This window comes from Artemia franciscana, chromosome 8 (genome assembly GCF_032884065.1).
Source record: "Artemia franciscana chromosome 8, ASM3288406v1, whole genome shotgun sequence".
Lineage (NCBI taxonomy): Eukaryota > Metazoa > Arthropoda > Branchiopoda > Anostraca > Artemiidae > Artemia > Artemia franciscana.
The window spans coordinates 36327258-36385053 of record NC_088870.1 but is presented as its reverse complement, the minus strand read 5'-3'; the positions used below and the strand labels follow the sequence as shown (position 1 = coordinate 36385053).

At 36.4% G+C, this 57796-nt stretch overlaps 1 protein-coding gene across 1 annotated transcript; it reads right to left on the bottom strand.

Moving 5' to 3' along the window:
• Positions 1 to 2332: 2332 nt before the first annotated feature.
• Positions 2333 to 56888, bottom strand: LOC136030362 (uncharacterized). Its single transcript, XM_065709284.1, has 3 exons — positions 56877 to 56888; positions 20296 to 21134; positions 2333 to 3668 (listed from the first exon to the last, which is right to left on the bottom strand). The coding sequence occupies exons 2-3, from the start codon at positions 21087 to 21089 to the stop codon at positions 2384 to 2386; spliced, it is 2079 nt and encodes a 692-aa protein (XP_065565356.1). The 5' UTR covers positions 21090 to 21134; positions 56877 to 56888; the 3' UTR covers positions 2333 to 2383.
• Between the last annotated feature and the right edge of the window lie 908 nt (positions 56889 to 57796).

Here is a 57796-nt window from a genome sequence, read left to right as displayed (position 1 = left end):
TTCAAAGTTAGATCACATAAATGGGCACAAGTCGTTGTCTAAAATAGAACAAGGTAGACTTCTGGAATGATACTTACCTAAAAAGAAGAGTGAATAATTGTGATTAAAATTGTTGTGGATTTATGAGTAGTTTAGAAAACATTCCAACATTACTTCCCGACCATAAGATTGATGTATTCTGTGCATGTGAAACGTTTTTAAATAAGCAATCTTCAAAGTTAGATCACATAAATGGGCACAAGTCGTTGTCTAAAAGTAGTAAAGGTAGACAGAGAGGAGGGTTGGCTTTTTTTTTTAATGATAGTATACCTGTAAGAAGAGTGAATAATTGTGATTAACTTTATGAAGAAATGTCATTTGAACTTTTTGCCATTGAGCTAGATTTAAGTCCTTCGAAAGTGTTATGTTGCGCCCTATATAGGCCGCCAAGTTCGACTGCTAAACAATTTGTAGAAAAGTTTGATGAACTTAGCTCGCTGATAACCCGAAGAAAATGTAAAATAGTAATATTGGGTGACTTTAAAATTGATATCAGTAATGTACATAGGGAAGTGTATTCTATGCTTTCCAATAATGTTGCTGTTGACTTAGCAACGAGTTGTATGTCCGCGGGTTTGATTCCAAATGTCGGATCCTGACGAGAATCACGGAGTCACCAGCGGAGTTAATTGATAGTATTTTCCCTAATTTTGAGACACTGGGTTGTGACGTTCTAGTTGAAGGTACATCTGACCATTTTATGATCCTGTGCGAAATTCAAACCGGAACTCCCCTTTGAGGATAAGAACACTGGAAGCTGCTTTGATTGATAAACTAAAAAAGTTTACTGTCAAAGGCGACCGGTCTCCCTATCTAGAATGTGACGACGTGGACAAAAGTATTGAGTGGTTCATCGACCAGCTCAAAATAGTACTTAATAAAGAATGTCCTTTATCAAGCCGGCAGGCTAGGCGTTATTTTAGGCGAACAAACCATGGATTATATCTGCTGTTCTGTCTTTTCTCCAGACTGAAAATAACTTCTTCAGGAAATTCATGGCAGATCCTACACATAAAAGCCAGGCCAAATTTTGGCAGTACAGAAATTATCTGAAAAAACTAATGCGATAAGCGAATCAGTCATACTATCTTCATAAATTTCAAAATACTGGAGGGTCCCCGGAAAAGACTTGGTTGAATCCTTTTTCTGAGGAAGAAAGCTTTTTTTTCTGAAGAAGCTACAGTGATGACAGTGATCAAATATGGCTATGAAGCATGGGATTTTCGAAAGTCGTATGAAGATTTGCAAGATGTTTCCCAGAGAAATTGCCTACAGATTGTTTTGGGTATCCGACAGACCGAGCGTGTTTCAAACAGGAGGCTGTTCGTAGAATAAGGTCCTAAACCACTTCCAAGAAACTATGGTGAGAGAAAGGTTGAGATGGCTTGGGTACGTTCTGTGGATGAATGATGACAGATTAACGAAGATTGTCCTTTTTGACCAACCGTCAAGAACTAAACGGAAAATAGGTCGTCCGTGGTTGAATTGGGAGGATGACATAAAGAAAGACTTAAGGGAAATGGAAATTTCCCGGGAAGGTGTGAAGAGGGAGGCTGTGAATAGATTAGGTTGGAGGAGGAGTGTGCTTAGCTGTACTGGCCTCAGGTGTCTTGGCGTTTCGGTGAGTTGTTAGTAGAAGTAGTAGAGTTAGAATTTAATTGACCCATGTGTCCTGCCCTCCCCCTTTAAAGACCCAGGAGCTATCATAGAGATTAAGAAGTGAATAAATAAAACCTAAGACGAAAGCTTAAATTTAAAACGATTTTTCGTTTGAATTTTTTTCGGAAGGGGTGGGCATAAGCGCACATAAACTCTTACTAAGGGATGCCTCCATTTAATATACGACTCTAAATAGTTGTTAGTAGTAGTGTTAGAATTTAATTGACCCATGTGTCTTGTCCCCCCTTTTAAAGACCAAGGAGCTATCATAAAGATTAAGAAGTGAATAAATGAAACCTAAGGCAAAAGCTTAAGCTTCAAACAGTTTTTCCGGCCGTGATATCTAAATGTATAAACGGAAGGGGTGGGCATAAGCACACATAAACTCTTACTAGGGGATGCCTCCGTTTAACATACGACTAAAATAGTAAAAAAAAAACAGTGTCACTAAGCAATTATATGAAACATATTTCTAGCATTGCTAAGTTTGTGTGGTTCAGTTATTGAAAACTGATTGATATATTACCAATTATTAAATCTGACAGACCATTAAATGACTAATGTATAACGAACGATTTGAATACTAAACACATATCCAAAAATTAGAAATTTGCCAGAAAACTAAAACATAGGGGTTCCAAAACAATCAAAATTTAAGCAAAAACTTTTGTGAAAATAATCAGTATTATAGAAAAAAGACAATATTCACCTCAATATTTTGTAGGTTTACATCTCGATTGCAGTGAATGACCAGTCTAACTAGGCACGTTAGGTCTTCTTCTTTCCTTTTTTGCTTTTTCTTCAAAGCAGTTACAGATAAAGACTGATCTATGTTTATCAACTCTTGAATGATGTCACAAGCCTTTGGTGAAGGTAAGCCATTCTCGGAACATAATTCTTTCAGCAGTTCATCCAACTGCTTTTCATTCTTCTGCAGTTCTTCAAATCTACACTCTTCATCTTCATAAGCAAAAACCACATATTGGCTATTTGCTTGTCTAGCTCTCCCTTTGCTTTGTATGTTCTGTATTATTGAGAAAACGTTTGAAAATCGAATCACCAATGCACAATCAGGAACATCAATCCCCTCTTCAAGTATTGATGTCGAAATTATCAAATGACTATCTCCTCTTTTAAATTCTTCGGATATATTTTTCTGCTGTTCTTCCCAGCCCATACCATCGTGACCGCTATTCCCAACAACAACCAATGGATTTAATTCAGGAAACTCCTTTGATAAGTGCCTCCACAGTTTTCTACATAATTCTCTGGTGTTAACAAACACAATAACTTTAGACCCATTGTAATTTTGGATATGTTTAGAGAGTTCCATCATCTTTGGGGAAATATTCTGATAATTTTGATACCGCACAATGAGATCCTGAACGCCAGGTAACACAGAAGCATTAGTAGTTGATAACATAGCAACTGCTTCTGGAATACTGATGTCTCGGCATATTTCAATTGATCCTAATAAACCAAAAAGCCCTTCAATCTCTTCAGGTTTGAAACCATAGGCAGCATAGCTGTCATTAAAAATATTATCTTTCACAGCCCGTAACTGGCCTTTCACTATGTGCGTGTTCGAGTCAGTTAGCATTTGAAATTCTTTTCTATATGCTTGAATTTGTTGAATAAACGAGTTAAACTGAATTTGAGCATCTTGAATGTACGATCGAATTTCGTCGGGTATCTTTAATGTAACAAGACTCTCCTTTCGCTCATGCTTGTATGACAGACAAGGACGATAAATCACAGCCGGTTCTAAATTTTTTAAGATTTTGGGTAAAGAAACGGTGTGACTTTTATTATTCGGAACAAGTGAGGCAGTAAGTCCAAGAATCCGTGGCCTTAATTGTTCTGGACAGCTTCTGACCATTCCTAATATATCTGAAAAAGCATGACCGCCAGAGGCGTGATGACACTCATCTACAACTATGCACGAAAATTCTGTCATATTCAACGTTCCCCTAAAAAAGAACATGTTTTAAGTATGGCTGGAACAGGATTGCTTTAGACATGCAAAACGGGGATGAAACGACAGACTGAACCCTTTTCAGCTTAAAGCAGTCAAGAGAGAAGTAGTATCAGTATAGTAGAATAGGTTAGTAACAGTTGGTATTGTTAGTAGCAGTATTAACCACTGTAGGTGTACATCAAACGAAAACTAAAACCCATAGGTCATTTAAAAGAGTGGAAACTATACCACTATTCAAAGCTCAAAGTAGTCATCAGAGGAGTAGTATCAATAGAAAATAGGTAGAAACAGTAAACATTAGTAGTATCAGTATAATCATAATAGGTCTAGATCAAACGAAAACTAAAACGAGGTTTTATATTAACATTTTTGGTAAGTAGCGATGGTTACCATTACAATATTTGGTATCATTGCTGGTTATCATTACAACAATTGGCGGCAGCAACTAAAGGACCTATTAGGAAGACTTTTAGTAAAAGAATCCAAATTAACCGAAAAGATAATTTAATTTAGCATATATAGTGGCCTAGTGTGATTAAATATAAAAATTGCGGCAAACAGAAATGCTTGCCGCTCTTTACGCTAAAGTTTGACTCTTTGTCTTAGCTCTATTTTTAAAACAGTAAGAAACTTTAGCGTAAAGAGCGGGCGTCTGGATGAGCACTGCTCGTCCATTCATGAGAATGATAGAGATAGTTACATAGTATTCATTCTATTGATTGGACGTATCTCATCCAGTATCATTCTATGTACTGGGCTAGTATCATTCTATATCAGGACTAGTATCATTATATTGATTAGACGAGCAGTGCTCATCCAGAGTGTTTCCACTATGGGGATTTCCCCCCTAAAATAGGGATTTTTAAAGTCTTTTAGAGGCGAGAGTTTTTTTCTAGGGATTTGGGGATTTTTCCTCTCCCATGGACTTTTAGGGAAATTTTGGGGGGTTTTCCTTTAATTTGTTCATCATCATCATCTTCTTGATCAGAAAAGCAGGATAATTCGATTTAGGATCTGTTTCCTTGCGAATTGAACTTGGAATCACAGAGAAGAACTTCTTCAGTTGCTTAAAAAATTTTAACACCACACAGATTTTGGGATGTACAGGAGTCCTAAGTAACAAACTAGCAACAAAGAACAGTTTGAAACAGTTCCATGCTGATGTGGACTTCAAACAATAATTTCAGCTTGGACTGATCTCGATTAATGAAGTCGTATGGTTTGTCATTTTTGGGTTGTGTTTTCATAAGATTATTTGGTAGATAGCATGTCATTTTTTACAGGTCAAATAAATAAAGTTATAATATATTTTCATAGTTTTATAGGGTACGTAGTTGTTCTTACTGTAGTAAATTTTTTTGACAAGCATTGCATGTACGATTCTTTTTCTCCACAGTACTTGTATGATGTTTATTATTTTTGTGTAAAATCAAAAAAACTTGAACTCGAACTTGTAGCCAGCTTTATAAGTACTGACGTGAATAATAGAGGTAGGCTCTAACTATTCAAACACCTCTCTTACCGTTTCATTACCCTAGTTTTTAACAAACAAACTGACAGCCATTTTTTAAAAACAATGGCTCATGTAGGAATGAATGGATTGTGTGTTTTTGGCAATCCTACGTACCCAGGGGAAAATCATGAACCTTCATACTATAATTGGTAAATTATATGTTGTTCATTTTTTTTTTTACTAACAAATAAAGTGAACATACCACTCGATGTCTTTTTTTATGTTCTTTACAAATATAACAATCACTTCTATCACAAATTCAAATTTAAGCACAGTTTAAGCTCTTGAAACCAAAATATTTCTAGTTTTGGGGTATAAACAAAGCATAAAACATTGGTCTCAGCATTGAACTTCCTGCAGAAGGACTATGTGGAATCAACTAGTGCTTTAGAAATCGATGTGACCAATCGGAAGTTTTAACTTCCCCTTGAAAGCGTTTACTTGGGTCCGAACGGACAAGATTCTCTCTGTACGTCAAGGTCATATACCGCCGTCCCCCCTGATTCAATCAAAGTAGTTCTAAAAGCTGCTAGTTCTAAAATCTGCACAGGCGTTCCATATCAAAACAGTAGGCCAGATACAGAAAAGGTTCAATTTCGAAGACGACATTTACAGATATGCTGAAATGGTTGACCCAGTGTCAGCCCAATCAATTCAGTCTGCCTCTCTGCTACCTTTTGTTAGGAAGTATGGACAGATCCCATGGGACGGAACCAAAACCGAGCAGGAGTGGAGGAGGCAGAGCCTCATCGATATTGAAAACGTCAAAACATTGGATGCCGTGACCTGCTGGTGTTTGGTATTGGTGAAAAAAAATACTGCCGGAACAGAATTTGTATCCTAACCTAAAACCGGCAGTATTATTCATTTCCACTGTTCCATTTTCAAATGTCAATGTCGAGAGGTTTTTCAGTGCTGTAAAAGTAGTAAAAACTGACCGTCAGAATAAATTGAAAACATAAACTTTGCGGGGGATTCTAAAAACAAAATACATTACAGAATTACATTTTCTTTTCTATTTGCTTAATATTATTTGAAGTATATTTGAAGCTATTTGTATTTAGCTGATGATTAAAAAGCACTTTAAACGGCATGACAAGACATTCTATTATGATAGTGATAGCTAGACTTCATTCTAAGAAGCCAAAATATGTTACCTTTCAATGGTACGGGTAAAATGAGATAGGGAGAAGCGGTTCAGGGAGTAATTAGAAAATGGGAGATTTTTAGGGATTTTGGAACTGAAGATGGGGATTTCTAGGGATTTTTATAGCTCTTTATTAGGGATTTAAAAAATGAGAAAGTGGAAACACTGCATCCAGACTTCATCCAATTAAGACCAGTGTTGAAAAAGGACTATATTTTGAAGTATTCAGATAGTGATTTCAGTGTTACGTAACATAGAAAAATTATATTTTGTAAAAGTACTGGATTTAATTAGTCAGTGACCAAGAAATTTTATTTTTTCATAGCACTCTTAAAGGACTTATTGGAGTGCATCAAGATAACTCATTTGGGTAAACTGTTTATTGGATAGATAACCGACAACTTGGATTTTTGGTTTATTAGGGGGTCTTAAAAAAACCTCTTGGCAGTAAGTCTGTTTTATACGGCTTTATAGGACTAAATTCGCACGGTATCCTCTATGGACCGTCAAAATTATAGACTCCATGAAGATTATATCAGGCGGTTAGATATATTTGGTATATTGTTATGGGTCTTAACATAAGCAAACCCACCAGCGGCGGCTTATTCTTAACACAGCTCGTGAGAAATATGGCAACAAGTGTGTTTGGTCTGATCAAGTGCGTATTTTTGTCCGCCTTCCCAATGAGCATACTCCATGTAGATTATAGTCAATCGAGGACATGTTTTAGTATTTATTAATATCTTCCTTTTTTCTTTTTCTTTCCTTTCCCTTCGTTTTCTTTTATCTTCTTTCCCTTTTCCTGTCTATATTAATGATATTAAATTTGAAAAGTTTTCGTTTTGTGAATTATTTAATCAAATAATTGTGATTTATGAAATGAAGACCTTTTACCTTTGCTAATAATAATAATAATAATTTATTTATAACCCACAAAATACACAAAACGGCGGAGTAAACACACAAAAAAAGAAAAAAAAGGAAAAAAACATAACAATATAAATAACATAACCGTATAACAACATACAAAATAAATAAATTACCTCAATTAGAAAATTGGCCAAAGAGGGTCAAAAACACCAATCATTTGCTGAGTTTTAAGAGATATATCTTCAAATAAATGTTTCCGTCGCGAGGGCGCATCAATGATGTCAAATTTAGAAACGACTGTATGATTTCAATACCACCGAGGCAAACGCAGCAAATACTTGCAATACTTAAAATATACTGAGCGTATTTTCTTTGTATCCTTCTTGCGAAGGAGGAAAGCAAAACCAGAAAGAACAGCAAAAAACAGCAGGGGTACAAAAACTAGAATAAAGACGGCATAGTCCTTTTCGGTTATACCGACCACGATTTGGTGAAATTTTTCCGTTAACAACCCGCATACTTTTCAGCACGCTGGACGTAATAGCGGAGCCAGGAGACGAAAGTAACGTGGAAAAAGAGAGACCCAACCATTTAATACTTGTTGAACATGGTATAGTTGAAGAACCCAAGCAAAGAGGTTATGCTGGTGGAGGACTCCCAAAACACAAAAACTCACATTTGGAGGCATTAACTGAAAGGCCTACTGTGGATAGTGCGGCTGAAAGCCGGTCAAAGTTGGTAATTAGACTATATTTTGTCCGACTAAGAAGCAGAACATCATCAGCATATGCAATGTGACTAATGCCTAAATTATCATTGTAAAAAATTGACGGTTGAAGACGTTGGAGACACGAAGCTAAAACACATTTAAATATGCTCGGGTAACACGGCACCTTGCCTAACGCCTTTTTTAACAGGAATATACTCCCCTACAGTACCATTCCACTTCACCCTAACTGAGGAATTAGCATACCAATACTTAGGCACGGAAACAATAGAAAGGTTAACACCTGAGGCTGCTAAAGAAAACAAAGCATTTGAATGAATTAAATTATCAAAAGCACTAGATATGTCAACAGTCAAACAATACAGGGGACTTTTTTGAGCAAAAGCTTGTTTCATTAGCCGACCCACAATATGGTGAGCTTGAACACAGCCCATACCTTTTCTAAAACCAAGCTGGGAGGGCGTAAAATTGCAATAGGAGTTAATGGCCGGTAGTACTACATATTCAAATAGCTTACTAACAAAACAAGACAAAGTGATAGGACGGTAGTTAGAGCAAGCACTGGGGTCCTTACCCCTCTTAACTATGGGAGATATATAACCGGACAAAAACTATCTGGCACAACGGACTGTGCCAAACACATCTGAAACAATAACTGCAGATGCTTCAGCAGTTCAGCATAATCATTAGCAAAAGACGTGAAGCAAAGACCATCACTATCGAGAGACTCAGACTTATTCACTTGCTTAATAGCTCGGAGTATAGATTCCACCCAAACACTTCAGATTGGTTGATACGAATTGGGAGGATTGAGTTGACAAGCTTTGTAAAATGAGTCTGGAGATTAACATTAAATGAAAGCAAAATATTTTTATAATGAGAAACAAAGTCACATAGCCGTTGAGACGAACTAACTGGAGGTGAACACTTTACACTGTTTATAACACGATCCCAGGATTTCTTGTCACAAGGATCACCCCAGGCATTCAGTCTCGCCCTACGCAGGGAATATTTTTACTCTCGGTTGGTTTTCTGTTTTATTTGATGTACTGAACCAGAAGGAGGACGATCACAGGTTATCCACATACGGAGCCAGAACATAGCTTTTTGTTTAGCCATCTTCACTTTAGGATCAACTTTCCAAAGGGATTGCGAGTACCCGTTCGTACGCGCTCAGAGGGGACAGCTTTTTTAGCGGCAGACTTGAGACAGAACACTATTTGCTGATAATACGAGTTGATATCTATCCGAGTTTGTTGTACATACAGATGTTTGCAATAAGTGGAAAGGCACTTTAATAGATGATAATAACTGGGACAATGTCAATACATAAAGTGGAACATTTCTATTTTCCCAATTTTACTTTGACAACCACTTGGGAGAGTTACGTTGCACAGAGGCCATAGAGCAAGATAGTTGGCACGTGATTGGTAAATGATCGTCGTCAATTTTAGAGTCACATGAACTATTGATGAAAGTAGAGTTGAATCTGACACAATTACATGATCAAGGTTGTAAGTAAATAGAAGTAAATAGAAGATCTTTATCAGCAAGATGGAGTCCTTCGGGTAGTGAATCGATAAAGATTTCAGATAAGTCAGAATTAGATAAGAAGTCAGTGTTCATGTCGCCGGCAAGAACCCATTTAGCATTTTGTTTTGAAAGGTCGCTAAGTAGTGTTCGTAGGCGATTACATGCTTGTGAAAAAAATAGACAATGACTGCATAGTCTTTTTATTACAGGGGAAATAAATGTTTATAAATGCGGTATCACCACATTTTATTACCAAGATGTTAGCGTCACTTTGCAATAATATCGGCTGAGTCTTGTGTCTGAAATAGATGGCCAGACCTCCTGATGGTCTACCATGGCTTTTCTGGGCGGCTCTCAAGAAGGTATAATGGGTCCAAAAATGCTTTAGGCTATCAACATTCACTTTAGAGAGAAGGTGCTCCTGTAAAACACAATATCATTTTCAAGCAGCTGACTAATCAGTAGATCCTTGTCTTTTGTACCACTAATATTAAGGGACACAAAGCTAAACGGAGTTTGGGTATTCATTTATTAGCATTGTTGAGAGCCGATCGGAGAACTTTGCATTTCAGACTAAAACTTACGTGTTCCATAGTGCAATTTGCACATTTTGGCGAGGCTTGGCAAGGGCTTTCCTTGGAATCCATGTGGGCCAGAACATCTGGAACACTTGGGATGTGCTGGTGAGCAGGGACAAGCTCCAATCAGGTGATCAGTACTTTGACAGCGAAAGCATCGACGCGGAATGGATTGAAATGGCTTACCGCAAAAAATTTCGTACCCAATACGGATTCCCGACTCCCGTACCGCGTTCAGAGCGGCTTTGTCGATAAACTCGAAGCGAAGAATGCGAGAATTGCCGATTTGATTCGCACTAATAAGTCCCTCTACTGAGGCCTCTAAATCAGCTCTTGAACAGTTATGGGGTATTTCACAGACAACTGCTAAAGGCTTTTTATCAATTCCTTTGGTTTCAACGTATGGAATGGAGCTAGTAACAGTTGCAGCCAGCATTTCGGCTGAGCGCTTATCATGTACCATCACAACCCAGCTTCTGCTGCGTGGCTTAGATTTCAGAGTCACGATCCCGTCATGACCATCCAACGTTTCGAGCTTCTTCGTGCGAAGGATAGGGTCGCTGAGCTCCGGGGGTGGGTTTCTTACAACGACAGAGTAGGACGGTGTTTTCGTATTTTGAGTAGGGGCTACAAGCTTTGACTGTCCCTCAGTAAGCTTGGGACAATTGAAGAGATTTATGTATGATCTACTTCGTATTTTTGTTACTGACCTGTTTGCACAACTTATTGCGTCAGTTTGGAATCTTAATCCTTTGCTATTTGAAAATGATTTTACTTGGCGGTCTCATGAGTACATTATTGCAATGGAGCCTTATCGTTATTAAATCAAAACAAGAGCTAAGAGCTCCTATGGCACTTGTGATGATGTCGGAAGAGCAAAGAGCCAAGAGCTCATATGGTATGAACTGTAGAAAAATTATAAGAATCAATTGCTTTGAAAGGAAAGTCAGAGGCTCAGATCCGATCACCCACTCGTAAGTTAAAAATACCTAAATTTTTCTATTTTTCCTCTCCCTTCAGCCCCCCAAATGGTCGATTCGGGGAAAACAACTTTATAAAGTCAATTCGTGCAGCTCCCTGACATGCCTACCAATTTTCATCGTTCTAGCACGTCCAGAAGCACAAAACTCGCCAAAGCACTGAACCCCATCTCCTAACTTCCCCAAAGAGAGCGGATCCCGGTTACGTCAATCACGTATCTACGACATTAATAAGCGTTTTTCAAAATTTCCGATTTCCCCCTCCAACTCTCCCCAATGTCAACAGATCGATCAGGATTTGAAATAAGAGCTCTGAGAGATAAGTTCCTTCTAAATATCAAATTTCATTATGATCCGGTCACCCGTTCTTAAGTTAAAAATACCTCAATTTTTCTAATTTTTCCAAATTAACATCCCCCAAAGAGAACGGATCCGTACCAATTATGTCAATTTCGTATCTATAACTTGTACTTATTCTCCCCATCAAGTTTCATCCCAATCTCTCCACTCTAAGCGTTTTCCAAGATTTCTGCTTCCCCCTCCAACCCTCTATGTCCCCGGATCCAATTCGAATTGAAAATGGAGCATCCGAAACATAAGATTCTTCTATATATCAAGTTTCATTAAGATCCGATCACCCATTCGTAAGATACCTCGATTTTCACATTTTCCAAGAATTCGGGTTTCCCCCTCCAACTCCCTTCAATGTCACCGGATCTGGTCGGGATTTGAAATGAGAGTTCTAAAGCACAAGATCCTTCTAGATATTAAATTTCATCAAGATCTGATCACATGTTCGTAACTTACAAATACCTCATTTTTTCTAATTTTTCCGAATTACTCTCCCCCCCAACTTCACCAAAGAGAGCGGTTCTGGTCCGGTTATGTCAGTCACCTATCTTGACCTTGTACTTATTCTTTCCACATTGTTTCATCCTGATCTCTCCGCTTTAAGCATTTTCCAAGATTTCCGATCCCCCCCCATAATGTCACTGGATCCGGTCGGGATTCAAATTAAAAGATCTGAGTTTCGAGGTCCTTCTAAATATGAAATTTCATTACGATACGATCGCTCTTTCGTAAGTTAAAAATACATCATTTTTTCTAATTTTATAGAATTACCCCCCCAACTCCCCCAAAGAGAGCAGATCCATTCCGGTTATGTCAATTCCATATCTAGGACTTGTGCTTATTTTTTCCCACCAAGTTTCGTCCCGATCCCTCCACTCTAAGCGTTTTCCAAGATTTTAGGTTCCGCCCCCCAAATTCCGGTAGGGATTTAAAATAAGAGCTCTAAGACATGATATCCTTTCAAACATCAGATTTCATTAAGATCCGAACACTCCTTCGCAAGTTAAAAATACCTCATTTTTTAATTTTAATTAAAAAAATCTCTTTTGGTATTTGACCAGTCAACAACTAACTGAATTTAAGCCGGATTAACTATGTACCTGTTTGGAATAAATAACGAGTGAAATACATTTGAACTTGTAATTGATACTTGTTAGATAAATTTACAAACTTGTATATGGTTACGGGTTAAGGATTATTTGTGGATTGTGGCTGTGAGTTAGTATTCAGCACTACTATCATCTGAGTCGTGCATTGAAATATTCGGATTACTTGCAAATCGCTGGATTACTTGCCCCACTCAAAGATAAGTTATTATTTATTCTCATTGCATTCATTTAGCCAGTGTGGATCATTTCATGATTGTGCTTATTGAGAACTTCTCTGTGGATATACCTTTTTTCTTAATTGTTTTTGGACTGATACCGAGTCGTGAGTGAAATTTGCTTATTATGGACAATTGAAATACCAGTACGCTTTACTATTGCCCAGTTTTGAATTTTGCTCAGCACAATCTCGATGAGGGGTTGGACCATCAGTCGATTGTGAAATACGCTAGTGATTTTTTCCCGTATGAAGATGTTCTTGGCGCTAAGAAACTTTTATATAGCAATTGCTTCCCAGATGAGCCTATACCTCGTCGTTCGGGACCCAGTGCTAAGAATAGTTCATTGTCGGACATTACCGCTACTCTGCAGAAAATATTGATATTCCAGAGTTCGTGATCAAATCCCCCTCTGAAGTCCCTAGCATTCCGGCGTCAGCTTATTCTATCCTTACCGCCAAAGTCAAAAAGTTCCTTGATCAGCTAAAATCGTTTGCTCACCTCAATAGTCCAGAAACGTCTATAAATAGTTCTTTGGTCTCGGATAGTAAGGGTACCAATCGCAAACCCTCGTACGCCGTCGTTCTTAAATATCCGCCACCAGAACTAAGAGACCCCGTTTCTCGCAAGGAAAAGCTTGATTCTTTCGCCGGACATGACGGAATTATGTCGGTAAAGTCCGATCCGGCAAGGAAAAGATGGGTTGTTGTTACGCGGGATAAAGTTTCCGCCAATTCTCTTGCCGCATCTGCTGTTGCAAGCTATCCAAATATTCTTGCTAAAGTGATTGATCGCAAACCTCAAGGAGTAATTAGGGGACTTCCCGATAGTGTTTCTAGCAGTATACTCATCTCCGCTATTCCTGGTCTTGTTGAGGCCAGCCGGATCGGCTCTTCTCATACATTCCGTTTGAAGTTCCTTGATTCCGCTGCGCTAAAATCTGCCATTACTACAGGTCTGCGCTTGGGTTACGAGTCTTTTAAGATATCGGAATACAAAGAACTGCCCAGATGGTGTCTTAGATGCCAAAGTATCCATCATTCGTTAGCTCACTGCCCATGTGCCCCGAATGAGATGAAGTGCTCTAAATGTTCTGGATGCCATTCCAATACTAAAGATAATCCTTGCTTAGAGGCTCCGAAATATGCCAACTGCGGCGAAGCTCATGTTTCCTATAGTATGAATTGCCCAGTGATCAACCGCGCTCTGAACTCTGCTCCAAAATGAACCAAGCCACTATTTTAAGTTTTGCTTCTCTCAATATTAACGGCACAAAAGACAAAGACTTGTTAATTAATGAATTGTAAGAGCATCTTTTGACCAAATCAAACGTTTCTAGCCTGAAGCGATCTTCTGTCCACCATTTTTTTTGCAAGAGCCCAAGAAAACTAGAGGCCGCCCTTCCGGTGGCCTAGCAATTTTCTTACGTTCCCCATCAAAGCCCTCTGTGATTCATTGTGATGATAATATCTTAGCGATTCAATGTGACAATGTCGACGTTCTATAGCATCGTTCACATCTTTCGCTAAATATTGCTCCAGTTTAAAGTCTCTACTCGAAAGTCTACGTTTGAAATACCTAAATTGTGTTTTAGCTGGTGACCTTAACTGTGACATTCTAGGTACCTCCAATATGTCAATCCTCTTGCTAGAATCACTTCCTAGCATATATCACGTCGCAGTTAAGAGCCTCCCATTCACATATATTCATAACAGAGGCTGTTCAAAATTGAACCTGGATCATGTGATCTCTTCCAGTTCCAGCTTAATATCATCGATTGTCAGGGTGGATGAAGAGAAGATTGATGACGATCACCTTATTCTTAGCTGTAATTTGTCCTGTGAGCTATCTGGCAAAACCCTTTCGCCTCAGTCGAAGTGGTATACGAAGTTGAACTGGGATCGTGCTAATGTCCCAATATACCTTGCTACGCTAACTGCTTTACTGTCGACCATAAAAGTGCCATATCACCTGCTGCCAACGTCAGTTTCCTCGCCTTCAAGTAGAGTTGACCTAAATTGCTATTATTGTCAAATTGTCCATTGCCTTAAATCAGCTTCCAAAGCTGCAATGCCTGTGGATAAAGTTCGGATTGGTACAAGAAAGCCTAATTGGAACTTTGATCCTGAAGTAAAACGTGCTAAGCAAAAAGCCAAATTTTGGCTACGTATGTGGATATCATGTGACCAACCATCGTCCGGAGCTGTTTTCTCTGTGAAACAAAAGTGTAAACTTGAATATAAGGCCAGTTTAAAGAGAGCACGCTTGAATGCATGGCCAGGCCCCGCCAATAAGGCCTCCTGGAATAAGGTTATTAACAGTGAGAAATGTTCCCCATCTACCCTATCTTGTCTCCAGCTAGCTAATTTTGTTGATCATTATAAGCGTGTGTTCAGTGTATTTAATAGTTTTCTTCAGTCTTTTTTATTATAAGTTGCTAAAACCGCTTTTACCTTACCATCTCCTGCAGGCTCACGTCCAGCCTGTAGCAATATCTGAAATTCGCCGGGCTTTAAGAGAAATTAAGCGTTCAAATAGCCTTGATGGTGACGGCCTTTCTTACCGATTTTTTACTTATGATTGTCCTGCCCTACTTAACCATCTACAAATATTTTTCCAGTCTTGCTTAGCACAGTCGCTTGTTCCTGATAGTTTCCTTTGTGGCCGTGTAACGTCTATTCAAAAGCGAGGCAAGGACCCCACGTCATCTGTAAATTATCGTCCCATTACAGTATCGTGTTTTTTAAGTAAGTTGCTTGAACATGTGTTACTACCAGAAATCGAGTCGAATTGTGATTTTACGCCTTTTCAATTTGGTTTTCGGAAAAGTTTCAGTTGCTCCCATGCACATCATGTTTTAAGCCGACTCATGAAAGATGCCGTAAAAACTAAAATGTCTTTATACTGTCTTACTGTTGATATTTCTGGAGCTTTCGACAATATTGTGCACTCTCAGGCTCTATTTTCCCTTGCGGCTTCAGGTATTAATCCTTCCGTATTAAGTTTATTGTCTTCTTGGTATTCAAAGGCTAAAATTCAAGTTACCTGGAATGGCCAAAAATCAGACCCGGTAAAAATTAATAAGGGAGTTCGGCAAGGTGCCGTATTGTCTCCTAGTATATTCAAATGCGTGCTTGCATCGTGCCTGCGTCCCCTTAAAATTTCTGTTTTTTACGGTAATATTGGTTTGTTTCTATTGCATATGCAGATGACGTTCTTCTTGTTGCCCGGACTCGCCGTGGATTGCTTTCTAATTTTACTATATTAACCAATGAACTATCTAAGATTGGACTGTCAGTTAATGCGTCTATATGCCAGTTTATTTGTTTTAATAGCCCTTATGCGGTCGCTCCATTCATTGCTGGGACTGCAGTTCTGCCGTATTCTTCTTTAGTTAGTTGGCTTGGTCTGTGTTTCGGCCCAACACTTTCCACTACCTGTTCATCCCTAGTGAATCAAGCCGTGAAAAACCTACGCGTCGCTTACGAAAAAATATCCCCAAACAAAAGCCGTTACAACCGCAACTTTTTGTGCATGATTTATAACGCTAATTACTCCCCTGTGCTTTTGTTTTTATCAGGCATGGCTCATCTGTTTCGTAAGAAAGATCGACATACTCTACGTACGGCATATTTCAGATATTGCAAATTCCTCCTCCTGCTTCCTAGATGGCACCGAAACAAAAAATAATTGCTCGATTTGGTTTAATTGATGTGCCTTCTCAGATTCGGTCTTCCAGTGATGATTTATGTAAAAAGACTATCAAATTTATTCACGTTAATGACCCTCTGCAGCCTTTTTTTCCATATTGATACTGGTTAATTAGTCCATGTTGTCTTTTGTTAGTTTGAATTTTTTTTTTCTTTGCTGTTTATCGTTTTTGTTTTTGTTTATCGATAATACTCCGTCCTTTGTGTTTTTTATACTTTTACGGGTTATAAAGTTCATTCATTCATTCATTCATATATATATATATATATATATATATATATATATATATATATATATATATATATATATATATATATATATATATATATATATATATATATATATATATATATATATATATATATATATATATAAGTTGTCTGTGTGTCGAGTGACGTCCTGTTTGTCGACTGACGAAATTACAGACCGGGACATCGGGACACAAATGACGACCGGGAAACCGGGACATAGGGAATATAAATGACGACCGGGACACTCAAAGAGAAAGCGACCGGGACACAAGGAATGTTCGATTAGCAATCACCATCAACAAAGCACCGGGACACAAATGACGACCGGGACACCGGGACACAAATGACGACCGGGACACCAGGACACAGGGAATATAAATGACGACCGCGACACTCAAACAGAAATTATAGACTAGGACACCGGGACACAAATGACGACCGGGACACAGGGAAACAACTACAACAGGGACGCCGGGGGCACAGGGGGATATATAAATGACGACGGGGACACGGAGAATGTTCGATTAGCAATCACCATCAACAAAGCTCAATGGCAATCATTAGAATAATGAGGTATAGATCTGAATACAGATTGTTTTTCCCATGGACAATTATCTATATATATAAAAATAAGTTGTCTGTGGATCTGTGGATGGATCAGGTGACGTCACCTGAAAAAACTGGATCAGGTGACATCAAAACTGAAAAAAACTAAAAAAAGGCAAAAACTACAAAAAAAACTAAAAACTAATAAAAAAAATAAAAAAGCTAAAAAACTAAAAAAACTAAAAAAAGGCAAAAACTACAAAAAAAACTAAAAACTAATAAAAAAGCTAAAAAACTAAAAAAACTAAAAAAAGGCAAAAACTACAAAAAAACTAAAAACTAATAAAAAAAATAAAAAAGCTAAAAAACTAAAAAAACTAAAAAAAGGTAAAAAACTAAAAAAACTAAAAACTAAAAAAAACTAAAAAAAAAGGAAAAAACTGAAAAATAAGCTAAAATAAAGGTAAAAACCAATAAAAAACTAAAAAAAAAACTGAAAAAACTAAAAAAGGGCAAAAACTACAAAAAAAACTAAAAACTAATAAAAAAAGTAAAAAAGCTAAAAAACTAAAAAAACTAAAAAAACTAAAAAAAGGTAAAAAACTAAAAAAAATAAAAAATAAAAAAAAACTAAAAAAAAGGAAAAAACTGAAAAATAAGCTAAAATAAAGGTAAAAACCAATAAAAAACTAAAAAAAAACTGAAAAAACTAAAAAAAGGCAAAAACTACAAAAAAACTAAAAACTAATAAAAAAAGTAAAAAAGCTAAAAAACTAAAAAAACTAAAAAAACTAAAAAAAGGTAAAAAACTGAAAAATAAGCTAAAATAAAGGTAAAAACCAATAAAAAACTAAAAAGAAAAAAAGGAAAAAACTAAAAAAAATTTTCATCTAAAAAACTAAAAAAAACTAAAAAAGGTAAAAACTAAAAGAACTAAAAAAGAAAAAAATAAATGACGACACTCAAAGAGAAAGCGACCAGGACAAAAGGAATGTTCGATTAGCAATCAACAAAGCACCGGGACACAGGGAGTATAAATGACGACCAGGACATAAGTAAAAAAAAAAAATTAACAAAACTAAAAAGAAGGTAAAAACTACAAAAAAACTAAAAAGAAAAAAAAACTAAAAACTAATAAAAAAACTAAAAAATCTAAAAATCTAAATAAACTAAAAAAGAAAAAAAAAGGAAAAAAATAAAGGAGAAAAACAAAACTAAAAAACGAATGTATATACAGACCGGTACACCGGGATACAAATGACGACCGGGACACAGGGAATATAAATGACGACCGGGACACAGGGACACAACTACAACGGGGACACCGGGGGAAACAGGGGGATATAAATGACGACCGGGACAAAAAAACTAAAAAGAAAAAAAAACTAAAAACTAATAAAAAAACTAAAAAATCTAAAAATCTAAATAAGCTAAAAAAGAAAAAAAAGGAAAAAAATAAAGGAGAAAAACAAAACTAAAAAACGAATGTATATACAGACCGGGACACCGGGATACAAATGACGACCGGGACACAGGGAATATAAATGACGACCGGGACACAGGGACACAACTACAACGGGGACACCGGGGGAAACAGGGGGATGTAAATGACGACCGGGACACCGGGACAGGGAATGGTCGATTAGCAATCACCATCAACAAAGCTCAAGGGCAATCATTAGAATCATGAGGTATAGATCTGAATACAGATTGTTTTCCCATGGACCATTATATGTTGCATGTTCAAGAGTCGGTAAACCTGACAATCTATTTATATGCAAAGACAATGGGACAGCAAAGAATGTTGTATATTCGCAAGTTTTACGTAGTTAAAACCATATATATATATATATATATATATATATATATATATATATATATATATATATATATATATATATATATATATATATATATATATATATATCTATATTCACAGGTGGGACATAGGGACACAACTACAATGGCGCGTAACTATTATGGCGCGTAACGACTTACGCGCGCGGGGGGGCTTGGGGGGGGGGCGCGAAGCGCCCCCACCAACTAGGTGTTGGGGTGGCGCGAAGCGCCACCCCAACAGCTAGTATATTATATGTTGCATGCTGTCTGTCTGTCTGTCCGCATATGACGTCTGAATTATTTCATCATATACCAATTCAAAAACGAATTTATTCAAGCCAAAAAAAAACTAAAAAACTAAAAAAAGGTAAAAACTACAAAAAAAAACTAAAAAGAAAAAAAACTAAAAAAGCTAAAAAACTAAAAAAAACTAAAAAACAGAAAAAAATAAAAAAGAAAAAAACTGAAAAATAAAGGAGAAAACTAAACTAAAAAAAACTAAAAATAAAAAAAATAAAAAGGTAAAAACTACAAAAAAAAACTAAAAAGAAAAAGAAAAAAACTAAAGAAACTAAGAAAAAAGGGAAAAACCAAAAAAAGAAACTAAAAAGAAAAAAGGGGAAAAACACAAAAATTTATTTTATCATATACCAATTCAAAAACGAATGTATATACAGACCGGGACACCGGGACACAAATGCCGACCGGGACACAGGAAATATAAATGACGACCGGGACACAGGGACACAACTACAACGGGGACGCCGGGGGGCACAGGGGGATACGTAAATGACGACGGGGATACATGGAATGTTCGATTAGCAATCACCACCAACAAAGCTCAAGGGCAATCATTAGAATCATGAGGTATAACTAAAAAAAACTAAAAAAAAGGTAAAAAACTAAAAACTAAAAAAAAAGACCAATTCAAAAACGAATGTATATACATACATATATATATATATATATATATATATATATATATATATATATATATATATATATATATATATATATATATATATATATATATATATATATATATATATATATATTATATATTTAATAAAAGAAAAACTGAAAAGTGACAAAAACTATTTATTGACAAAAGCTAAGCAAGAGTTTGAATGAGGATGAACCCTTAATTGAATGACCAGTGTTAAGGACAAACAGAGAAAAGCAATATGCTATTTTCCGATGAAAAGCAAAACATAGGATAGATACAAAAGAATATATTTATGATACCTACCTCCGAAGAGAATTTATCAAAGCTCCGGCTGTGCAAACAAGTCCATCAAAAGCTCCTCCTTGCAGCCGTTGTATCATTCGTGGTGACTTGGTTTCTCCACACATTCGGCACATTTTTAATCCTGAGTCAATTTCAATAGCTTCTGCTTGCTGAAATACTAATGGTACACGATCAACAACAAATAACACCAGATGGTCTGGGTTCAGTTGTCTCATTTTTCGCATTAACATTGTTCCAACTAAAGTTTTCCCAGCACCTGTTGGAATAACAACTACAAGGTCCCGTAGCAAGGATTCAACATAGCACTGTATTTGATAGTCTCTGGGAACTTTAGAGTTTTCGGGCATATACCAGCTGAAATTGTCCACATTCTTAGGATCCGCAAACTGTATGGGGTTGGCCAATCCCTTCTCTTTTGAAGCAGGAGGAAAAACAAAGGGGGTTCCAAAAAATTGATTCACACTTCTTACTTCGACTTCGGGGAAACAATTCATGCTTGTACACCATGTTGACCTTGGTGGTAACTGTCTGTTTAACAAAACGACTTTATCGATGCCAAAAGCAACAAAAAGCGCACTGTTTGGACCGTAGGGGAGCTCTTTGCCAATGGCTTTAGAACAGTATTTGCAATTCACATTGGTAATTTTTTTTCCTTTGCTATAGGTCAAAGATTGATGTTCAACAGCACTTCGACTTTCAGGTTTTAATGAAAGATGGATCTGGTTTTCTTCCTGTTTATAAAAAATGAGAACATTTACAGCAAATAGTTGTTTTTGACAGGTCTTACATTCCATTTTGGAATTTGAACCAAATCTGAACCAAAGGAATTTGAACCAAATCTGAAAAAAATACAACCATTTGGCAAAGTATGAATCAACAGATACAGTAACAGCATAATCAAAGGGGGTGAAAATTGAAGCTTAGTACATATCGTTGTTAGAAATTGAAAAAGTTTCAATAATCAAATATCATTGAACAGAAATCACAATGAAAAGACACTAAATTGCGTAAAGTGCAAAAAATTGTGATTGCAAAAAATACTTGCATATCTATCTATATATATATAAATGAGTTGTTTGTCTGTGTGTCCGCATATGACGTCTGAATTATTTCATCATATACCAATTCAAAAACGAATGTATTCAAGCCGAAGTAGCTGAGTTGGTAAAGCGTTATGTTCCAGGTTCTAGGTCCGAGAGGTTTCAGGTTCGAACCTTGGCTTTAGCATTAATACAAAAGAAGAAAAAAACTAAAAAGGTAGAAATTACAAAAAAACGAAAAAGGAAATAAAAGCTAAAAAAAGGGTAAAAACCAAAAAAAAACTAAAAAGAAAAAAGGAAAAAAACGAAAAATTTATTTCATCATATACCAATTCAAAAACGAATGTATATACAGACCGGGACACAAGGAATATAAATGACGACCGGGACACTCAAAGAGAAATTACAGACTGGGACACCGGGACACAAATGACGACTGGGACGTGTGTGTCGACTGACGTCATGTTTGTGTGTCGACTGACGTCATGTTTGTCGACTATAAATGACGACTGGGACACAGGGACACAACTACAACGGGGACGCCGGGGGGCACAGGGGGGATATATAAATGACGATGGGGACACAGGGAATGTTTGATTAGCAATCACCATCAACAAAGCTCAAGGGCAATCATTAGAATAATGAGGTATAGATCTGAATACGGATTGTTTTTCCCCTGGACAATTATATGTTGCACGTTCAAGAGTCGGTAAACCTGACAATCTATTTATATGTACAGACAATGGGACAGCGAAGAATGTTGTATATTCGCAAGTTTTACATAGTTAAAAATATATCTATCTATATGCACAGGTGGGACACAACTACAATGGCGCGTAATCATTATGGCGCGTAGACTTACGCGCGCGGGGGGGCTTGGGGGGCGCGAAGCGTCCCCACCAACTAGGTGTTGGGGTGGCGCGAAGCGCTACCCCAACAGTTAGTATAAAGTATAAGTTTGAAGCTAAGTAGAAATCATTGTTAGAAATTGCACGCCGCGTGCCGAGTTCCAAGGCCTGGTGGTTGGTAATTGCAAAAATATGTCTATATATTTCAACAAACTATCAAACAATTCAAAAAACCTTAAAAAAGAATACCAAAAGTTTTAAGCTTAGTAGATATATTTGTTATAGATCAGACTTTCTTACTAATCAAAGATCTTTGGAATAACTGTTGTATGTGGTCTGAAATTAAAAAATAAGGTTTTTGAATACTATGGAGGTAAGAAATTGATGTTGAATAAAAAAATTGATAATGAAAATTGAAATTCAAAATTTATAAGAAATTGGATGTAAGAAATTGATCGGTTTACAAAAATCTGAAATATCTAGGCTTATGACCGCAATGCGAAAAAGTATGATTAAAGTTATTGAAAAGAAGGCCTCTGACTATTGTTGAGGTAAGAAATTGGTATATTGGTGTACACAGGCCTGAATAACCTAGGTTTAGGAGTAAGACATAGGAAAAAATTGGTCTGAAATTAAAACAAGGATGGCTCCTGAATACTATGGAGGTAAAAAAATTGATACTGGGGTTTCTAAAAATCTGGTCAATCTAGACTTAAGGACACAATGTGGAAAAGTAGGGTTAACATTATTAAATGAAGGCCTCTGAATAGTGTCGTGGTAAGAAAATGGAATGTGGATGAACGCAAACCTGAATAATCTAGGTTTAGGACAGCGACATGCAAAAAATATACATGATGTTTTATAAAGGAAGGCTTTTGAATACTATGAAGGTAAGACATTGATATTGGGTTTTCCAGAAACCTTAACAATGTAGGCTCAAGAACACACTCTGGAAAAGTAGGGATAACATTATTAAAAGAAAGGCTCCTGAATAGTATGTTGGTAAGAAACTAGTATTTGGATGTAAACAAAACTGAGTAATATAGGTTTAGGCGTACGACTTGAGGAAAAAACTGATCTGAAATTTTAAAAAGAAGGCTTCTGAATACAATGGATATAAGAAATTGATATTGGGGTTTGCAAAAATCTGAACAATCCGCTTTGCTGTGGAACAGTCTTTTTGGCTTAAATAAATGTCTACGTTAACAGTTATTTTCTACGACCACATGCACCTTTAAAAACGAATGTGCTACCGTACGGCATTACTTTCTCTGAAACTCAAGGGGCTGAAAATTCAAAAAGCCTGAAAACAATTTAGAAATGATGATGGATACCACAAGGGGGGCAGCTGCGTAATGCCAAGGTGGCGTGAAGTGTTTTGGAGGCGTCTTGAAAGGGTTTGTTTACAAAAACATGAATCAATAGACTCGAAGCATAATTCTATTAATAAAATATCCCAAGTGTCTTAGGGATGATAATGCGTATCATAGGGTTGTTGCAGGCAGCATCATATTGCCATGGTGGCGTGTGGCATGGTGGCGAGTACCATCACATTGAGGGAGGCGGAGAGTGCCGTGTGCCATCCATAGTGTGACACAGGTTGGGAATTGTCGCAAAATAGCAGCAACAAAAATAAAAATATGTCTATTGTGATATACAAGTGCCAGAAAACGCTTAAAAGATGATGACGGATGCCGCAAGGTGTTACCATGCAAGCAATTTTAATAAGACCATTGGAAATAAGGAGAAGGTTCGTTCAAGATGCGTTTTAAATTCTATATAGTGTTAATTGCCTTAGACTATCACATTCTAACAATTTAATGCTAAGTCCCGCTGTTCAAATAAAAACGGTGTTCAATTTAGATTTATAAGCTTATTTTTATGGAATGCGGTTGAAAAGCCTTAAGAGATGATAACAGATGCCAAAGGGGGGGGGGGGGAGTGCATCCGCGTATTGCCGTGGTGTTTTTTGGGGGCATCCCAAAAGGGTTTGCTTACGGAAACATGAATCAATAGACTCTAAGCATGATTTTTTTTTTTTATCAAGAAATATCTGGAAATGTCTTATCAATGATAATGCGTATCATAGCGTTGTCACGGGGCAGTCACATATTGCCATGGCGGCGTGAATTGCTTAAACTAGCATGCTCCACAGCTTAAAGTTAAGGTAGTGGTGTTAAATGAATTTTTTGGCGATGGGGGGGGGACTGAAACACTAAGTTAAAAGAAACGAGGGAATTTCATTACGACCTCTCAGAAATACCTCTTAATATTGCTTAAATTTATTTCTAATGGAAACCCTCCCCCCCCCCCCGTCTCTGGAATTACTTGCTAGGGTGAGCTAGCCACATATTATCACGGTGGCTTGAATATGCATAGCCTTAGTTAAAAAAACGCAGTATTTTCATTAAAAGCTCTCAGTATTAGTTCTTAACAGGGCTTAAATTTTCCTCTAATATAAACCATCTCTTCCAGAATTGATTGCTATGACCCCACCTTTCTTTAATTCATATTTTTTTGCATATATTTTATCCTATGTCAGGTTTTTTCACGTTTTGTTTTTTTCGCTGTTGATTTTTAACTGTTTTTTCTGTGTTTTAATGATACTTTGTAAATTTGTTTTTACTAATATAAGTTGTATATACAAAAGTCAGCATCCTTTGGATTTATTGTTTTAGGATAAAACTTCGATATGTAATCGTTTATTCAATTTGAACATCTCGTAGGCTATGCCCATATGTATGCTCATTCAAGAATACTCTTAACGCAAGTGCAAAATTCTGTGTAGTAAAGAGGAAAAGCAAAGTTTTGAGCATGCATCAATGCGTAGTACAATCCAGCCATAATGGTACTCTCGCTTTTATTTCATTTCTGATAGCGATATTATCTGACAATACCCTTCTAAAGCATTACTTAGCAAGCAGGTGTTCTTCAAATGTAACTAATCTCTAGTAATCGATTTTCCCCTCTGCATTTCAATTATTGAAGTCGTTCAGAAACACGTAATCAATAGCTTAGTAATTATAGCATGCGCGAAGAGGGGATTCTCCTTGCAAACAATAGGTTATTTCGTAGAATCTATTTTCTGAAACGTAATATTAGAAATAGATTACTAGTCCAACTGTCTAGGGCGAAATTCCATTAGATGAAAACGACCCTTTCGAATCCTAACGGGGACAAAAAGCATTAGAATATAAAGGTTTCCCGAGAGAAACACCTTGAAAGAAAATCCCAAAGAAAAAAAACGTTTCAAGCGCTATGTAACACCGATGTGGGTACCGGCATTACGTGACACCCACGTGTCCCCTCCTCTGGTACAAGCGAGGATTTCCCCACGGGCCCAAAGTCTAGCATGTCACGTGTGAAAGCGTCATCCTCAATATATGTAAACATTTTCCTATTACATAAAAACTAAAGAAAAAGAAGAAGAACAACACCTTAAAGAAAAAATACCTTTATAAAACGTCTCGAAGAAAATGTCTTTAAAGCATCTTGAAATGCCTTGAAACGTCTTACAAAAAACTCTTGAAGAAAAATGTTTTAATAAAACTCCCCTGCTTGACTAGTGGACTCTTAACAAACCCTTTTACAAAACACCCGGTCACCGCATTATGTAACATTCAAAAGAAATCCTAAACGCTCTTTATTATGTAGCATGCAAAAATAAACATTCCCTATGACATAACATACACCTGGAAACATTCCCTATGATGCGAACCTGTTGTCTGTTGTGGAATAACGAGATAGGGCTGCGTTGGAAACTAGGGATGTGCTTAAAAGCATTGTGGGGATACTACTGCCAGTCGCTTAAATTCTTTTCTCCTCCTCCATCCTGAACATTTTGGCTAGTAACGACCGTTCATACTGGAGACGTTCCAACTGAGCCTGTACAAGAGGTCCGGGATAAATTATTGGTTACTTTCAATTAGCTCGAAAACAATGGTACAAGGTCCGAGTGCTAGACAAACTTATTACTGCAATTCTATAAACACAGATTTAAAATCACAAGATATAACTTAAGACTTAAAGAAATTACAGACACTTACAATATTCACGCAATCCTGAGGTTTAGCACAGATTAGCGATCAAACTTGTATCAAGGAGACAAATAGCAACAGTTGTAATCAAAAGTTGCTTATAACCTATACAATAGGCCTTTCCACACATACCCAGGGCACACCTGAGCCCATCAAAGATGTGGATATTTCTCAGTTTCGTCTCTAAGCCCACATACATCATGGAACCCAGGATGTGCGGTTCTTTTACGATTCTTTTCCAGACTCTTTATCTTAGTAAAAAGTGGTAATTTTAAACCTCTGTAACTTGTATTTCGCATCTTAGAATTGTATTTTACTAAATCAATTTCTGCCTTAATTAGTCAGCTTAGTAGCTTAGTAGTGGTGAGATCTAGTATTGATAGTAATAGTAACAGTAGTAGCAGCAGCATTAATAGCGGTAGTGTCTGGTGCATGTTACCTTTTGATATCTGAACATGCTACTCATGATAACCAAGAAATTATGGAATTTATTTAGAAATAACATCTTAATATAGTAAGGCATTCCGAAAACTGGACGCTTTTCCCCTTGCCATTCCAGTCAGCTTGTTCGTCAACTTACATTAAATTAACTTTTTATTAGTGCAAATGTCTAAGTTTATAAATTGAATTAAATAAAAAAAACAAATTTTTTTTTCAATGAAAGTAAGGAGCAACATTAAAACTTAATACGAACAGAAATTACTCCGTATATGAAAGGGGCTTTTCCTCCTCAACGCCTCGCTCTCTACGCTAAAGTTTGACTCTTTCTCTTAATTCTATTTTGAAAACAGTAAGAAACTTTAGCGTAAAGAGCGTGGCGTTGAGGAGGAAAGGCCCCTTTCATATACGGAGTAATTTCTGTTCGTTTTAAGTTTTAATGTTGCTCTTTACTTTCATTTAAAAAAACTTGTTTTTTTTATTTAATTTCTGGATGTTTTTGAATTAATGCATGTTTTGATCTTGGCTATCTGCACATAAATAATTAAAGCGAAATTTGCATATTAATTAATAGCAATTAATCGGAAGATTTTGAGAAAAAAGGAGCGAGGGAGGAGGCCTAGTTGCCATCCAAGTTTTTGACTACTTAAAAAAGAAACTAGAACTTTTAATTGTTTACAAACGTTTTCATTGGTGAAAAATATACGTAACTTACGAATTAACTTACGTAACGAACTTCTATATTCGTATGTTTTTATTACGTATATGAGGGGGTTCAACCTTCGTCGCTCTTTAACACTAAAGCTTAGATTTTGTCCCAATTCCTTAAGAATGACCTCTGAAGGCCGTAAGAATCACAAAGGCCGTAGAATAAATAGTTCAAATTACTAAAAATACTTTAGCATAAAGAGTGAGGTATAACGAGGAGGTAAACCCTACATATGCATAATAATTTTTGTTCGTTTTAAGTTTTAATGCTGCTCCTTACTTTCAGAACAAAAAACTTTTCATATTTATTTTTTCATTGTTTTTTCAAATATTGCTACAAAATCCTGCACCCCTTCATTGAAATTCTCTTCCCCCATGAGAAGTTTCTCCATGGAAATATCCTCCCACGTAACCCCCCCCCAAACCAAAAAAAATCCCCCTGAAAACGCCTGTACACTTCCTAGTAACCATCCCTATATGAAAACACAGGTCAAAGTTTGCAACTTGCAGCCCCTCCCACGGGGACTGCGGGGGAGTAAGTCGTCCCCATAGACACAGTTACTAGGTTTTCGACTATGGTGAATAAAATGGCTATCTTAGAATTTTGATCCGCTGACTTTTCGGGAAAATGAGCGTGGGAGGGGGCCTAGGTGCCCTCCAATTTTTTTTTGGAAAATTGGTCTAGAACACTAGAACTTTTATTTCCATTAGAATGAGCCCTCTCACGACATTCTAGGACTACTCAGTCGATACGATCACCCCTGGGGAAAAAAACAAACAAAACAAGAGCTAAGAGCTCATATGGCACTTGTGACGAGGTCGGAAGAGCCGAGAGCTCATATGGTACGAGGTCGGAAGAGCCAAGAGCCAAGAGCTCATGCTTCCTTCTCAAACATGTTTCCTTCTTAAATCGTAAGTTAAAAATACCTAATTTTTATAATCTTTCAGAATTAACCCTCGCCCCCACTCCCCCAAAGAGAGCGGATCCGCCCTTCCAACTCCCCCGAATGTCACAGGATCTGCTCGGAATTTGAAATTAGAACTTTATAGCACAAGATCCTTCTAAATATCAAATTTCATGAAGATCTGGTTACCCTTTCGTAAGTTACAAATACCTCAATTTTCAAAATTACCTCCCCCCTCCCAATTCCACCAAAGAGAGCAGATCCGGTCCAGTTATGTCAGTCACGTATCTTAGACAGGTTTCTATTCTTCCCATCCAGTTTCTTCCTGATCTCACCGCTTTAAGTATTTTCTAAGATTTCCGGTCCCCCCAACTGCCCCCCCCCCAATTACGTTTGATCCGGTTGAGATTTAAAATAAGATATCGGAGTTACGAGGTCCTTCTAAATATGAAGTTTCATGAAGATCCGATCACTCCTTCGTAAGTTAAAAATACGTTATTTTTCTTATTTTTCAGAATTACCCCCTCCCCCCGCAATTGAGCGGATTCGTTCCAATTATGTAAATTACGCATGCAAGACTTTTGCTTATTTTTCCAACCAAGTTTCATCCCAATCCCTCCAATCTAAGCGTTTCCCATCATTTTAGGTCTCCCCACCCCAAACTTCCCCCAATGTCACCAGATCCGGTCAGGATTTAAAATAAGAGCTTTGAGCCACGATATCCTTCTAAAAATCAAATTTCATGGAGATCCAATCACCCGTTCGTAAGTTAAAAATACCTCATTTTTTTAATTTTTCAGAACTAACCCCCCCCCCAACTACCCAAAAGAGAGCGGATCCGTTCTGTTTATGTCAATCATCTATCTAGGACTTGTGTTTATTTTTCCCCACCATGTTTCATCCCGATCCCTCCACTCTAAGTGTTTTCCAAGTTTTAGGTTTCCCCCTCCCAACTCCCCGCCCCCATCACCAGATCCGGTCGGGATTTAAAATAAGAGCTCTAAGACACGATATCCTTCTAAACATCAAATTTCATTGAGATCCGATCACCCGTTCGTAAGTTGAAAATACCTAATTTTTCTAATTTTTAAGACTTACTCCCCCCCCCCAACTACCCCAAAGAGAGCAAATAAGTTCCGATTATGTCAATCATGTATCTGGGACTTGCGCTTATTTTTCCCATCAAGTTTCATCCCGATCCCTCTACTCTAATTGTTTTCCAAGATTTTAGGTTTCCCCCCTCCAACTCCCCCCAATGTCATCAGACCCAGTCGGGATTTAAAATAAGAGCTCTGAGACACAATATCATTCCAAACATCAAATTTCATTAAGATACAATCACCCGCTCATAAGTTAAAAATACTTCATTTTTCTATTTTTCCGAATTAACCGGCCCCTACTCCCCCCCCCAGATGGTCAAATCGGGAAAACGACTATTTCTAATTTAATCTGGTCCGGTCCCTGATACGCTTGCCAAATTTCATCGTCCTAGCTTACCTGGAAATGCCTAAAGTAGCAAAACCGGGACTTTAGGTTTTCCCCCTCCAACTCCCCCCAATGTCATCAGATCCGGTCGGGATTTAAAATAAGAGCTCTAAGACACAATATCATTCCAAACATCAAATTTCATTAAGATCCAAATACCTGCTGATAAGTTAAAAATACTTCATTTTTTCTATTTTTTGCGAATTAACCGGGCCCCCACTCCCCCCCAGATGGTCAAATCGGGAAAACGACTATTTCTAATTTAATATGGTCCGGTCCCTGATACGCTTGCCAAATTTCATCGTCCTAGCTTACCTGGAAGTGCCTAAAGTAGCAAAACCGGGACCGACAGACCGACAGACAGACCGACAGAATTGGCGACTTCTATATGTCACTTGGTTAATACCAAGTGCCATAAAAACAAATAAACACGCATCCGTGATCTGTCTTCAGGCAAAAAAAAATGCGAACTTCCATATTTTTGTAGATAGGAGCTTGAAACTTCTACGATGCGGTTCTCTGATACGTTGAATCTGATGGTGTGATTTTCTTTAAGATTGTATGACTTTTAGGGGGTGTTTCCCCCTATTTTCTAAAATGAGACAAATATTCTCAGGCTCGTAACTTATGATGGGTATAACTGATCTTGATGAAACTTGTATATTTAAAATCAGCATTAAAATGCGATTCTTTTGATGTAACTATTGGTATGAAAATTCCATTTTTCAGAGTTTCGGTTACTATTGAGCCGGGTCGCTCCTTAGTACAGTTCGTTACCAAAAACTGTTTGATCAGTCGCCTTGCCTGATACTCAAAGCAGAATGGCCCAATTCTGACATTAGACGTTTGTCTGTCATTCCACACAAATTTACGGTCAATTCTTAATTGATGGTTCAACCTGCCTAAGACCATAGGTAGGCGTGCCTTGTTTACCTCTCATCCCGGCCAATCTAATGATCCTATGTCAGTGTTAAATTCTTGGTCAACCTGACTGACACTCTAGGCAGGTATGCCTTGCTAAAAGATACCAAAAAGTATTGGTCCAATAAGAGAGGCACACTTACTCCTGCCGTTTACCCATGCCATTTAACCAAACACTTGGAAAACTATAGGTTCTATGACTATCTACCTTAGTTATACTGCCCTAGGAATGACGCATGGACGGATAATAGATAGAAATATCTATTAACAAATCAACTAACAACATTTTTATACATTCCTAATACGGGGGTTTAATGCCAGAATTGCCTCTCACTCAATTGGACTATCTGTCTTGGATTTTTCTGCAATTAGCCATGACTTGATCCCCACAACGGCTCGACTGTGGGCCGATCAAATCAATTTTAATTCAATTTAGTCAAACTTTCCACTTGGAGTTGCATCAGAGGTTCATGTCAATGTCCTCAGCCTTGACATTGATAGTACTAGCAACAGAAGCAGTAGTTTTAATGGTACTAGTGGTGGTAGTTGTAGTAGTACGACTAGCATGCAAATATTGCCCGTTTATTCAATTGATAGTCTCCCTATAATCTTCCATCATTCAATTCCTGAAAGTTCCAAATTAATATGCTCAGTTACTGCTGAGTTATGACCATAACTCATAACCTATATGCATTTAATATGTTTTGATTTAATTCAACACTCTCCTCAACATTCTCTGAAAGGCTCAACTTATTCCCCTTTGTTTTTTGGAAACTAAATGTCAAACATACATACCTTTCTCAATAATTTATATATATATATATATATATATATATATATATATATATATATATATATATATATATATATATATATATATATATATATATATATACAGTACAGTATATACAGTATAGAACTAGCTTTCAAAGTGAGAACATCTCAAATAATCGGATTATATTGATTCAGAGTTCAAAGTAAAAGGATTTGGTTTGAATTGGATATTTAAGAACTACTTCGTCCATTTAAGACTAGTGTTGAAAAAGGACTATATTTTGAAAAGTGATTTCTGTGTTACGCAACAGATTGATTTGATACGTCTTGTAAAAGTACTATATCTAATTACTCAGTGACGAAGAAATTAAATCTTTTTTTGGATACTTTTTCTGGATAATTTTAATGAGAAACAGACGAAGACTGGCCTGGCACTTATATAAATAAGAAATACAATTAAAAGTGACGTCAGAACCAGTTTAACGGACTATGCTTTTGGATTGTCTTTGGGACTCGTAAGATGGGTGAGAAACTGATATTAAATGCAGTATTGAACTTCATTAGCAGAGCGCTTAGCGATGGCATTAAAATGGAATCAATTATCAAATCAGCGGTAGGCTACTACGACCATGAGACAATTACACTAGCTAAACAAATTCTCCATATAGAACTTAATGACCCTAATAGAGCAGTAATCCGTGCCAAAGATGAGGGCAATATTCTCGAAATGTCGAAATTCTTAGTAAACGCCGCGAAGCAAAAAGAGAACATTCCTAAATTCGTGATATTCAACCCCTGTGAAGTTCCCGCAATAGGCGATGTCGTTAGCGCCACAGCTATTTCTAAAATAAACGAAATGTCTAGGAAGTTGGACGGTGCTCTAGCAACGCTAATCCACCCTCAAATGAGCCTGCCTAAGCCCTCTCAACAATCCTTAAATTGTGCACCCCCCTCAAAGCCGTCATACGCTGTTATGGTGAAAAACCCACCAACTGACCTTAAAGGCCCAAACGAACACAAGGTTTTCTTGGACTACATATGCCAGAACTCTGTGGAAGACGTTACGGAATTAAAGCGCACCAAAAACGAGTGGAAACTTGTCGTTCGAACTAAGACAGCAGCCACGAAAATAGTTGAAACTTTGAAAACATCAAGCCTAAATCTAAATGCCTCATTACAAGAATCTGCTTATATCGGCATGGTCAAGCGCGTGCCGGAGGATATCGATCACTCGAAGCTCGAAGAATTAACACCAAAATGTACGAAGGTAACCCAGTGTGGAAAGTCGAGAACATATAAAGTATATTTTCAGACGCGGAGTGATCTTGAAGTTTTCCTTGAAAACTCGGTTAGAATTGGCTACGAACGACTACAAGCCCAAGAATTTGTTTTCCTTCCGCGCCGTTGTTTCAACTGCCACAGGATAGGCCATCTAGCTTCCAACTGTGAAAGTCCTATGCATGTTCAAAATATGGCTCGCATGAGCACAATTGCACCCGCGAAGCTCCCTGCTCAAAACTCCCTTTCTGTGTAGAGTGTAAAGTGCCGGGTCATACCTGCTACAGTATTAGTTGTCCCAAAAACAGGCAACTACAGAAATCATGAGCAAGTGCTATAGCTTCATTTCACGGAACATCAATGGCTCGTTCATTGAGAAGCTCCCGATCCTTAGTGATTTATGTGTCGAACATGATGTAGTGTGCATTCAAGAGCACTTTATTACCGTGCAAAGTGAAAACCTGCTAGAACTGAATCATACCACGAAGGCCTACAAAGTTCCAGTTAAGCAGAGCTGCAGCCGAGGAAGACCTTCAGGAGGCCTAGCTACGTTTATTCGGTCATGTGTTCTGTCCAGTCTATTCGAAAAGTCCAGTCTATTCGAAAAGACAATTTTCTCGCAGTACGAATTGAAAGTTGTGTATTTATTAACGTGTATTTGCCAACAGATTATAAAGATGAGCGTTCAGAACGTCTTTTTGCCCTTTCTTGTGAGAAACTAAATTCATGTATATCTAAAATTAAGCGCCAGGGTGTTTCTTGTGTAGTAATTGGAGATTTCAAATGCAACCTTTCTGAGATTTCTTCTCTACAACCATCTTGTACCTCTTTGATTAAGAATCTTTTTGGGGATTACCTTGCTATGGTAGGAAAAGATAGGGATTTTACATATATTCACAGCTCCTCCAGTGTGTCAAATCTAGACCATGTTGCCATTTCTCATAATTTAACTGTTCAAAATGTTAGGGTAGTAACGGATTATCAAATTTCTGACCACCTTCCTGTCTCGTCTTCTGTACATATTGTCTCTTCGAATTGTCACCAAACCCGCCAGGAAACTCAACAGCCTAAATTTCGTCTTGATTGGCTTAAGGCTGATAAGCAACTATTTGCTCTGGCGACAGAAGAAATTCTTAATAAAATCCGTATTCCCTTTAATCTCCTCCAAAAACCGAAAGATCTCACTAAAGAAGAAGTACGAATTTGTCTCAATATTTATTGTACTGAAATTTGTCACGCTCTCCTTCATGCTGAGAGGTTAGCGGTACCTAAAGTAAAAGTTCGTAAAGGGATGGTTCAAAATTGGCCCGAAAATCATTCGCTGGTAGCCGCTTGTCATCGAGCAAAATTCTGGTTTTCGGTATGGAAAGACTGTGGGCGCCCAAGATCTGATATCATTAATAGCATCAGACTGACTACGAAGCGTAGATTCTCGAAGGAGCTCTCCCTCCACCGCAAATCTCTCGTTGATAGCTATTCCGCCCGTGCAAAACAGGATCGAAATTTTCTTTTCAAGTCTGTATCTTTGGCAAAGCCTACCCCTCTGTTGTCGCCGTCTGAAATACCTATCAAGGACTGGTATTCTTATTATGCGAGTGAACTTGCTGCTCCTAACCCCCAGCTTGAAGACATGTACGAGAGAGAATTGGATGAGTTCCTTGATAAGCTTCCGCACGGTGATTTTGTTGTCAGTTTAGAGTCGGTTATTCAAGCAATTCGTCGGTTGAAAAATAAGTCTTCTTGCGGAATTGACCGTGTTAGCGCTATCCATATTAAACATGGTGGTTCGGTTCTCGCTATGCATCTTTCGCTTTTTATGCAGATGATCTTCACGCAAGGTGAAGATTCCCTCTTCCTTCTGCGTAGGGGATCTTACCCCCATTCCGAAGAAAGGGAAAAATGACATCAAATGCTCGTCTTTCCACCCCATTACAGTCGCCACATCTTTATGTAAACTATTCGGGCTTCTAATCATTAAGAAACTGGAAACTAAATGCTAAACCCCGCCACGTCAATTCGGATTTAAGCGCCGCACTGGTTGTGCCGATGCCTTGACGGCTGTAGTGAGTGTGCTACTCGATGCGGATTTTTCTGGAGAGCATAGCCTTAGCTAGTCATGACATCAGCCGTGCATTCGATTCACTCATACACGCTGCAATGTTATTAAAAGCTTCACAACGAGGTCTGAATCCCTGCATAGTTCGATCCCTACGTGATATGTACTCGAGGCTGTCCATTCGCCTAAAGCTTCCTCCCGACAAAAATTTGCCTCCCCGACCTCATGAAAAATTGATCCCCGTTTTGAAAAGTGCCCGCCAGGGAGCCGTGTCCTCCCCTCGTTTGTTCAATAATTATGTTCTTCAAGCACAAGATAAATGCCCAACCTCATGCATTCTTTCCTCTATAGACACCTCCTTAGTATGCTACGCCGACGACGTCTTGAACTTAAGTAGAACATTGCAAAAAGATTCTGACATTTTTGAAACGCTTAAAATCGAATATCTAAAACTTGGCCTCAGTTTTAACACTGAGAAAACCGAGATAATTCTCTTCAATTGGAAAAAAACACCACACGTGCCTTCACTGCTCTTTGGTGAAAATCTCGTGAATACTGCTGACCACATAAATTACCTCGGAGCCCCTATTAGCTCGTCTCTAAGGCATACACGTCTTCTACTGATCAAACACCTCAATCGACGAATCTCCGGCTCGTATGCTTCCATAGTCTCTGCTAAATTCCGTTTTAGCCGCCCCCTCCTTGCCAGCCTATACAACGTTACTGTTTTACCTCATATTCTGTACCTGGCACAATTTTGGAAACTATTCTCGAAAGCTGAACTGTCTAAAATCCGTGCACTTTTATTCCGTTTTGCTAAATACCTCCTACGTTTTCCTTCCTGGTACCGAAACTCAATCCTCATTGAAAAGTATCACATAACCGACCCTCATGTTGCAGTTGAAAATTTAATCAAAAGACACAATATTAAAATAGTAGATCACGATTGGTGTAATCTCCTCTTACAATAGATCTGTTTTCGTTTTATTCATTTTAGTGCTATTTTGTTTGCCCTTTTATTAGCTGAGTCTCTTTCTAGTTATGTCTCTTCTGATATGTTCTTATATATTTTCTTATATTTATATGTTCGTGCTCCGTCTTTTTCATTTCGTATGATTGACGGGTTTTCAAATAAATAAATAAATAAATAAATAAATAAATAAATAAATATATATATATATATATATATATATATATATATATATATATATATATATTATATATATATATATATTAGCTGTTGGGTTGGCGCTTCGCAGCCACCCATATATATATATATGGTTTTAACTACGTAAAACTTGCGAATATACAACATTCTTTGCTGTCCCATTGTCTTTGCATATAAATAGATTGTCAGGTTTACCGACTCTTGAACATGCAACATATAATGGTCCATGGGAAAACAATCTGTATTCAGATCTATACCTCATGATTCTAATGATTGCCCTTGAGCTTTGTTGATGGTGATTGCTAATCGACCATTCCCTGCCCCGGTGTCCCGGTCGTCATTTATATCCCCCTGTTTCCCCCGGTGTCCCCGTTGTAGTTGTGTCCCTGTGTCCCGGTCGTCATTTATATTCCCTGTGTCCCGGTCGTCATTTGTATCCCGGTGTCCCGGTCTGTATATACATTCGTTTTTTAGTTTTGTTTTTCTCCTTTATTTTTTTTCTTTTTTTTCTTTTTTAGTTTATTTACATTTTTTAGTTTTTTAGTTTTTTTATTAGTTTTTAGTTTTTTTTTCTTTTTAGTTTTTTTGTAGTTTTTACCTTTTTTTTAGTTTTTTTTATTAGTTTTTAGTTTTTTTTTCTTTTTAGTTTTTTTGTAGTTTTTACCTTCTTTTTAGTTTTGTTAGTTTTTTTTTTACTTATGTCTTGGTCGTCATTTATACTCCCTGTGTCCCGGTGCTTTGTTGATTGCTAATCGAACATTCCTTTTGTCCTGGTCGCTTTCTCTTTGAGTGACGTCATTTATTTTTTTCTTTTTTAGTTCTTTTAGTTTTTACCTTTTTTAGTTTTTTTAGTTTTTTAGATGAAAATTTTTTTTAGTTTTTTCCTTTTTTTCTTTTTAGTTTTTTATTGGTTTTTACCTTTATTTTAGCTTATTTTTCAGTTTTTTCCTTTTCTTAGTTTTTTTTTATTTTTTATTTTTAGTTTTTTTAGTTTTTTAGCTTTTTTATTTTTTTTATTAGTTTTTAGTTTTTTTTGTAGTTAGTTTTTTTTTAGTTTTTTACCTTTTTTTAATTTTTTTAGTTTTTTAGTTTTTTAGCTTTTTTATTTTTTTTATTAGTTTTTAGTTTTTTTTGTAGTTTTTGCCTTTTTTTAGTTTTTTTTAGTTTTTTAGCTTTTTTATTAGTTTTTAGTTTTTTTTGTAGTTTTTGCCTTTTTTTAGTTTTTTTAGTTTTTTAGCTTTTTTATTTTTTTTATTAGTTTTTAGTTTTTTTTGTAGTTTTTGCCTTTTTTTAGTTTTTTCAGTTTTGACGTCACCTGATCCAGTTTTTTCAGGTGACGTCACCTGATCCACGATCCACAGATCCACAGATCCGCAATCACCATCAACAAAGCTCAAGGGCAATCATTAGAATCATGAGGTATAGATCTGAATACGGATTGTTTTCCCATGGACCATTATATGTTGCATGTTCAAGAGTCGGTAAACCTGACAATCTATTTATATGCACAGACAATGGGACAGCAAAGAATGTTGTATATTCGCAAGTTTTACGTAGTTAAAAACATATATATATATATATATATATATATATATATATATATATATATATATATATATATATATATATATATATATATATATATATATATATATATATATATATATATATATATATATATATATATATATATATGAATGAATGAATGAATGAATGAACTTTCTTACCCGTAAAGTATAAAAAACACAAAGTACGGAGTATTATAAATAAATAAACAAAAACAAATACGATAAACAGCGAAGAAAAACAAAATTTAAACTAACAAAAGACAACATGGACTAATCAACCAGTATCAATAGGGAAAAAAGGCTGCAGAGGGTCATAAACGTGAATAAAATTGACAGTCTTTTTACATAAATCATCACTGGAAGACCGAATCCGAGAAGGCACATCTACTAAACCAAATCGAGCAATTATTTTTTTTGTTTCGGTGCCATCTAGGAAGCCGGAGGAGGAATTTGCAATATCTGAAATAAGCCGTACGTAGAGTATGTCGATCTTTCTTACAAAACGGATGAGCCATGCCTGATAAAAACAAAAGCACAGGGGCGCAATAAGCGTTATAAATCATGCACAAACCGTTGCGGTTGTAACGGCTTTTGTTTGGGGATATTTTTCCGTAAGCGACGCGAAGGTTTCTCATGGCTTGATTCACTTAGGGATGAACAGGTAGTGGAAAGTGTTGGGCCGAAACACAGACCAAGCCAACTAACTAAAGAAGAACATGGTAGAACTGCAGTCCCAGTAACGAATGGAGCGACCGCATAAGGGCTATTAAAACAAATAAACTGGCATTTAGACGCATTAACTGACAGTCCAATCTTAGATAGTTCATTGGTTAATATAGTAAAATTAGAAAGCAATCCACGGCGAGTCCGGGCAACAAGAAGAACGTCATCTGCATATGCAATAGGAGACAAACCAGTATTACCGTAAAAAACAGAACTTCTAAGGGGACAAAGGCACGATGCAAGCACGCATTTAAATATACTAGGAGACAATACGGCACCTTGCCGAACTCCCTTATTAATTTTTACCGGGTCAGATATTTGGCCATTCCAGGTAACTTGAATTTTAGACTTTGAATACCAAGAAGACAATAAACTTAGTACGGAAGGATTAACATCTGAAGACGCAAGGGAAAATAGAGCCTGAGAGTGCACAATATTGTCGAAAGCTCCAGAAATATCAACAGTAAGACAGTATAAAGACATTTTAGCTTTTACGGCATCTTTCATGAGTCGGCTTAAAACAAGATGTACATGGGAGCAACCGAAACTTTTCCGAAAACCAAATTGAAAAAGCGTAAAATCACAATTCGACTCAATTTCTGGTAGTAGCAAATGTTCAAGCAACTTACTTAAGAAACACGATACTGTAATGGGACGATAATTCACACATGATGTGGGGTCCTTGCCTCGCTTTCGAATAGACGTTACACGGCCACAAAGAAAACTATCAGGAACAAGCGACTGTGTAAGCAAGACTGGAAAATATTTGTAGATGGTTAAGTAGAGCAGGACAATCATAAGCAAAAAATCGGTAGGAAAGGCCGTCACCATCAAGGCTATTTGAACGCTTAATTTTTCTTAAAGCCCGGCGAATTTCAGATATTGCTACAGGCTGGACATGAGCCTGCAGGAGATGGTATGGTAAAAGCGGTTTAAGCAACTTATAATAAAAAGACTGAAGAAAACTATTACATACACTGAACACACGCTTACAATGATCAACAAAATTAGCTAGCTGGAGACAAGATAGGGTAGATGAGGAACATTTCTCACTATTAATAACCTTATTCCAGGAGGCCTTATCGGTGGGGCCTGGCCATGCATCCAAGCGTGCCCTCTTCAAACTGGCCTTATATTCAAGTTTACACTTTTGTTTCACAGAGAAAACAGCTCCGGAAGATGATCGGTCGAATGATATCCACATACGTAGCCAAAATTTGGCTTTTGGCTTAGCACGTTTTACTTCAGGATCAACATTCCAATTAGGCTTTCTTGTACCAATCCTAACTTTATCCACAGGCACTGCAGCTTTGGAAGCTGATTTAAGGCAATGGACGATTTGACAATAATAGTAATTTAGGTCAACTGTACTTGAAGGCGAGGAAACTGACGTTGGCAGCAGGTGATATGGCACTTTTATGGTCGACAGTAAAGCAGGTAGCGTAGCAAGGTATAGTGGGACATTAGCACGATCCCAATTCAACTTCGTATGCCACTTCGGTTGAGCCGAAAGTGTTTTGCCAGATAGCTCACAGGACAAATTACAGCTTAGAATAAGGTGATCGTCATCAATCTTCTCTTCGTCCACCCTGACAATCGATGATATTAAGCTGGAACTGGAAGAGATCACGTGATCCAGGTTCGATTTTGAACAGCCTCTGTTATGAATATACGTGAATGGGAGGCTCTTAACTGCGACGTGACATATGCTAGGAAGTGATTCTAGCAAGAGGATTGATCTATCGGAGGTACCAAGTATGTCACAGTTAAGGTCACCAGCTAAAACCCAATTTAGGTCTTTCAAACGTAGACTTTCGAGTAGAGACTTTAAACTGGAGCAACATTTAGCGAAAGATGTGAACGATGCTATAGAACGTCGATCGCAAGGTAAGTAAACGTTTATAAAGGCGGTACTGTCACATTGAATCGCTAAGATGTTATCATCACAATGAATCACAGAGGGCTTTGATGGGGAACGGAAAAAAATTGCTAGGCCACCGGAAGGGCGGCCTCTAGTTTTCTTGGCCTCTTGCGAAAAAAAATGGTGGATAGAAGATCGCTTCAGGCTAGAAACGTTTGATTTGGTCAAAAGATGTTCTTGCAAGAACACTATGTCATGGACTAATAATTCATTAATTAACAAGTCTTTGTCTTTTGTGCCGTTAATATTAAGAGAAGCAAAACTTAAAATAGTGGCTTGGTTCACTTTGAAGCAGAGTTCAGAGCGCGTTTTATCACTGGGCAATTCATACTATAGGAAACATGAGCTTCGCCACAGTTGGCACATTTCGGAGCCTCTAAGCAAGGATTGTCTTTAGTATTAGAATGGCATCCAGAACATTTAGAGCACTTCATCTCATTCGGGGCACATGGGCAGTGAGCTAACGAATGATGGATACTTTGGCATCTAAGACACCGTCTGGGCAATTCTTTGTATTCCGATATTTTAAAAGACTCGTAACCCAAGCGCAGACCTGTAGCGATGGCAGATTTTAGTGCAGCGGAATCAAGGAACTCCAAACGGAATGTATGAGAACAGCCGATCTGGCTGGCCTCAACAAGACCAGGAATAACGGAGATGAGTATACTGCTAGAAACACTATCGGGAAGTCCCCTAATTACTCCAAGAGGTTTGCGATCAATCACTTTAGCAAGAATATTTGGATAGCTCGCAACGGCAGATGCGGCAAGAGAATTGGCGGAAACTTTAACCCGCGTAACAACAACCCATCTTTTCCTTACCGGATCGGACTTTACCGACACAATACCGTCATGTCCGGCGAAAGAATCAAGCTTTTACTTGCGAGAAACGGGGTCTCTTAGTTCTGGAGGCGGATATTTAAGAACAACGGCGTACGAGGGTTTGTGTTTGGTACCCTTACTATCTGAGACCAAAGAACTATTAATAGACGTTGTTGGACTATTGAGGTGAGCAAGCGATTTTAACTGATCAAGGCACTGGTTGACTTTGTTGGTAAGGATAGAATAAGCTGACGCCGGAATGCTAGGGACTTCAGAGGGGGATTTGATCACAAACTCTGGAATATCAATATTTTCAGCAGAGCAGCGAGAAAGAGTAGCGATAATGTCCGACAATGAACTATTCTTAGCACTGGGTCCCGAACGACGAGGTATAGGCTCATCTGGGAAGCAATTGCTATATAAAAGTTTCTTAGCTCCAAGAACATCTTCATACGGGAAAAAATAACTAGCGTATTTCACAATAGACTGATGGTCCAACCCCTCATCGAGATTGTGCTGAGCAAAATTCAAAACTGGGCAATAATAAAGCGTACTGGTATTCCAATTGTCAATGATAAGCAAATTTCACTCACGGCTCGGCATCAGTCCAAAAACAATTAAGTGAAAAAGGTATATCCACAGAGAAGTTCTCAATAAGCACAATTATGAAATGATCCACACTGGCTAAATGAATGCAATGAGAATAAATAAGAACTTATCTTTGAGTGGGGCAAGTAATCCAGTGATTTCCAAGTAATCCGAATATTTCAATGCACGACTCAGATGATAGTAGTGCTGAATACTAACTCACAGCCACAATCCATAAATAATCCGTAAGCCGTAATCATATACAAGTTTATAAATTTATCTAACAAGTTTCAATTACAAGTTTAAAAGTATTTCACTCGTTATTTATTCCAACAGGTACAGAGTTAATCCGGCTTAAATTCAATTAGTTGTTGACTGGTCAGATACCAAAAGAGAACTGTGGAATATACTTCTAATCAGTTCAAATGTTCTGAAACAGGTTTGATCTTAACTAGATTTGGAAGTATTATATGGGGTTGTGGGAGGGATGACCTAGACTACATCAATTTACTGATGTGTATTTAGTAGATTTCAGGTTCACAACAACCACATCAAAATAGCCGTTTGTTGATATGACTTTAGGAGCTTTCTCATTCACAGCAAAAACAACAAAATTGCAGTTAGACAAAATAAAACAATGAAATTAAAAGAATTTTTCCTAGCTTGATCAAAAGAATTTCCAGCAAAAATGAAGGTTATATTTGGATTCAGAATGAAATCCTGCTTAAAAATATTTGTCTTTTTTTTCTTAGCTATCTCACCATAGAGTTTGAAAAAACATAGTTGACTAACAAGTCAACTTTTTTTTTTTTGCTTTTAAGATGTTATTGACAAGAAAGTCAACTGAGAAAGTTCACCAGGCTTTTGCAAATAGAACAACATTTGGCAATAAATTTGAAGTTGCTATAATGTAAGCCATATAAGCACTTAGGAATAGACCAGTAGGTTCAAGAAGGTGAGACCTGAAACAGTCAAAACAATGAAGTAGGCAAAAACTATCTAGACTAACACGAAATGAACCATTTTGTGAAGATTTTACACCTCATGTTTCCTTTACAAGAAAAAAATCTAGCCAAATTGTTAATCTAGCCAAATCTAGCCAAAATGTTGCATCTTCATCTTTGAAGCAGTAAGTAATCAGATAAATGACCATTCTTGGCTACTAAGGTCCCTGCATCCTTCCTGCAGCATGTTGCCACAGCAAAGTTTGATCTGTAGATCCCATATTACGAATCTAAGGTCAAACCTACTGCACCACTACAGGGTACTCATCTTTGAAGTCAAATTATGAGCTGTCAAAGTTTGAAGTTCCTGCCAGAAATACTTTGTAGATATCTAAGAACAAAGAATTAAGAATGGTATTTTTGTAGTCAACTTTATAGTGAATTAAGAATTTATTAATAAAAAAAATTAAAGTTAACTGAGAATAAAAAAAAAAAGGCTAATCTACTTGCTAGTTAACTAGTAGAGTAAATTGAAAGGGCCTAGATTATGGGATAATGAGATGGAAATGTGATACGAAAACAATTAATACTTTTTAATATGCAAAACAATTATAGCTAGCACATTTTGCCTGCAGCTCTGCTATCCAACCTATATATTGGCTATACATTAAGTCAAAGCATGGGGTATCAAGTTTGAACTTCTTGCCAGAAATCTTAGAACAAAAAATTCTGAATCATAGTTTTTTAGTCAACCTTATAATGAACTAAGATTCCATTCAGCAAAATAATGTTCGAAGTTAACCGAGAATTAGAAAAAAACAGCTAATCTACTTATTACTTAACTGGAAATTAAAAGGGGTTAGATTGGAGGATATTGAGATGGAAATATGTTATGAAAACAATTAGTAGTTTAAATTTAACAAAATGGATTTTATAAGGAAATAGTAAGTTTGAAACCAATCTTTTAACCCTTTTTACACCAAAAAACATAAAAAGAAACTATTCTTTTGAAGGGCCATAAAAGGTTTAAAACTGAGTTTGTTGCAAGAAAATAAAATTATCAAACAGTTCGTGGTAACGAACTGTAGTAAGGAGCGACACGGCTCAATAGTAACCAAAACTCTAAAAAATGGAATTTTGGTACCAATAGCTACATCAAAAGAATTGCATTTTAATGCTGATTTTGAATATATAAGTTTCATCCCAGTTTAGTCTTACCCATCAAAAGTTACGAGCCTGAGAAAATTTGCATTATTTTAGAAAATAGAGGGAAACACCCCCTAAAAGTCACAGAATCTTAACGAAAATCACACCATCAGATTCAGCGTATCGGAGAACCCTACTGTAGAAGTTTCAAGCTCCTATCTACAAAAATGTGGAATTTTATATTTTTTGCCAGAAGGCAGATCACGGATGCGTGTTTATTTTATTTTTTTTCCCAGGGGTGATCGTATCGACCCAGTTGTCCTAGAATGTTGCAAGAGGGCTCATTCTAACGGAAATGAAAAGTTCTAGTGCCCTTTTTAAGTGACCAAAAAATTGGAGGGCACCTAGGCCCCCTCCCACGCTGATTATTTTCCCAAAGTCAACGGATCAAAATTCTGAGATAGATATTTTATTGAGCGTAGTCGAAAAACCTTATAACTATGTCTTTAAAAAAAAATACAAATTTCATTTTAATTATTCCTCTGCGGAGAGCCAAAATCAAAACATGCATTGATTCAAAAATGTTCAGAAATTAAATAAAAGAAAACAAGTTTTTTAAATGAAAGTAAGGAGCGACATTAAAACTTAAAACGAACAGAAATTACTCCGTATATGAAAGAGGCTTTTCCTTCTCAACGCCCCGCTCTTTACGCTAAAGTACCTATCTACAAAAATGTGGAATTTTATATTTTTTGCCAGAAGGCAGATCACGGATGCGTGTTTATTTTATTTTTTTTCCCAGGGGTGATCGTATCGACCCAGTTGTCCTAGAATGTTGCAAGAGGGCTCATTCTAACGGAAATGAAAAGTTCTAGTGCCCTTTTTAAGTGACCAAAAAAATTGGAGGGCACCTAGAACCCCTCCCACGCTGATTATTTTCCCAAAGTCAACGGATCAAAATTCTGAGATAGATATTTTATTGAGCGTAGTCGAAAAACCTTATAACTATGTCTTAAAAAAAAATACAAATTTCATTTTAATTATTCCTCTGCGGAGAGCCAAAATCAAAACATGCATTGATTCAAAAATGTTCAGAAATTAAATAAAAGAAAACAAGTTTTTTAAATGAAAGTAAGGAGCGACATTAAAACTTAAAACGAACAGAAATTACTCCGTATATGAAAGAGGCTTTTCCTTCTCAACGCCCCGCTCTTTACGCTAAAGTTTTTTACCGTCTTAAAATGTAGAATTAAGAGAAAGAGTCAAACTTTAGCGTAAAGAGCAGGGCGTTGAGATAAAAAGCCTCTTTCATATACGGAGTAATTTCTGTTCGTTTTAAGTTTTAATGTCGCTCCTTACTTTCATTTAAAAAACTTGTTTTCTTTTATTTATGTTCAGAAAGAGCATAAAAAATGGCACCTAGTGCTATGTTCACTTTATTTGTTAGTCAATAATATGAATGACTCAATGTTTACCGAATTTATCATCTTCAAGGAACAAAAAGGGCTTAAGCAACTAATATATTTGGAAAGAACATAAAAAGGCATTAAGTGGTAAGTTCACCAGATTCCAAGGTTAATATTTTAAAATGCTCCATATTTACCCCAGATTGAGGGGTGTTGGGAAGAAAACAGGTTAAAAAAAAAATCTTATTTGAAAATATACAGAATAATTATAACTAACACATTTTGCATGCAAGGCAATTATACTTTACCCCCCCCCCCTGGCTATAGGGATTCTTTATTTTTCTTGTTTTATCACAGTTGATTATATTTGCAGGCACGTGGAGCAATATTTGAGAGAAAATCTTTGATCCACCCAGTCCACAAAACCCTTTTCCCCCCTCAATCCAAAACAAAACGACCCCCGCGCAGGGTGGCAGTGCCTGTTGACAAACTTCAGCCGGTACGCTGTGCCCATCAGCGGTTAGCGAGGAGTTTTATACCTAGCTTTGTAAAAATGTATAACGAAAGTCAGGAGGATTGATGTGTTTTTTTTTCTTTGTTTTTTTTTTTTTTATTTTGCGTCGCGTTTTAATGTGACTATACCATAAGAAATTTGGCAGTGCCATGAAAATTTTGGTGAAAATAAAATCTTATCTATCTATCTATCTATCCATAATCTGCAAGCATTGATGTATCACAATTACATTGGATAAAAATTCAAAACAATTTCTACATTTTTTTCATCATCCATATTTCTTCTGTCATCTTTGATATTTTCTGACATATAGGTTAGACAGTACTTTTTAACACCCTAACATAGTTAGAAGAAAACATGGCAGATCTGTTCAGTTGTTTTTTTTTTTTTTTTTGTTAAATTTAATCTTGACATATCAATGTTTGTGCATTATACAACTTTCACCAAATGGATTTAAAATGAAATATTATGTTCAAAACAAATGGTGTAACCCATTTTTATATCCAAAAAATATAAAACCAAGTTATTATTTTTAAGGATCCTGTTGTATAGAAAAGCCGCTTGGCTTTTGCCCCCTACGTCATCAAACAAAAATTAAACAATTATCAAAGACTCACATATTATAAAACCAAGAAATTAAAATAGAGAAAGGATAAAAATATAATTCAAATCAAATCACCTTCTATTCTCCCCACCCTCTTGTGACTGGTAAAAAGCAATTAACCTATTAAAACCAACAAAACTACAACCAGTTGAAAATATTTTTTGAAGACATGAAAACTCCCAGTGCCTCTTTACATGTCTCTTTTTATTTTGTCATTTTTACTAACATGGGGAAAACCTAAAAAAAAGAGAGGTGGACGTCTTCAGGACCAATGATCTGATTTTTTTTTTTTATTAGAATAGTTCTGTCAATTGTTAAACAAGGGCAATCTGAGAGGATGTGATCATTTGTCTCATCAACATTTACACACCTATAAAAAGGGCCAGACTTGCTATCTGTCAGATGATAAAATACTTGAAGTGATCTGGTCATTGCATGTCCAGTTCTCAGACGGAAAATATAGTTTACAATTTTCCTACTTGGATGGATAAAATTATATGGGATACAATGCCCTGCAAAAGATAAACTCGTATATATTAGTAGCTGCAATACAGGTTTTATTGTTTCTAAGAAAATTTGAGGCAGAGGTTATTAAATTTAAGGATTCATTTACAGTGACAACAGCCTTCCAAGTAATTGAGTGGTGAATAGACTGTTTTGCCAGATCATTTTCAGTTGAATAGCATGAGAAGACATTATTTTCTGAATCTTTTCCTGTAGATGAACAGTCATAGGAATAACTTTTCTTACCCTCTTTTTTAGATCAGAAAGAACACATTTCGAAACAAAGAAGGATAACAAAAGCACCTGATCCGGCTTCCAGCACAGTATCCACCGCTTTTTTGGAGACCAGGGCATTCTGCATGGAAAATAGAAGTTTCATCTGAAACTCTAATCACAACTGATGGACCTTTCCATTCAGAAAAAATGCCTATGGAAGCTTTTCCATCATTTGAGAGTGGTCCATCAGTAAGTATATTTTTCCAATTAAAAAATTCTGCCATTTTAGATAATGTTAGTTGGCAGAGGATTTGATTGTTCGTTTTCGTCTTAGGGCAATCCAAGCCAGGAATATTTATATCTATGGTATTATCTATGTTATTGGAAGGATTGGAGGAAATCTGAGTCTGGCAAAAAAGATTAGATTTTCAGCAACATCAAACCATCCAGCAAGGAAGTCAACTTGACAATGGCTGGACTACTGTATGGCTTCTAATTTTTCACAGGAAAATATACAATTTGTGAGACACTCCTTGAAAACATGGTGGTTTTGATTGGTGTTAACTTTCTTAAAGTAATTACAGGAAAGCTTCGAGAACCTTTCTTCTAAAGAAGGGATATTAACCTCGTTGAACATTGGTGAAATGGGTGCACTTTTTAGTGCACCTGTGATTAGTCTCAGGTCATGGTGTGCTATTGATTCTATTTGAGAAATTAACTTTTTGAAGCTGAGTAATATACAGGGAGACAATATTCAATCTTTCCATATATTATGGACATGAATAGTTTTCTAAGTCCATCTTGGCTAGCACTTTTGCCATGCAACAGCATGCATAAAATTCAAGTTGCTCAAGTGCATCAATCAGACAAGAAACATGAATATTCCATTTTAACTAATTATCAAGCAAGACACCAAGAAACTTCACAGTCCTGTCAAAATGGTTATACTTCTAATACAGAGTCAGATCAATTGAGGGACACTCTTGTCCATGATCATTTTTCCTTAAAAAAAAAAAAAAATGCCAGTAGCTTTTTAGGGATAGAAAGATATTTTTTTCTATCAAGTCATATTGACAGTTTATCAATTACTTCCTGGACCTTGGGTTGACAAGTTTTAGAAGAAAGGTCTTCAGTCCAAAGGGCTAAGTCATCTGCATATAAGGCAAATTTTATTGAGGGCATATCAGCTAAAATAATATCATTAGTCACTGTGTTGGAAAGAGGAGGATCCAAAACTCTCCCTTGGAGAACACCTAATAAAATCAATTTAGCAGAGAAACTTCCTGATGCAACTCTACTTTTAACAGATCTATTAAAAGCACTGCCCTGCACCAATTCAACATTTTTTTTCTCCCAACATTAAATTTGTGAACCTACCTAACAATTGCAAAGGGGTCCAAACTATCATAAACTTTCTTTATGTCAAAGAAAACTGCTGATACAACTCACTTTCTTGTAAAAGCTTTCTTTACATCATACTCAAGTTGAATTAGGTTATCAAGAGTGGATCTAACTTATGAAAAACCTGCTTGTGCAGCAATAAGTATATTATGAATGTGTGATTCAAACCTGAGCTTAATCGTTTTCTCATAGTAGTTTAGCTATGCATAAGGTTAAGGCAATTGGACAATATGATGAATGATTATAACAATCTCCTTTACCTTTATATATTGGACTAAAAATGAAGACGTCCAAATTATTGGAACAGAACCATTATTCCAAAATCTATTAAACAAGTAAAGAAGAGGGGCCAGAAAAGTTAATGGAAGAGCTCTAAGGATTTTTTGTGGACCAAATCTTCATCCATTGCTGAGTCATTTAGACTGTATTGTAGAGGTTAACTCATACATATCAAAATCTTTGACAAGATTTGGGACAGACCCTGGGGGAAACTGAGCTTCCATATACAGGGAGGTATTATAGGTTCAATTATTTAAAGATTAACCTGCACAATGACTATTCAACATCTCTGCCACCTTGTATGGCTTGAACTTAAGTGAACTATCATTAGACTTAATCCCTTGAACAGACTGTTATCTTTACCAGTCTGTTATTTTTACTGCCATTATCCAGAAAATTTTTGATATTTTTCCAGAAGGTTTTAGTAGGAGTTGACTGAAGCTGACTGATTATATTGATTTTCACAAATGTCTTCCCACGCTACTTTTCTTTCAGCTAGGACATGTTTTTTTAAAAATAGCTTTAGTCTTTCTCACTTCAATTTTTTTTTTATAAAGGTTCCTTTTATCTGAAACAAGATTTTTCTGGTATTACACTTATTTTATTTTATTGATTCTAATCTACTATTCCAAAAATTAATATTTTCTTTTCTATTTTTTACTAATTGTGTTTGGATTTTGAAAAAAATGTTTGAAGCATCAATGATGCTTTTAGTGATATTATCATTTAAGTCATCAATATCATTACTAATATCAGGGACCATACTTCCCAAATTAACTGCCATGGCTTCCAATTATCCTCATTGAAAATTTATCTAGGAGAAATATTTAATTTTAAAAGAACTGGTTTTTTAGAAAGTTCTGCAATAATTGGATAGTTCTGACTGCCCAGGATATCAGTAAGCCTGGACACCTTACTACAGAAAGACAGTTTGAACCAAAAAAAAAATTAAGGTCAGTGGTTGGATTTTTACCATTGAAGAAATTCACATAAATTCCCAAATTCTTAGGCGTAAAGAGCATGTGGAAATGCTGACTGATAGAGATTGAATCCAATAGCAATGATGATTGAGGGTCTTTAGGGTGGGTTGAATCCCACAGAGGATGGTGAAGATTAAAATTGCTGAGCATTAGTTGGTTTGAGAAAAGGTCTAAAAGTTTCTTTAAGGTAAAATTATTGAAAGAAGAGGGTTTGTTTCTATGTATTAACAACTGACAGATGATGCTGATTATCCATCTCAACCTTCACAGCTAATACTTCCACAGATGACAGGACATCAATATTAACCACAGAGCTAATCAAATTATTTCTCATAAGTGTGAAAAGGCCTCCACCTTTTTGAGACGAAAGATTAGGGATCCTATCTTCTCTATGTGTTGTATAATTTTTAACATTAAATTTTTGACCTGAGGACAAATGAGATTCTTGGATGCAAACAATTTCTAGGGATTCAACATCCAAAAACATTCTCAACTCAACCAGATGATCAATGCTGTGTTAAACTGAACATTTTTCATTCCAAACTCTTAACTGTCTTAGAAACTAAGGGTTTTTTCTATTTGTATTTAGTTACTGTTTGTTTTGAAATAGGTAAAAGTGTACTTGCATTGCTTTTGAAGAATTGATTTTTGGTTGAGGAAAGGTTTCTTTTTTATTTCTGGTGTTGGTTTTGAAGGTGAATTTGAGATTAGGACAGAGTCAATTGATTCCAAGTCAATCTCAGAAATAGAATGATTTGTGGTGGAATATGTAAATGTTTTATTAGATTATGTATGTAAAAGAGTATAGATGGTATTCCGAAAGAGCATAAAAAATGGCATCTAGTGGTGTATTCGCTTTATTTGCAGGTCAATTATATGAACTGCTCAATATTCACCATTAATTAATTTTTTCAAAAGCAACTAGAAATTGGAATTTGCCTTCAAAGCAATTAGGCATACTAAACTAGGAAATACCATAAAAAATGCATCAATTGATGTACTCACATTCTTCCCAGCAACCAGAGTTCCAAACAGATATATCATATCTCTTTTATTCAAAATATAGAATGGTAAAATTCTAGTCTAGCTACTTCTTGCTGCCTAGGAAAGGGGCTAGGGAGTGACCTTCAATGACCTTTATAAATCCTTTTGTTGTGAAAGTGAAACACAAACAGATTACAAAACAGATTTTATGTTTAAATGAAGTAGCCTACAAGTAAACTGCTTTTAGCTTCACAGCTGAACTCAATTCCCATTTATGAGGATTCAAAGATCTACAAATACATCTCCTAAATTTAGAAGAAAAAAAAACATTGATTACTTAAAATTCTGCTCAAATGACAGGAATTCTACTCACAGAACTAAAGTCAGAGAAAAAGAAACTGATAACTGAAAGCTGAGGTAAAATACTGTTTCGTCAAGTTTTCTATAGGTGTACATCTGTCAAGTAGGCAGATTTCTAAGATTTAGAAATGAGAAAAGGGTTAAGATGGAAGCTTGGCAATACCTCCCCAGAGTAGGCCTAGAGTAAAAGACCTCTTTTTGGGAAAGACCACTTTTCTTAGGCATTCCTGAAAAATAGCATGGGTTTTTGGACCAACCCTATTTCACAACAGCATGGTGCAATTTCAGGCCAGCAACAAGAACCACACCTTCTTGGTCAAATTTTCACAAATAATTTGTCAGTATAAATCAAAATGTGATTTCTGTTTTGACAAGCTATTGAAAAGAAAAATTATATTTGTGATTTATAGAAACAATATCAAGTAAGCTAATTAGTTACACTTTTAGATTCAGAGAAAATCAGATTTCTGTTAATATGTGAATAAAAATGAAAAACTCAGAGGATATATATATATATATATATATATATATATATATATATATATATATATATATATATATATATATATATATATATATATATATATATATATATATATATATATATGCCATTAAATTTCTTGCTTTAAAGTCAACAGTAATTGCAAAAGGCTCTTTGTCTTTAATCACTTTATTAAATATGTCCTCTGTTTGTGGTTAATTTCCATTGGGGTTATATACATTAACAATAAATATTGTATCCTTCTAACCAGGAATACTCAGCAAGCTACCATCTCAATTTTAGAACTTGCAATTTCTTCTACCTTAAATCAAAGCTTGGAGCAATATAAGGATATTCCATTCTTGTGATGCTCCAGTGATGAAAAAAATTCGTTTGGTGTAGGTTGTGGTTGTTGATCTAGACTCTTGTGGAGGACTCTGCAGCTTCCCAATTGTAAATGAACTCCTGGCAGAGCCATTCCTTATCAAGGTGAGACTTTAATGTGTCAGTTGAATTTACAGAAACTGTTTCCTCAGACAGTCGATTGCACAGATTGATGACTCTTTGGCTGAAGAAATGACTTCTATGTCTACTCGTTCAATTCTGCATGGGAAATTTCATTGAATATCCTCTGGTACCAGAATGCAAGGGCTGTGCAAAGAGACTGGGAAGGGTGTTTTCTGTAAGGATTTTTTTGGTTAAAATCATATCACCCCTTTTCCTTCAGCATGTCAGTGTTGGCAGCTTCAAACAACATAGTCTTTCTTTGTATGGAAGTTGATTCATGCTGCTAACCATCTAAGTGGCACAACACTGTACATCCTCAAACAACTTCCTATGTTTTTTGAAAAAAGGGGCTGCCAATGACATTCTGACCTCCAGACATGGTTGTACAAGGACCTTATATAACTTCATAAAAACTCTTGGGTGTCGACTGGAGATGGTTCTTTTTATTATACCAAGGGATTTATTTGCAGAAGATGAAACAGACTTAGCATGGCTACTAAACATTAATTGGTGATCAACAATCCCCCCAAGATCTCTTTCATTGGAAACAGCAGAAAGGAAATTGTCTCAAGGGAAATACTTATGATGCTTGTTGTGTTTGCCAAAATGGATGACATGACATTTTTCAACACTAAAGGCAAGGAGCCACATGTTAGCCCATCTTCCTAGACTGTCAAGATCTGTTTGAATTTATTGCTGGTCAGATGGAGTAGTTACTTTTTCAACTAGTTTTGACTCATCAGCATAAAGGGTAACAAGATTTGAAAGAAGGGTGGGTGGATTGTTGATATAGAAGTTGAAAAGTTTTGGTCCAAGAATAGTGCCCTGGGGCATGCCACTTAATGCAGTTGTGGGAGAAGAAAAATGAGGAGTTCCTTGTGAATCAAAAACTCTGGCACTATGTGATCTTTCAGAGAGGAAGCCCCTAATCCACTGTACAACACCTTCATTGAAACCTGCAGCCTTCAGTTTGATTATGAGGAATTCATGACAAACCTTGTCAGATGCTTTGGAAAGATCAAGAAAAATCATGTCAACAGGAAGACCCTTATCAAGCAGGGTAGTTACTAATTCATATGTTTGAATGAGGTTAGTGTCCACAGGTCTACCAGATCTGATTCCATGTTATCATGTGGAAAGGGTGTTATTGACCTCAAGATGTTTAATTAGAGCATTGTTAACAAATCTCTAAAGCACCTTAACAATTGCAGAAGTGATGCTTATAGGATGGTAATTTTCTGCAGAGTTTCTTTGTTCCTTTTTATGGATTGGGGTTATATAAGATGTTTTCAAATCATGTAGTAGTTCTCCATTTTGAAGAGATAACTGGAGCAGCATCCACAGGGGGTAACTGAGAGCTTTTCAACACTCCTTAAGAAGACATGGATGAACAACGTCTGGTCCCTTTGACTTATTTACAATAAGCTTCCCAAGGCTATTGAAAATGATTACTTAACTTATTGACAGATCAGACATGGGTAAAAGCACTTCATATAATGGGGGATCTGGTGAGGAGGTACCTGAGTTTTGGGTGAAGGCAGAAGCAAATTGTGCATTTAGAAGGTCAGCTTTATCTATCGGAGATGAGTGTAGAACACTGTGGTCAACAAGGTCAGGAATAGTATGATTTGGGTATTTAGCAGACATGTCTCCAGAAAGATTTTGGGTTTCACATAATGTCAGAAGCTAGTTTTTCCTTGTAAGCAGATTTCAGTTTTTTGAAAGAATTTGTTACATGATTCTGTGCTGCCTTGTAAATTGACAGGGGCTTCTGGTTCCTCTTCTTCATATGCATTTCCAAGTTCTAGATTTCTGGTTAATCAGCTTCTTAACTTCCTTAGTGAGGAAGGGAAGGAATCAATATTCCTCCTCTTGACTGTTCTGCTCTATCTTTTCTAATTACTTCATAATTTCTAAGCCTACATGAATACTGGGGTTGTAGCCATGTTTCTTGAAAGCATCCAACATCAATTTTGTCTTTTTCTAAATAGCAATCTAATAAACCCTTTATGCCTTTCAAAATAGATCGGATGTTAAAAGACAGTGCCTTCATTCTGATTTAGCCTATTTGCTAGGTTCCAAACTTCTTCAACATTAATTTCAACTTCAAAAAGTGAGTGTGTAAGATGACATAACTTACTAATCCTCTCTTTCATTTCTAATTCCTTGATTTCTATCAATTCTGGCACTTTAGATACAAATAACACTAGCTGTTGAAGAATCTTTTTAGGTTCAAGGAAGGATTGCTCTTTCACAGCCTACTTATTCAGTGCATCTGCATAACTCTGGTATGCCTTAGGTCTCTTTTCATAGGTAAATTTTGGGCAACTGAAATTTTTATGATTTCATTGTTTTATTGGCAGGCTGAGCTGCAACTAGATGTTTTTGAATGGTTTTTTCCACAGTTAGCACAGACATACTTTTTGTATTTTCCAGACTCTTTTGTTTCTAGTTTTAAGGAACATTCTTTAGAAGCATGTTTGTTTACACACCTTAAGCATACAGTATGTGGTGTCACATACTCGTAATCTACGAGTAATCTACATACTAGGTAATCTATTCCTATCATAGTTTGAGTAAAAGTCTAACTTTTCAATTTGAAGAATTTTCTTTAGGGTAAACGTTTACTTTTCTTCCAACTGCTCTAAAGTGCATATTACTGCATATAGCAACATTCTAATGATTGCATATTGTTTCTTTGTCATTATTAGAGAAGCGCATCCATTTCCGGTTGATCCTCCTCCATTGGGCATAGTAAAAGTGTGTAAAGTGGGCTTGCTTACAGGCAACATTACCTATAGAGCAAAGCATATTAGTCCATGAGTCCTGCAAGCAGCAGGGCAAGGTCTGTATCCTATATATATATATATATATATATATATATATATATATATATATATATATATTTAGTTTTATCACTCTTTGTTGAATAAATATAGAATACAGAACTTGCCCTATAGCCCACAGCCTCTTGGACTAATATGATTTGCTCTATAGGTAATGTTATCTGGAAGCAAGCCCACTTTATGTATGTTTAGTCTCATTGGAGGGGGATTTTATAAACCTAAAAAATGGACATGCTTCTCTAATAATGACAAAGAAACAATATGCAATAACTATATGCAGTAATACATACTTTAGAGCAATTGGAACAAAAGCATACATTTATGTTCTTTAGTTCTAGAGTGTTTACTCTGTCTGATGGAAATTTTACCTGTGAGGTGAAAACCACCATTAGATTGGCCACTGATTCACTGCCTCTATTCTGTTATTCCTAGTACTAAATTTGGTACAATTCTAGTTTAGTGACTTTTGGCTATCTTGGAAAGGGGTTAGGTTAGGAAAATGAAACTTTCAGGGCTGGGTCTAAGGGCTAAAGTATGTCTTGTGAAGGTATTTTAAAGTACCCACTTCTACTCCTTCTCCCTCTAGAGGGCCCTGAAATTCACCTACTTGACAGGTCTATTACCTATTGAAATTTTGACAAAACAACATTTTACCTAAATTTTCATTTACCAATTGCTTTTTCTTGGCCATTAGTTCTCAAAATGCAATTCTTGTTATTTGAGTAGAATTCTGAGCCATATCAAGGCTTTTTTTCAAAATTTAGGAAATGCATTTGTATATTTTTAAAAACCTTTTAAATTGGGATTGAGTAAAGTTGTGAAGCGGAAAACAATTTTGCTGTTCTAAATTCAAGCAGAAGATCTACTTTGCAAGGTTTCATTTTTATAACACACATATTGTTAAAGGTCAGGACCCTCTAGAGGGAGAAGGAGTAGAGGTAGGTACTTCAAAATACCTTCTTGGTATATACTTTAGTCTTTAGACCCATCCCTGAAAGTTTCATTTTCTTAACCTAACCCCTTTCCAAGATAGCCAAAAGTTAATGAAATAGAATTTTACCCTGAATTTCTCTAAAATATCTTTCTACAAGGCTATAGGTTTTAGTTTTAGAGGTTTCTTTCTCAAGAGGTGAGCCACTTCTCTTACCATTTCTTTTTAGTACACCACTAATCTGTTCAACCTCCAAAGGATTTATGGCATTTGTGATGTCCTCTTCTACTTCCTGGGGGAGGGGAGGAAAATCAACTGATAACCCTGAAAATCTATTATGGACACTTACTGAAGGTAAAATTGTACATTCTGAATTGAGGGGGCATGACATAAACAACCTTGATGACTTGTGTGTGACAGAGATGCACAGTAAAGTGTGGGGGCCCTTGTGTTTCCTGATATGATGACTGAGGATATTGTAAGTGAAAATTTTTAGGTGGGTGATGGGGCTGTCCAGAGTATACTGGAAATGACTGGGTGTGAGGTGGTGAGTAAGCTATATATGGAGGTCAGATGGTCAATGTTTGTAATACCTGAACAATTGTTTTGGGTCATGAAACTATTGTTAATAGATGCAGTTTGACTTTTTGAACATCTTTTCTCTCTTGCAAAACTACTGCAAACTCACCATTATGGAGTTAGTCTATTATATATTTGCACATTAGGGGGAGGGGGTAAAGCATAGCATATATTAAATACAGCAATGGTAAAGTTACATGTTTATCCTATGTATAAATACAAGAATATTTGGGCCGGAATAACTCTATAATGGTGAGTTTGCAGTAGTTTTGCAAGAGAGAAAAGATGTTCAATAAGTCAAAATGCATCTATTAACAATAGTTTCATGAGCCAAAACAATTGTTCAGGTAATACCAACATTGACTGGTGAGATTGAAGTTGTTGAGATGATAATCCTATTCATGCTGGTGTTGACTCAGTTTCAGTTATATGGTTTGTCTGTTGTGAACGGCTAGTAGCCACTGTAATACTTTCCCCACGGGGACCCCCTATTAAAGGGTTGGAATTCACTAATGAATTCTAATTCAAGTATTCTAAATGCTCTTACCGAAAATAAAAAAAAGTAGAATATCAATAGATCTAAAAGTAGACCTGGGCAAAAACTTATTTTTCAGTTTTACCTTGCTGGTCCGTTTTCGTAGACCATTTGAAATATTTAAAGAAATATAGGAACAGGGTTGTCGACTATACATACCTTATACCCAAAAGAAACATTTCTATGGAGAATATGTAATGATATAATTAGACAAATAACATTTTGTTATCAAAAATGTCACTTTTCAACCTAATAATACTCAAATTACTTATAGAATACTAAATCTACTACGTTTTTTCATTTCATACAATGTTTTCCCGGATTGCCAGCTCTATCCTAAGGACAACTATCTGTAAATATTTTGAAATTCTTTGTAACTTTGTATTCTTTCATCTATAAACGATTTTATTTATTCTTGTTTTAGACTACACTCAAGATAAATGACAAGCAGGTAATTTTTTTGTTAACACTCATCTCCGGCTTCCGATGGTCGAGTAAAACATTTATTAATTTACAAAGTATTATTAACTGAAAATGAACAGTTGACAAAATGAAACATTATAATTATTAATGGCATAGAATAAAATAAAAACCAAGCACCCGGGGTGAATTTCATCAGTTTGAAAATTTTCAAATAGTTCCTAGTTACATGTTGTAAGAAAGGAGCAATTCGGTTCAATAGTAACCAAAAGTATTAAAAACAAGAATCAAATATCAATAAATATTTCATCAGATTTATTTTATTATGCTGATACCAAATACTTAATATTCATTAACTTTTGTATTAACCATCAAAGGGTACGAGTGTGAGAAAATATGCCAAGTTTTCAAAAAAGGAGGAATATCTCGATGTAAACTTGAGTAATTGGAGGGATGTACAGGATTTCAAAAAATACTTTGTAAATGGAATTTTATGTTGTAATGGAAGGTGAGTGGATGGTAATAGACGTTAGTTAGTTGGCATATGGCTCCCTTTTTGGATATGCGATAGATTTTTTTCTTAAC

Coding starts and splice junctions, on each gene's coding strand:
- LOC136030362 (XM_065709284.1), bottom strand. CDS start 21,089: ATGGAATGTAAGACCTGTCAAAAACAACTATTTGCTGTAAATGTTCTC. Junction 3,669..20,295: donor TTGATAAATTCTCTTCGGAG/GTAGGTATCATA, acceptor GTTCTTTTTTAG/GGGAACGTTGAATATGACAG.